The sequence below is a fragment of the Helianthus annuus genome, chromosome 17, assembly GCF_002127325.2.
Source record: "Helianthus annuus cultivar XRQ/B chromosome 17, HanXRQr2.0-SUNRISE, whole genome shotgun sequence".
Classification (NCBI taxonomy): domain Eukaryota; kingdom Viridiplantae; phylum Streptophyta; class Magnoliopsida; order Asterales; family Asteraceae; genus Helianthus; species Helianthus annuus.
This window is the reverse complement of record NC_035449.2, coordinates 3,421,739-3,493,827: the sequence shown is the minus strand read 5'-3', so window position 1 is coordinate 3,493,827 and position 72,089 is coordinate 3,421,739. Positions and strand designations below refer to the sequence as shown.

Genomic DNA, 72,089 nt, shown 5'->3' with positions numbered 1-72,089 from the left:
TAATACATTATAAGCCAAAATCACGTTCAACAACGCAAAATAAGTTTTATATTTCAAGTAAATACAATATTTGTTCATTAGCACAACAATCAACCTTTAAATATGTCATAGATATCAAACTACAAGCCTAAATACATGTAAATAATAATCACTTTTTTGTAATATATTATATGTATACAAAATAAAATATATTATAAGTAAAATAATTTGAGCTAAGCCAAGCCGAGCTACCAAGCGAACCAAACCAAGCCAATTTGGCTCATCACGAGCCGAGCTAGGCTCATTTTCAAACCGAGCCATATCGAGCGAGCTTTTTCCGAGCTAAATCTGAGCGAGCTCCGAGCCGCGATCTTTTTGAACATCCATAGTTTTCACCTAATATATGGATGGGATCAGATCACTATAAATAAAACTCCAAAACGATGGGTCAATTCGAAACACAAAGATTTATGACGGGCATGAGATTGGTTTTAAAAAAAAATCATGGATATGAGACGGGTAGTGTATTAAATGATACTTGGCCTGACTACACGAGACATACATACCCACTTACCTGAATCAAACCCGTTAACATTTTACTTATCTGATTTTATTTTATGATTGGGTAATAGAGTAATCAGCTATTAACTAACTTTTTAGTATTGCTATTTCAAATTCATATGGATAATAAAATAAGAATAAATTTATGACCGGATTTGGCACACGATATGACAATCAGATATAAGACTAGTATCGTCAATACCCGACTTGTTGCCATCGGATCCCTACAATATTACTCTGTCCATGTCTCAGACTTACTTAAAAGATTAGAAAAATAATCAATGTTTGATAGATGACGCGGGTTTAGTCATTTTACTTAAAAGTTGACTTTTTTTTGTTGTATTCTACTTGTGGATCTTAGATAGCTTTATTATAATTTTTGACGCAATATACTAATATTGTATTTGTGAGCTTAATTCAGCCTCTATGTTTTCGATGTAACAACATAGACAATCACACATCGTCTCATTCACAAGTATTTTACAAGGCATGGCTATTGATGATAGGGTATATAACTTCATAGTAAAACATTTAACAATTGAGGATTAATCGATAACCACCTATAAAGCTTACACTCGAGTAAGGGGTTGTTTGTTTCAGCTCTTAACAGTTCAGACCTCTTACTGGTTCAACACTTAATGGTTCATACTGTATGTTTCACGCGCAGATGTCTGAATGGTTTAGACATATGCCTCTGAATGGTTAAGCATTATACCGACTCTTAGGGGCTGTTTGGTAGCCTCTGAATGGTCATTAAGAGGCTACCTCTGAATGAAATCATTAAGAATTTTACCAATGAGAAGGTAGAAGAATGTGACATGTGATGATTTACCATTCAGAGGTTACCTCTTAACCATTCAGACTTGAGGTTACCTCTTATTCATTCAGAGGTTTTAAACCATTAAGAGTAGCATCTGAATGGTCATTAAGAGGCTACCAAACAGCCCTTAATGACTCAGACCTCTTACTGGTTCATCACTTAGGGGCTGTTTGATAACTTTTGAATGGGTAAGTGTTAAACCATTAAGTGTTGAACTAGTAAGAGGTCTGAACCGTTAAGAGCCAATATAATATTTAACAATTCAGAGGTAAATTAGGGGTGCAAACGAGCCGAGCCGAGCCCGGCCAGGCTCGAGCTCGATTAACTTATGAGAGCTCGGCTCGACTCGAGCTTTGTTTTCAAAGCTCGAGCTCGGCTCGTTTGTATTTTATCAAGCTCGAGCTCGGCTCGTTTATTATCTATTAGTTAGTATGTTAAATAAAAATAATATAAATAATAGACTTTTTAGGTTTGCGAGCTCGATAAGTAAAGCTCGGGCTCGGGCTCGTTTACTAAATAAACTTATTTTTATGTTCGAGGTCGCTTGTAAACAAGTTTAAATAAGCTCGGCTCGACTCGGCTCGTTTACACTAAGGCTCGATAAGGCTCGACGAGCCTAACGAGCTTCACATGTGAGGCTCGAGCTGGGGCTCGATAAACAAACGAGCTTTGTTTTGAGGCTCAAGCTCGGCTCGGGCTCGATAAGGCTCGGCTCGTTTCGAGCTTATTTCTCGAGCCGATCTCGAGTAGCTCGCGAGCCGCTCGGCTCGTTTGCACCCCTAAGGTAAATGTTTAAACTATTCAGATAAGAGGTCTTAATCATTCATACTCAGTATAATGCTTAACCATTCAAATGCAAATGTCTGAATCATTCAAACATCTGCTCGCGAAACAAACAATCTGAACCAATAAGTACTGAACTAGTAAGAGGTCTTAACCATTAAGAGTCTCATTAAGAGCTAAATAATTCAGCCTATGTTTTGATGAGTAACTTTTAGTTAATGTGTCCAACAATAATTGGGTTACATTAGAAGCCAATGGAAATTTTCCAATATTGCTTATCGTTAGAATGGGCCAATGCCCATTGGACTTGCAAAGCTTTTGGACGAAACTCATATACACACATATTTTTACAAATGGTAGTATGGTACTACGGTAGTATCTGACATGTTTATGAAAATGTGGAATTTGAAGACTCAGAAGCCCAATTCTATTTCTCATAGAATTAAAATAAGAGGCTGAACGCCTGAAAACATGAAATGAAAATAAGTGGGCTGGTCTGGCCCATTATCCGTGTTATAAAATAGGATGCTGAAATTGTCTTCATGACTTTTTTTACACATGCCATGACTGGTTTTCACTAGGGCTGATCATCAGCCGAGTCGAGCCAGGGCAAGCTCGAGCTCGGCTCGATTATAAACCGAGCTGGTTTCGCTCGGCTCGGATTTGAAATCAAGCTGAAAATCTAAGCTCCGGCTCGGCTTGGTTTTAAACCGAGCTGGCTCGGCTTGATTTTAAAAATAAAAATTAATACATAGCTCTCAAAAAACATATTCAAAATAAGTTTAACCTAATACATTATAAGCCAAAATCACGTTCAACAACGCAAAATAAGTTTTATATTTCAAGTAAATACAATATTTGTTCATTAGCACAACAATCAACCTTTAAATATGTCATAGATATCAAACTACAAGCCTAAATACATGTAAATAATAATCACTTTTTTGTAATATATTATATGTATACAAAATAAAATATATTATAAGTAAAATAATTTGAGCTAAGCCAAGCCGAGCTACCAAGCGAACCAAACCAAGCCAATTTGGCTCATCACGAGCCGAGCTAGGCTCATTTTCAAACCGAGCCATATCGAGCGAGCTTTTTCCGAGCTAAATCTGAGCGAGCTCCGAGCCGCGATCTTTTTGAACATCCATAGTTTTCACCTAATATATGGATGGGATCAGATCACTATAAATAAAACTCCAAAACGATGGGTCAATTCGAAACACAAAGATTTATGACGGGCATGAGATTGGTTTTAAAAAAAAATCATGGATATGAGACGGGTAGTGTATTAAATGATACTTGGCCTGACTACACGAGACATACATACCCACTTACCTGAATCAAACCCGTTAACATTTTACTTATCTGATTTTATTTTATGCTTGGGTAATAGAGTAATCAGCTATTAACTAACTTTTTAGTATTGCTATTTCAAATTCATATGGATAATAAAATAAGAATAAATTTATGACCGGATTTGGCACACGATATGACAATCAGATATAAGACTAGCATCGTCATTCGTCAATACCCGACTTGTTGCCATCGGATCCCTACAATATTACTCTATCCATGTCGACTCAGACTTACTTAAAAGATTAGAAAAATAATCAATGTTTGATAGATGACGCGGGTTTAGTCATTTTACTTAAAAGTTGACTTTTTTTTTTGTTGTATTCTACTTGTGGATCTTAGATAGCTTTATTATAATTTTTGACGCAATATACTATTGTATTTGTGAGCTTAATTCAGCCTCTATGTTTTCGATGTAACAACATAGACAATCACACATCGTCTCATTCACAAGTATTTTACAAGGCATGGCTATTGATGATAGGGTATATAACTTCATAGTAAAACATTTAACAATTGAGGATTAATCGATAACCACCTATAAAGCTTACACTCGAGTAAGGGGTTGTTTGTTTCAGCTCTTAACGGTTCAGACCTCTTACTGGTTCAACATTTAATGGTTCATACTGTATGTTTCACGTGCAGATGTCTGAATGGTTCAGACATATGCCTCTGAATGGTTAAGCATTATACCGGCTCATAATGACTCAGACCTCACCTCTTACTGGTTCATCACTTAGGGGCTGTTTGATAACTTTTGAATGGGTAAGTGTTAAACCATTAAGTGTTGAACCAGTAAGAGGTCTGAACCCTTAAGAGCCAATATAATGTTTAACCATTCAGAGGTAAATTAGGGGTACAAACGAGCCGAGCCCGAGCTCGGCCAGGCTCGAGCTCGAGCTCGATTAACTTATGAGAGTTCGGGCTCGAGCTCGGCTCGATTCGAGCTTTGTTTTCAAAGCTCGAGCTCGGCTCGTTTGTATTTTATCAAGCTCGAGCTCGGCTCGTTTATTATCTATTAATTAGTATGTTAAATAAAAATAATATAAATAATAGACTTTTTAGGTTTGCGAGCTCGATAAGTAAAGCTCGGGCTCGGGCTCGTTTACTAAATAAACTTATTTTTATGTTCGAGGTCGCTTGTAAACAAGTTTAAATAAGCTCGGCTCGACTCGGCTCGTTTCGTTTACACTAAGGCTCGATAAGGCTCGACGAGCCTAACGAGCTTCACATGTGAGGCTCGAGCTCGGGCTCGATAAACAAACGAGCTTTGTTTTGAGGCTCAAGCTCGGCTCGGGCTCGATAAGGCTCGGCTCGTTTCGAGCTTTTTTCTCGAGCCGATCTCGAGTAGCTCGCGAGCCGCTCGGCTCGTTTGCACCCCTAAGGTAAATGTTTGAACTATTCAGATAAGAGGTCTTAATTATTCATACTCAGTATAATGCTTAACCATTCAAAGGCAAATGTCTGAATCATTCAAACATCTGCTCGCGAAACAAACAATCTGAACCAATAAGTACTGAACCAGTAAGAGGTCTTAACCATTAAGAGCTAAATAATTCAAATCTCTTACTGGTTTAACACTTACCCATTCAAAAGTGTTATCAAACAACCCCTAGATAAAAAACAAAGTCGTACACAATATTAATTATTTATTTATTTAGCTTTTAATTAAAAACTACAAACAAATGTATAATGAAACAGCACGGCCATGTTTATCGTCTCATTCCTGTATAATCAATATGCTCGATTGTCATTCCAATGTCATTGCCGATTATTCATTAATTTGTTAAATAAACATTCTTGCTTTCCCTTATTTAAATTAAGATTAGTGTCTTAATTCATTGAATTGTATCTTTAAATAACACGTAGCATTCAATCTGTCTGTCTTTAACACACGTAGGCATTTTGTGGTGTTTGCATAAGGATTTGAGATGGGCCCACAAGTAATAAATGAAGGTGAAAATGCGTCGTGGCTTCTTCCTATTTGGTGGAGGAGTCACATGGGCAACACCACATACTTTGGTTGTTAAGTTGTCAGTCACGCACGTGCCAACACATGACCACACAACACGTTCAAACGTTCGCCGTCAACAGCCCCACCCGCACGTTCTTCTTGTTCCCCCGGGTTAACGGACCCGACCCAACTTCGGCTAACACAACTCACAACTTTATGTATACTTAACTAGGTTATAATCCCGTGTATTACACGGGTCAAATAAATGAATTTTATATACTAAATAATAAAATAATATATCTTTAAAAACCTCTTTTATTGTACGGGTTGAATAAATATAATTTTATATATTAAATAATAAAAATTTATATCTATAAGAACCATATTGTACGAGTTAAATAAATATAATTTTATATACCAAATAAAAAGGTTATATCTTTAAAACCGTTTGTGTTACACGAGTTGAATAAATGTAATATTGTTTACCAAATAATAAAATAATAGATCTTTAAGAAACCTCATTTATTACAAGGGTTAAATAAATTTAATTTTATATACCAAATAATAAAAAGTTACATCTTTAAAAATATGTGTATTACACGGGTTGAATAAATGTAATTTTCGTTACTAAATAATAAAAAATATATACACTTAAAAGACCCCATGTATTGTACGAATTGAATAAATCTAATTTTATATATCAAATAATAAAAAAGTTATATCTTAAAAAACCTCACCTATTACACGGGTCGAATAAATGTAATTTTGTATAGTAAATAATAAAAAAGGTATATCTATAAAAAAACCACGTGTATTACACGGGTTTAATAAATCTAATTTTATATACCAATAATAAAAAAATCATATCTTTCAATATACTAATGAATAATACTCGATACGCGATGGATATGGTGATTGTGAAGATGATTCTTGAAAAGAAGATATATTATTCAAGAAGCAAATCAATATCTATTTGAGTGATAAAATGTTAGTACTAATTCCGAAAAGTCGATTTATAAATTATGTAATAAAATTGATATAATAATTTTTTTAGTAATGAAAATAAAAATATTTCATATATTAATACAAGGTTTGGTTTTCGTGATAAATAATTTGTTTTATTTAAAAATATCTTAAATTAACAATTTAAATTTTAGAATCATATTTTATTGGAAAAATAGAAAAATGGTATTCAAAATTTAAAGTAGGATGAAATTTAATATTAGTTCATTATTCATTTAATTAATATAAGATAAGTTTGGAAATGAGGTGAGAAAATCATTAAAAAAAGATGTTGGGGTCCAAAAGGGTTAGAAAAAAAAGACGTTGAATGCTCAGATATTAAAAAAATCCTTTTTGGACTAAAAGGGTAAAAGTGATATAACCACATGAGCCAAAATCGTAATTTACTCTAATATCAATTTAGATAACTAAATGAAGCGAGAAAATCATAAAATAAAAAAAAGATGTTTGGGTCCAAAAGGGTTAGAAAAAAAGACGTGGAGGGCTCAGATGTTTAAAAATTCCTTTTTGGGCTAAAAGGGTAAAAGTGATATAACCACATGGGTCAATATCGTAATTTACTCTAATATCAAATTAGGTAATAATTATGTAATAAAATTGATATAATAATTTTTTTAGTAATGAAAATAAAAATATTTCATATATTAATACAAAGTTTGGTTTTCGTGATAAATAATTTGTTTTATTTAAAAATATCTTAAATTAACAATTTAAATTTTAGAATCATATTTTATTGGAAAAATAGAAAAATGGTATTCAAAATTTAAAGTAGGATGAAATTTAATATTAGTTCATTATTCATTTAATTAATATAAGATAAGTTTGGAAATGAGGCGAGAAAATCATTAAAAAAAAGATGTTGGGGTCCAAAAGGGTTAGAAAAAAAGACGTTGAGTGCTCAGATGTTAAAAAAATCCTTTTTGGGCTAAAAGGGTAAAAGTGATATAACCACATGAGCCAAAATCGTAATTTACTCTAATATAAAATTAGATAACTAAATGAGGCGAGAAAATCATAAAATAAAAAAAAGATGTTGGGGTACAAAAGGGTTAGAAAAAAAGACGTGGAGGGCTCTGATGCGTGTCAGTGTATATATGTTTTTAATATATAATTAAGCCCTTTTTACACTTTTAGCCAAGTTTTAAATTTATAAAACACGATATTCACTAACACTAAACACACATATGGGCAAGTGCACCCATCGTGGACGTAGTATAGTGTTGGTAAGATACCGAGGTCGTCCAAGGACACAAGAGCTTTTAATACCGGTTTATCCTCAACGTCTAATCAAATCAAAAGGTTAGAAAAATGTTTTAACTAAGAAAAATAAAAACTAACTAAATGCTGAAAATAAAAATAAAATAAAAAACAGATAGACAAGATGAATCACTTGGATCCGACACGTGTATTAGTATAACCTTTGATTATTTTCGCACTTTTGCACTTGTTTAAGAGATTATCTTAGTTATTGTAGTAGGCCCCTCTTTTGAAGGCGACGTTACCCTCAACCCAGTAGTTTGAGTCAGCAAGGATACAATCCTAAAGGGTCGGATTATTGAAAGATAATGAATTAAGTTATTAATGCAAATTGTGGTAGGCCCCGCTTTTGGCGGTGACGTTACCCTCGGCTAAGTAGTCTGAGTCAGCAGGGATACAGTCCTAAATAGCCGGGTTATAGTATTAATAGTAGTTAACTTATGAGGGGGTCAAAGAGTTTGGATCCCCGCCATCCAATACCTATGGGCATTGAAGGAGATCCTACTAAATTTGACCCAGGTCCCAAGCAGGACCTCTAAACGCTGAACAAGGGCAAGACCCTTACCAAACCGTTCCCTTAACCCCCGACCAGGTAGCCAACATACCTCCATATAGACCGTGGAGATATGAATGGTGAAAATCTTTTATTTTATATAGACAGTAAAATAATGCCAAGACACCACGGACAAACGATAAGGAAAGATCACCTTCAACATAAGTAACTAGTTATTAAAGTCATTAATACAAAACCAAATAAAAAGTGCAAAAGATTAAAAATAAAAAGTATTATACTAAACACTTGTCTTCACCAAGTGATGTAAGAGACTTAGGCAAACATGGCCTTGATTGTCAAGAACTCTTACGATCAATCTTGGATCCCGAGACGACTCACACACTCTACGATGGACAATGGATGATGGTGGTGGATGATGGTGTTATGGTGGTGGTGGGTGGTGGATGAGGTGTGAGAGAGGTGGTGTGCCAAGGGATGAGAGAGAATGAAGCCAAGCTCCTCTATTTATAGGCTGAACAGAAGGCTGGACACGGCCCCGTGTCCGCTGGACACGGCCCCGTGCCCGCCTGACACTCTCTCTCCTCATTAATTGTAATTGCGAATTACAATTAATGCGCCTGCTGTACTTTCACCACGCCCCCGTGCTCGCTGGACACGGCCCCGTGGTGGGCAATGGAAGCTTCTACTGGTTTGTCTTTTCTGCTGCTTCCTGGGCACGCCCCCGTGTTCGCTGGACACGGGGTGTGTTCAGACTCTGTTTCTTCTCTTTTGCCTTGGGAGATGCCGTTGAGGGTCCGGGCAGTCCACTTTTGTTCCTTTTCCTGTATTTATGGTAGAATTAGTAGTCTTTCTGCTTCTTTTGTGATTTTGATCTCATTTCATCCTGAAAATACAAAAGGAAGACAAAAACACTATTTTTCCAACATTAGTACTAAAAAAGGGTTAGTTTTATGCCTTAATTGATGTGTTTTATATGTTGCATTTTACACACATCAGGCTCAGATGTTTAAAAATTCCTTTTTGGGCTAAAAGGGTAAAAGTGATATAACCACATGGGCCAAAATCGTAATTTACTCTAATATCAAATTAGATAATTAAGTTTGAATTTGAAGTAAATAGATAAATATAAAAGTAATAATTAAACTAAATAATATTTAGTAGGAGAATTATCTATAATTAATTAGAAGAGATTAAATTAAAATTATAATTAACATGGCCTAATATGATGACAAGTGTCCCAAAGTTGGTTTCTTTTATTATATGTATAGATAACTTACTATCAACGGATTATATAACAACTCGAATAGAAAAAATGGGCTCGTAACTTTGTCCATGCCCTTTCTTTTGCTCAATCGATAGTTCTATACTTCAATCCAATGTTTTAAAAATCGGTTTTGAATCATACCGGATTGGGCTCTAAAATGGTTTAACAGGTTGAACCAGGTTGTGCCAGGCGGTTCAACCTGGTTACTAGTTAACCCTATAATTCAACAAAATACAAATTCATCTAAAAGATAATCCAATCTCAATTAGGATTTATGTAATAGATCATGGTTTTATCTCAATTAAGATATACAAACCGGTTCACTAGTTTGAACCGGTAGAACCGGGGTCTACCGTCGGTATATAAGACATACTGTATTCTAGTTTTATCGGTCTTTATCATATCAGGCCCGTGTCTGATATCCAATTTAACTAGCCCGTTCATACTAGTATTTAAAACATTGCATCGATCAACCTGAGCTCTTTGCCCCATCATTAATCCATGGCTTTTTTTGGTTGGCGCATTCGCTAATTTAATTTAATTAGGTTTAAATGTGTAATTTAAAGAAATGCTAAGATATTGAGTGTAGTGGGTAAAAAAATTAATTGTTTAATAAGCCAAAACCTAAATCAAAAGTTAATGGGTTTTACAAATAAATTGTGTTTTAAAAATTAAGTAAAAAACGTTAGGCCCTCTAGGAGAGTGAGCTCTAGGTAGTCGCCTACTTTGTCCCTTCCACGGCGGACCTTGATCGAGACTTAATTTGTGAAATATGTGGATGTATGCAAAGCCGAGTACGGAAAAATCTATAACTAATGCATACATAGGTATCTAGCCTTAGACGCCTGGGTGTGGGTTCGAGAAAGAACGCGGGGAGCTGAGGTGGTGATGTGGAGGTTGGGGAGGACTCTTTCACACCCCACAGCCTTATGCATCGTATAATACAAATACGGTAAATATTCTGATACTGATTAATACGCCTTCCTAAAATAAGTATAACGTGGCCATTATTTGTTCAAGTACCAATTTACTATATTCACAAATACAAGATGGGGAATGGTGCCAGACAGCTGCCTGAAATTTCCCCCATTGACCCAAATAAATTACTATTTAACCTTCACTTAAAAATACGATTTTGTCCCCGGTTAAAACTTACGGCATTGCCATTGTTGTAGATTTTGAGAAATTGCGATTTTGCCCCTGGTTCAAAATTACGGCCTTGCCATCGTTGGAGATTTGACAAATTACGCTTTTACCCCCGTCAAAATTACGATTTTGACTCTGGTTCAAAATTACAGCTTTGCCATCATTATAGCTTTTGATAAATTTTGATTTTACCCCTAGTCAAACTTATGATTTCCTCCCGGTTCAAAATTACAGTCTTGCCTTGATTTTAATTGGTCGACTTAGTGTAATTTTTATTCACCATCGCTTACTCATTGGTCATGACAAATTACAATTTTGCCATCAATTTAAAATTACAGTTTTCTCATCGTTTTATTTTTTTCTAGCAAAACTATGACAATGTTTTGTTTCAATTGGTAGAGAAATATTTGGCCTAGCGCCCCGCAACGCGGGCGGGGAATAGTGCCAGGCAGTTGCCTGCCACTTTTTCAATGGTCCAGCCAAATTACGATTTTGCGCTTTTTAAATTTACAGTTTTGCCATTGACTTTTTTTCTTCCCAACCAAATTATGATTTTGCCCTCAGTTCAAATTTACAGTTTTACGAGCACTTTTGTTTTTTTTTTCTTGTGAAATTACGATTTTGCCCCCGGTGTAAACTTATAGTCATGCCATCATTTTAATTTTTTTAACTATGGTAGTGATGCGTATGCTTTTGGTACGCCTAAATGGTTAATATTTATATGTTTTAGCATCGAATTTGTATCGAGACATGTTACTTTGATGCATTTTTACATGTAGGGTAGCGGTGGAAGATTGCGTGATGATTCCGGATCATAAACCTATCACATGGAGCTTTACACACATCAAAGGAACTCAAGGAAAGTGATCTAGGCTTGTTTGGAACACCCCGACGCTCACTTTAACATTGAACCAGCGTTTGACAGTGAAGCATGGGCGTTTGGGTTTCTGCCCGGCGTTCCATACTCCGGGTGCAGATACAAAACGGTTTTATTCGGTTTTGGACAAAAATAAAGTGGTTTTCTCGGGATTTTTCATTCATTCTTCACCATTGGAGACTAGGAGACATCAAGGGACAAGGAATACTCATTCGCAAGGTGTTATAACATCAAGATTGCTCCAGTTGCTACCGAAATCGCAACATTTCTTCATCAAGCATGATCATGTGTGGCTAAAACCCTTGTGATCACAACCAAGGGCTAGGGTTTGTATGCCATTTAGTTCAATTTGAGTTGTTTATCTATGTTGGACATGAATTCATGGTGTTTGTTAGAGATCTATGACATTTGCTAAGTTTTTATGTGTTATTTCATGTGTTGATTGTTCTTAAACGTTGTTTTCTTGAATCACTTCATGTATTTTGAGTTAATTGGTGTTTAATCATTAAATGTCAAGATATATGATTGAAGGTTATGCTAACATGTTTATATTTGATGGTGATCATTTTGTGATAGTCTAATTACATCGGTGTTCAATCGTTGTAAGCTTAGATACACAAGTATAGGTCTTTCAATGTTCAATTCACATATGATGTCACAAGGTTATGTCTATATAATCTTCCAAACCGGATTTACAAACTCAAATTACTAATTGTGCTATCAAACTTGATACTTGGTTGTTTTCACTGTTACTTTATTGAATTTACAGTTGTAGTTAATTCTAATTTCTCAAATCAAAACACAAATCCAATTTTAAGTTTTTACCATGTTTTGCAATCGATTGAGATCTTACACCAACCACTAGCTCTTTGTGGTTCGACACCCTATTTGCCACTACTAATTTAGAGTACTTAGGAGCATATAATCTTCTTATCTTTGATCGGTACTTCGACGTCGATCAAATTTTGGCGCAGTTGCCGGGGAGCGCGTACGCTTGGTGTTTGTTTTTAGTTGATTGCTTTTCTGTTTTTGTTAAATATTGCTAAAAATCCAAAAATATCATAAGACTTGTACCTTTTTACTCTTTGTTACGTTTGGTGTGGTGATTGCGCATGTAGTAGTTTCATTGCATGCACACTAGACATTCTAGAAGATCATCACCATTAGCATTTGTTCCGGAGATAGGAAGATTAGAAAGGCATAACCGATTTGTCCATAGAGCAAGCTTGACTTCAAGTCCAATCTCTTCATACATTTCTGATTCTGAAGAAAGCGATACCGAAAGCACAAATATGGCAGGTGGTGAAGGTGATCCACCGCTACCCGGAGTTGACACTCATTTCAGGTCGACGATCTTTAGAAACCCATCTCCAATTGTTACACCGGTTTTAAATGGGAGAGTATTTGGAATCCGGCCTCAGTACTTGGCTATTTTACCAACCTTTAAGGGAGTTGCATCAGACGAGCCTTACACACATTTGATTAACTATGCAATAATATGTAGCACCATTGGGAAACAAGGCTTCACACCCGAAGAGGTAAAATTACGTCTTTTTCAATTTTCACTCAAAGATAGAGCTAAACAATGGTTTTCAACTTTACCATCCGATAGTATTCGAACATGGGATGAAATGCAAAGAACTTTTCTTGAGGAATACTATCCGATGAGTAAAACTAGTGAAGCTCGAAATGTTATCAAATCTTTTAGTCAACATGTTGGGGAAACATTTCATGAAGCCTTCAAACGTTATAGTCATCCCATCGTTTTAATTTTTTTTAACTATGGTAGTGTTTTGTTTTAATTGGTTGACTCGGTTTAATTTTTATTCGTGCCAGACGACTGTCTGGCACACGCTCATTTGTCCTAAAAAATTACTATTTTGCTCTCAGTTTAAAATTATAGTTTTTCCATCGTTTTAGTTTTTTTTATAGGAAAAGTATGGTAATGTTTTGTTTTTATTGGTTGACTAAATATAATTTTTTTTAGAACATGTTATGAGTAGTATGTATAAGTAATCGAAAAACATACGTACATGTTATGAAAGAGAAAATATTCCGTTTAGCGCCCCGCAACGCGGGTGGCACAAAAACTAGTGTTCTATATTTTTAGTTGTAATCGGCAATATAAGAGACCTTGGTTTTAAAGATTTTAATCCGAGAGGAAAAGGGTTATGTTGTATCATGTCTTCGATGGTGCAAGTTTGGGTTTGAAAGGGTCAAAAAAGCATAACAGAAGGGGGGATATAAAAAGGAGATTAAGTCATCTTCGTTTATGACAAAATCTACTTTAAGGCAGAATAATATCTAATGTTCGGTTATAAACTTCTAATAGATACCTACATGAAAAAGACAACCTACAAAGAGCATTGAATGTAAATGATATTAATATTTTCTTATTATATTTGCTAAGAGCATTCAAATCCTATTCCAAACCATATAATTAGTGAGTTAAGACTATAGGGTATGGGGGCGGCTGAGGCCCGGCTTGGCTCGGCGCCGGTCTCCCACACCGCCCCCTGGGCCTGGCTAGGCAATTTCGGCTCCCACAAGACGGAGAGGACGGGCCACTTTTCAAATTTAGAGCCGTTACAACGGCTATATTTTAATAAAAAAACCTTTTTAACTTTAAATAAATACCCCTCATCTCATCTATTTTTATAACATTTTCTTCCATTCTTCTCCCATTCTCATCCAATTATATAAAAAACACTCCCTCTTCTTTTTTTACAATCATAATCCATTTAACCCAAACAACCCCAACCCGAACAATCCCAACCCGAACAATCCCAACCCGAACCAACCTAACTTTTTTTCGACTCCTGCTTACACTCCGACTATGGATCCTTCATGGTTGTCTCCGCAATTTACGTTTTCGGGTTTCCAACAATCACCCAACGCCTTCAAACAAATGTCCTAAGTTCAACAAATGCAACAATACCAAGCACTCCAACAAATCATGCAACGCAACTCGTTTGAACAATTCCAATCGCAACCGCCAACTTCCCAACCGCAACCCCTGGTTCAACTTGACGATGATGATGAAGAAGTCGTCCCCGAGCGGAGGATTTTAGAATTGTGAGGTTGGATCTCGACTCGGTTCCGGATGATGAACGCGAGGTTTATCGGAGGATGAAAGAGGAGGTTAAGAAAAAATGGATGTCGTAGGTTGTTTACCTTTTTAATCATATCGTTATTTTTTTTGTTTTTATGTTTATCGTTTCTAGGATTAGTAATTTTATTTTTTAGGAAATGTAATTTTTTTTATGTTATGAAATGAACTTATTTATGTTGTATTTTTTTTTTATTTTTATGAAGTTTTTATTAAGTTAACAAAAAAAAGTTAGAAAATTATAAAATAATTAGGTGGGGTAGCCCCATCCTCCACCCCCTCAAAATGGAAGGAGGCCTCCACCCCCTCAAAATGAAAGGAGGCCCATCCTCCAAAATAATTCCAACACCCTAAAACTATTTAAAGTGTCCCTATACGTCCTAAAATGCACCCTGAATACAAAAACCAGACCCAAAATACTTTATATAATTAAAATAAAAAATAAAAACAAAATATAATGGTCTGTCACGGGGCGCGACAGACTACACCTGAGTCTTCGCGGGCCGCGAGCGCCTGGCTACGGGGCCGCACCCGGAGCCGTCACGTGTCTTCACGCGTGTTGAGCCTACCCTATGTCCGGACAAGGCTACGGCCTAGGCACCCTACGTCGCGGCGGGCGACGGCCTCTCCTGTCTCCGTCGTGGGGCGCGAGGGACTGCCGAAGCAGCCCTATAAATAGCAGAGAACGGCATCTCATTTTCGTCGTTCAATTCCTTCGATTCTCTCTCAATTTCTATAGTGTAGGCACTATACCCGGGCATTATACCGCCCCCCCTAAATAACGAAGTTCTGCCTCGTTGTAAGTATCATAACCCCGGTTACGTATTAGGTACGCTATCCGATTGATCCAGGGTTCCATAACGGCTGTCGAGGTTCTGTCCGACGTAGTCGTTAGAATGCCGTCTTGGGGAGGGTATTACTAATGTAAATATTGGGTTATTATACTAACGCGTGTGCATTGTGTATTTAATTGATAATCACCAGAAAATCCTTAAGGAAAACTCTAAGACAGCAATGTGAGTAATGTCCTTTTTGTAAGCTGTTTTCACAAAACCTTTAATCACTTTAAATTATAAATAACAGTGATTTAGTCTTTGTAATCTTCAATTACTGCCGGTATGTTGGAGTTTTGTATACAAAATGTGGAAAACGTTACCATTGGACAAAGATTTAGCCAATGTGTAATGTGACCCACCAGTCAGGATTGACAATACTGAAAGAGTAATTGTGTAGATAAAAACATTGTAATCGCTCTCAATATTGTTAAAAGATAAAACTCTTCTTGATTAAACTAGGATTCACTCACTAGTATTTCCCACTGACAAAATGTTTTTAAACGCGTTTCAGGTAACAAAATGTGAAAGCCAAATAGAAGCCAGATGGACAGCACTGAAGGCTTGGAAAAGTGGCTATAAAAGTTACCTAAATAAAGAAGATGTTTTATTTCAATAAAATGGGGTTTACCCCTATAAATCAGTTTGTAATAAAAACTTGGGTTTTATCCCAATATACTTATTTATATCAAATGTGGTGGTTTACTCTGATAAAATATTTCCTAACTACGGTCCTGATGTAATTTCCGCTGCCAAAATGATAAACACCGATACCACCAATACTGATTCTCGCGGCCGCCCGTTCCCGGGACAGATAGGGGGCGGGGGTTGCGACAGAAGGTGGTATCAGAGCTAAGCCATTGATTCAGCCACAGAAGTGTTCTGCTGACACCAAGATATTATTCAAATTATTTACGGAACTACGTGCATATTATTATTAAGTGTTATTTGACTATTTGTTAGTTTACAGTATGAGCGACCAAGGACCTTCAGACGCTTACTGTCAGTTGTCCAGCTCACCTAGGAGCGAAGGCACCTCTTCACAGCCTACCCTATCAGGGTATTCAGCTGACAATGAAGATGGGATATTCGTGTTTAAGGATCAGTCTGAAGAGTCATTCCCTCCTAAAAAGAGAGGATGGTTTAGTAGAGGAGCGCATGAACGTAGGAAAAGAATGAAAAAGTTACAACAGCAACGTGTGTTAGCAGCCGCTAAGAAAGAAACAGGTGCTCATGCCCAGGATATGCTTAATAGGAATCTAGCAAATTTCCATATCCTAGCAACCACAACTGCAGACCCTAACCTAGAGCAACTCATAGCACCCCAGCCCTTCCCTAGCCCTTACCACTGTTTCCCACCCAGCCAATGGAAATTGAAGCCAACCCAGAAAATCAAATCCCAATGCCTGATTTCAACCCAGATGGGATACCAGCACCCAATCCCTTAGACCCAAACTACGACCCGTGGTTTGACGACCATAGGGATTACCAGCAACATTACCCAATACCCGAGGAAGCTATGCCCAATTTAGCAGCCTACCCAAACTTGGACCCTCTAGACCCTTATTATGATAATGATCAATTCATCAGGGAAATTCTAGAGAATCCTTACCCTTATCAAGAACCCATGCCCTAGTTCCCAAACCCAGTACCAGCACCTGCACCCCCAATGAGTGTAGAAAATGTGCAAGAACTCCGAACCTTTGGTGAGGAGATTTTAGAAGGTAGTGAGAGGATGAGACAGATCAGAGAACGACACGTCTGGAAGTATGACGAGCGTAATATGGAGTTCTGGATGAACCCATATCAGTGATGGTGGTAGTAATTGTAACAACTGCCACTAAAATCCATAATTAGGATGGTAATTAGGTAATAAGGAAACCCTAATTGAGAAACCCAAGTAATTCTGCACTAACCCTAAAATTTCCAGAATAATCAGAATCAGGATCAGGGCCCCTAAAACTCAGGGGGGGCAAAACCCTAGTAACGATTATCCTCATAACTATGTGTAAAATTCGAAATTTACGAAACTGTTGACACAGCAAGCCTACATGCACGAAGGGCTACCCTATGAAAATAGGGTGGTCACTCGCGTAGCGCGACGGCTAAGGGGGTACCCCTCGCGCTACGCGACGGTGACAAATTTTCAGTATAAATAGCAGGGGTTGGGACTTGAAATCTGGCACTTGAACGACGTTAAAATTCATAATATACGTCGAGTTATAAGCAAAACAGTTCACAAACACACACGATTATCGAAACGCTGCCGCAATCAGGGTAATAACTCGATCGCTATTACGATTCAACGTCCGATCGATTATAACTATCCAACGATAGTCCGAGTGCTGCTCAATTGAGCTTGTACTTTGATTATTCGTCGTGATTTCGACTTGAATATTAGAGTGCTGTTCGAATTCGCACTATGCTCTGTTATTCGTTGTGAATCCGATTGAATTATCGAGTATTGCACTGATTAATCGTTGTGAAGGTTTAATCTCGTGAATTGATGTAATTGCTGTATTAGTTACTAACCTGTGTGTGTGCATTGTGTTAAATTAGGTTTAAGCAAGGCTAATCAGTAGGCTTATATCTATTGCTCGTTAAGCTGCAATGTGAGTCATTCTTCTTTTTAACTGTTTTCTCACAGTTTGTGAGTAAGTATTACAAAACTCCAAATTATTTTCAAAGGTTATAATTACAGGGATTAAGTCTTTGTAATCACCAAATTACAGCTGGTATGTGGGGTAATTGTGCACATTACTAAATTTATCACTCTATGTGAGTGAATATTACTCTATGTGAGTTATTATTACTCTGTGTGAGTACACCGTCACTATTTGGTAATGAGACCCAATAGTGGTATGACCACAGTCACAGAAATGAATCGAGTGACAAATACCCATTCTTGATAATTGGTTGATAGAAACATTGTAATCGCTCTTAATACTGTAAATTATAACTAACGGGTCGTTTGAGAAAAACAGAATGATTCACTCAGTATTTCCCTGCTGACAAAACCTTTTTCAAACATGTTTCAGGTGATCTGTGTGATCCAGGAAAAGTGCAGTAAAGCACTATCAAGCTCAGAGAAGTGGCTCAGTGTAAATAAATGAATAAAACGTGTTTTGAAAAATAAAGATTTCTATGTGAAATCCACTTATTGTAAATTATGGGATTTATCCCTTAAACTTTGTGTAATATATTAAACGAGCATATTTCACGGATAAAAGATCCTGTTATAAAAAGACTTCCGCTGCCGCATTAATTAAATACCACGGGAACTGTCACGCGGTCCCCCGACTCCGTCCAGGGTGGGTCGGGGAGCCGTGACAGCGAAGGTGGTATCAGAGCTAATAATTAAATTGAGCCACTGATCGAGCCACTGATTAAGCCTAAATTAAAGCATTTTGGACCACGATACTTAATTTTACTAATTGTTATTCTGTGATTATTTGTTTTATTAACTGATTATTTGATAATTACAGTATGGGTAAACAAAAGTTGTCTGCTATCTACCACAAACTAGATGTGGCATCTTCTTCTAGAAATCCGGTAAATCTAGAAGAAGGAATCTTTGTCCGCAAGGCAAACTATGAGAATCCACTTTCCCCAGAGAAAAGGGATTCGATACTTAAAAAGAGTCAGGAGACAAAGAAACCCCGAACCAAGAGAGTTAGGTTTAACCCCGAAGTCCAAGAATTGGGTAATAGTACACCTTGGGAAGATAAAATAAACGGGAAATGGGCAAATCTCTACATGCTAGCTACTGTAGCAGAAAATGCTAATATCCGATAAGTTGGGTCTAGTAAGAGAAATCACAATCCCGTAAATAAATAAAGTCCTAAGTGTGTTTATTTCTGTTGTTCTTTGTATAAATTAGTATGCAATAAAACTTCAGTATTTTGTTTGTTAAACTTTGTTCCAAAGTTTTAACATTACATTTTACATATATGCTATGCAGCATGAATGAGATGTCGGAAACATTCCAGAATCTCAACTTATATCCAGTGCCTATCGAAGTCTCTCACGACTTTACTGGTTACATTGCTGACATAGAAGAACCTGTGGAATTCCAAGCTCCACCGCTGGAAAAAGCCAAACCTAAAAAGAAGAGAAGATATGTAGGGTGGAGGAAAGTGCGCCGTAGGAAAACTGCCACTAGGAAACTCCCTAAAATAGAAAATCCTGTGAGTGTGAGCAAGGGAAAGGAAATAGAAACTGGAGAAGGTTCGAAATCACCTGAAAAAGAAATAGAAATAGATCTGAAACAAAAGGGAATAGAGATTGGCGAAAGCTCTAAACAATCTGAGGAATTCACGTTCCAAGACGAAATAGATCGCCTACTGGAGAATTGTGATGTTTTAGAGCCTATCAACGATAATCTCTTTTCTTACCCGGCTACAGTTCAATTCCCACTAAACCTAGGACCAGCTATTCCAGACCCACTAGTTCATACCAGACCATTAGGCCAAATGGAGGAATGGTGGACTAATGATTGGCAATTTCAAAACATAGTTAACAGTCCTTATAGCTTCCTTCCACAATTTGACCCAGAACCACTCCCAAATCCTCCCATGAGTAATGAAAACCTAGCTGAACTCCGTCAGTTCGGTGAAGAACTGATAGGTACAAGTAATAGGATCAGGGAAATGGGGGAGCATCTAACTTGGAAGTACGATGAGAGGGAGCACCGTTACTAGAACCGTCAGTTAAACCACAGAAAGCCGTATTATATGATAGTAACTTAAAATTCTGTAAAATGGGCAATAAAACTCTGTAAAATACGGTGTGTATGGATGCATATACAATATACTAACAAAGTAAAAGTCGAGAAATCGACAATTTTGGTTATATTCGTAGGATGTGATAAGCTATGTGTATCTATGTGAATTTTGTCATTGATAAGTTAGACACTAATAATTTTACCAATTAGCAGATGGAAAACACTAATAATGAACCAATTAATGAAGAAAATCAATCTGAGCAAGAACAGGAAGATCAATATATAACTCGACAAGATATCGAGCATTTTATCACCCAAGGGATAGCTCATGCTATTCCAGAAATTGTAGCTGCTGTTCGAAAACCTGCCGAACCACAATTAATTCCTAGTAAACGTATACCAGAAGATAACGGCAGTAACAGCATAAATGGAGGCGGTAATCATGACAATCATGATCCGCAACAGGCCCCACTCCCTAAAAGAATGAAAGCTGCAACGCCTGGTTGCACTTACAAAGAATTTCTTGCTTGCAAACCCGCTGAATTTGCAGGTAACGAAGGGGAAACTGCAACACTGCGTTGGTTAGAGAAAACCGAGGCAGTAATTGCAATAAGCAAATGTGCCGATGGAGACCAGGTGATGTATGCATCAAATCTATTCAAAGAAGGAGCACTCGAATGGTGGAACACGGTCCTCCAGGCAAAAGGAAGAAGTATAGCCTATGCAATGAGTTGGGAAGAATTTAAGAGTTTAGTAGAAAGAAAATTCTGTCCCGAATACGAGAAGGAACAAATGGCAAACAAGTTCCTAAGTCATCGTATGCTAGGAGTAGATTGTCGGGGATATACTTCAACATTCTTTGAATACGCAAGGGTAGTGCCATCACTGGCTTCGCCAGAACCGGTACTTATCTCTCGTTACATCTGGGGGTTAATTAGTGAAATCAGAAACATCGTTAAAGCTGCGAGACCTCGTACTATTGACGATGCTGTAGAATTAGCTAATACCCTAACAGATGAATTGGTACGCACAAGAGAAGAAGATCGCAAGAAGGAATTAGCTCACAAGATTACCCAAGGATTTCGTATGGGTAATGTCAAGAAGAGAGGAACCGGACAATCCTCATCATCTCCTTTCTGCAAAGTTTGCAAAAAGAAGCATTATGGACAATGCAATATGGTTTGCAATTTTTGCAAAATGAAAGGACATCGGGAAGAAGACTGCAGGAAGAAAACAAAAGTTTGTTACAATTGCAGAGAGAGGGGACACTTTCAATCTGAATGTCCTAAGTTAGCTAAACCTATAGTTAACCAAGCCAGACCCACGGAAGGAACAACCAAGAAAAATGCTCGTGCATTCCAGCTGACCACTCAAGAGGCCGAACTCATTCCAGATGTGATAGCTGGTACGTTCTTAGTTCACAACGTATTTGCAAAAGTATTATTTGACTCTGGTGCGAACCAAAGTTTTATAAATACTTTATTTTGCCAAGATCTTAAGTTACCTTTAACCCCTCTTAGGCAAATTTTCACAGTTGAAACCGCAGAAGGAAATTCTGTGAACATAGATAAAATCTGGCAAGGAGGAAAAATAGAACTATTAGGCCATAAGTTTTCTGCAAATTTGTTACCAATGAATTTAGCAGGATTCGATGTAGTATTAGGAATGGATTGGTTAATAGCCAACCATGCTCGAATCCTATGTGACAAAAATGCAGTAGAAATTCAAACCCCTACAGGAGAAGTAATTTTAATTACTGGAAATAGACCTCGAAAGCCACTAAAATTCATCTCAGTAATGAAGTTGGCTAGTTATTCGAGAAAACAGGAAATGATGTATATGATTTCAGTAATCATTAATACTAAGGATAAGGAACTTCAGGACATCCCAGTAGTGTCAGAATACCCAGACGTTTTTCCAGAAGAATTACCTGGATTACCACCTGATAGGGAAGTAGAGTTTAGAATTCATTTAATTCCAGGAACTGCACCAATAGCTAAAGCACCATATAGATTAGCACCTACCGAAATGCTAGAATTGAAAAAGCAATTAGATGAATTATTAAGCAAAGGATTCATACAACCTAGTTCATCCCCTTGGGGTGCACCGGTACTGTTTGTGAAAAAGAAAGATGGATCGATGAGAATGTGTATCGATTATAGAGAATTGAATAAGGTTACAATTAAGAATCGATACCCACTACCTAGGATTGATGATCTTTTTGATCAATTGCAAGGAGCTAGGTATTTCTCTAAGATAGATTTAAGATCCGGATACCATCAGTTGAAAGTACAAGAAGAAGACATACCTAAAACTGCTTTCAGAACTAGGTATGGTCATTATGAGTTTACAGTCATGCCCTTTGGATTAACGAATGCCCCAGCAGCATTCATGGACATGATGAATCGAATCTGTAAACCATACTTGGATAAATTTGTGATCGTTTTCATTGACGATATACTTATTTACTCCAAAAGCCAAAAAGAACATTGTGAACATTTACATGTTCTCTTAACCTTGTTAAGAAACGAAAGGCTTTATGCCAAATTATCAAAATGTGAATTTTGGTTGCAAGAAGTACAATTCTTAGGTCATGTGGTAAATCACGAAGGTATCCATGTAGATCCTGCTAAGATAGACGCAATTACGAAGTGGAAAGTTCCACAAACAGCTATGGAGATAAGAAGTTTTCTAGGCTTAGCTGGATACTATAGACGATTTATCAAAGATTTTTCTAAGATAGCCGTACCATTAACTAAGTTAACCTGTAAAACTGCTAAGTTTGAATGGGGACCTAGACAAGAAGAAGCCTTTAAGATTTTAAAGCATAGGTTGACAAATGCACCAATCTTAGCTTTACCCGAAGGAACAGAAGATTTTGAAGTATATTGTGATGCTTCAAAATTAGGATACGGATGTGTGTTAATGCAACGCAAGAAGGTAATTGCGTATGCCTCTAGACAATTGAAAAAGCACGAAGAAAATTATACGACTCATGATCTAGAATTAGGAGCCATAATTTTTGCCCTTAAGATATGGAGACATTATCTGTATGGAAGTAAGTTTACTGTCTATACAGATCATAAAAGTTTAAGATATATATTTGGGCAAAAAGAATTAAACATGAGACAAAGAAGATGGATGGAGATGCTAAGCGATTACGACTGTGATATCCAATATCACGAAGGAAAGGCAAATGTAGTTGCAGATGCCTTAAGTCGTAAGTATCATGAGAAACAGAAACAAGTCCGTGCTCTGAGGTTAAATCTACAAGTAGATTTAATGGCACAAATTAAAGAAGTTCAGAAAACAGCAATCCAAGACGATGCTGAAGGAATGAAAGGTTACCTAAAAGAATTAGAACAAGGAAATGATGGAATTTGGAAATTCCATAAGAAACGAATTTGGGTACCTAAGCAAGGAGAATTAAGAAATAAGATCTTAGAAGAAGCTCATAAATCTAGATATACTATGCACCCAGGAAACAATAAGATGTACCAAGATTTAAGGAATAATTTCTGGTGGATAGGAATGAAAAAGGATATAGCCGAATACGTATCCAAATGTTTAACCTGTTCACAAGTTAAAGCTGAACACCAGAAACCTTCAGGACTACTACAACAGTTAGAAATGCCTGTATGGAAATGGGAACTTATAACAATGGACTTTGTTACAAAGTTACCCAAAACCAAAAGAGGTAATGATGCGATTTGGGTAATCGTAGACCGATTAACCAAGTCAGCTCATTTCCTACCAATGAAAGAAACCTTTAGTATGGAAAGGTTAGCACAACTCTACGTGGACGAAGTAGTATCCCTACATGGAGTTCCGCTCTCCATTGTATCGGATAGAGATAGTCGATTTACTTCGCATTTCTGGAAAAGTTTTCAGAAAGCAATGGGAACTCGACTAAATCTAAGTACTGCTTATCATCCACAAACAGACGGACAGAGTGAAAGGACAATACAAACGTTAGAAGACATGCTCCGAGCATGTGTAATTGACTTTGGTGGTAATTGGGATAGCCATTTGCCATTAATTGAATTCTCCTATAACAATGGTTATCATTCAAGCATCGAAGCTGCACCATTTGAAGCACTATATGGACGTAAGTGCAGAACTCCAGTATGTTGGGCAGAAATCGGAGAAAGTCAATTATCAGGTCCTGAAATAGTACAAGAAACTACTGATAAGATAACTCAGATTAAGGAAAGATTAAAAACGGCTCGAGATCGTCAAAAGAGCTATGCAGACAATCGTCGCAAGCCTTTAGAATTTCAAATCGGAGATAAAGTACTTTTAAAAGTTTCTCCTTGGAAAGGAGTAGTACGATTCGGTAAGAAAGGAAAGCTAAGTCCAAGATACGTTGGACCATTCCCGTGATTCAACGAATAGGACCAGTTGCTTATCGTTTACAACTACCAGAAGAATTAGCTGGAGTACATGATGTATTTCATGTATCCAATCTTAAGAAATGCTTAGCAGACGAATCCCTGGTAGTACCTCTTCAAGATGTAGAGGTGAACGAAAAGTTGAAGTTTATAGAGAAACCACTACAGATCGAAGATAGAAAAATCAAGTTTCTCAAGCACAAACGATTAGTGTTAGTAAAAGTCAAATGGAATTCAAAAAGAGGACCAGAATACACTTGGGAACTGGAATCAGAAATGAAGCGAAAGTACCCTCATCTATTCCAGTAAATCTCGAGGACGAGATTTTTCTTAAGGTGGGGAGGATGTAACAACTGCCACTAAAATCCATAATTAGGATGGTAATTAGGTAATAAGGAAACCCTAATTGAGAAACCCAAGTAATTCTGCACTAACCCTAAAATTTCCAGAATAATCAGAATCAGGATCAGGGCCCCTAAAACTCAGGGGGGGCAAAACCCTAGTAACGATTATCCTCATAACTATGTGTAAAATTCGAAATTTACGAAACTGTTGACACAGCAAGCCTACATGCACGAAGGGCTACCCTATGAAAATAGGGTGGTCACTCGCGTAGCGCGACGGCTAAGGGGGTACCCCTCGCGCTACGCGACGGTGACAAATTTTCAGTATAAATAGCAGGGGTTGGGACTTGAAATCTGGCACTTGAACGACGTTAAAATTCATAATATACGTCGAGTTATAAGCAAAACAGTTCACAAACACACACGATTATCGAAACGCTGCCGCAATCAGGGTAATAACTCGATCGCTATTACGATTCAACGTCCGATCGATTATAACTATCCAACGATAGTCCGAGTGCTGCTCAATTGAGCTTGTACTTTGATTATTCGTCGTGATTTCGACTTGAATATTAGAGTGCTGTTCGAATTCGCACTATGCTCTGTTATTCGTTGTGAATCCGATTGAATTATCGAGTATTGCACTGATTAATCGTTGTGAAGGTTTAATCTCGTGAATTGATGTAATTGCTGTATTAGTTACTAACCTGTGTGTGTGCATTGTGTTAAATTAGGTTTAAGCAAGGCTAATCAGTAGGCTTATATCTATTGCTCGTTAAGCTGCAATGTGAGTCATTCTTCTTTTTAACTGTTTTCTCACAGTTTGTGAGTAAGTATTACAAAACTCCAAATTATTTTCAAAGGTTATAATTACAGGGATTAAGTCTTTGTAATCACCAAATTACAGCTGGTATGTGGGGTAATTGTGCACATTACTAAATTTATCACTCTATGTGAGTGAATATTACTCTATGTGAGTTATTATTACTCTGTGTGAGTACACCGTCACTATTTGGTAATGAGACCCAATAGTGGTATGACCACAGTCACAGAAATGAATCGAGTGACAAATACCCATTCTTGATAATTGGTTGATAGAAACATTGTAATCGCTCTTAATACTGTAAATTATAACTAACGGGTCGTTTGAGAAAAACAGAATGATTCACTCAGTATTTCCCTGCTGACAAAACCTTTTTCAAACATGTTTCAGGTGATCTGTGTGATCCAGGAAAAGTGCAGTAAAGCACTATCAAGCTCAGAGAAGTGGCTCAGTGTAAATAAATGAATAAAACGTGTTTTGAAAAATAAAGATTTCTATGTGAAATCCACTTATTGTAAATTATGGGATTTATCCCTTAAACTTTGTGTAATATATTAAACGATCATATTTCACGGATAAAAGATCCTGTTATAAAAAGACTTCCGCTGCCGCATTAATTAAATACCACGGGAACTGTCACGCGGTCCCCCGACTCCGTCCAGGGTGGGTCGGGGAGCCGTGACAGTAATAATAAAAATAATAATAATAATAATAATAATAATAATAATAATAAAATAATAATAATATATAATATGTGTGTATGTTTGAAAAAAAAAACTAGGCAGTATCTATTAATGACTAATAGTGTAATTTCAATTCCAGTTGTAACACCCCGTGTTTCGAAAGTCAAAGTCAACATTGAAGTCAAAGGAAGAAAAGATTGCAATCTGTCACCCCTTGCTTAAATGCTGTTTTGACTTCTTTGACTTGTAGATAGTCTATTTAATTGTTTACGTTAGTTGTATTTTGTGGAGTACTTAGTAATAATTGCATATTTTATCTAGGGGTGTTCAAAAGTATCCGTATCCGAAAATCCGATCCGAAATATCCGATATCCGAATCCGAAATATCCGAAAAATCGGATATCCGAATTTTTCGGATTCGGATTCGGATAGTGATTTTCAAAATTTTCGGATATTTCGGATATCCGAAATATCCGAAAAATTTAATTTTCATTTTTTTTCGGATATCCGAATATCCGAAGTATCCGAAAATATCCGAAATATCCGAAAAATATCCGAAAATATCCGAAATATATCCAAAATATCCGAAAAATATCCGAAGTATCCGAAAAATATCCGAAATATCCGAAAAATATCCGAAAAATATCCAAAAATTTACATTCGGATATCCGAAACTATCCAGAATATCCGTTTCCGAATATGAAAAAAATAATAAAAAAATAATAAAAAATAAAAATTAAATAAAAAGTTGGATTTTCGGATATCCGATCCGAAATTTCGGATACGGATTCGGATAGTGAAATTTAGTATCCGAAAATTTCGGATATCCGAAATTCGGATGTCCGAATTTTCGGATATCCGAAATTCGGATATCCGAATTTTCGGATATCCGGTTTTGAACACCCCTAATTTTATCGCTTTATCGCTCCTCGCAATCGCGCTCGCAACTCGAATTATGCGTTCTGGATATTGTTTTACGTGTGTGTGCTAATTATGTTTTACTTGTGCGTGTTTAATTATGTTATAATGTGGTGATTAATCGAAACGCAATCGAAACGCTATCGCAATCGAATCGCAAACGCTAAACGCAAGTGAATTAGGATGATTGTATGTTAGATATAGTAGTTGGGATTAAAAGTAAATTGAATAGGAAAATCCGTCGCATCGCAACGCTCAGCACGCGAATCGAAATCGCAAAACTCGCCACACCGTGCACTCGAATCACGTGGCCAGCCGACCGAGCTGCCACCCGATCGGGCTGCCACTCGATCGAGGTGCAACTAGATCGAGCTGCCACTCGACCAGGGGTGCCACTCGATCGACCAGCTCCTTTCTCCCCTTTCCTTTTTGGGAAACCCTATAAATACCCCTGTCAACATCACAAACTTACCTTTTTCTGCAACTCTCGTCCGACCAGTACTCTTGCTTACCTTTTCTTCGATTTCTCGCAATTTCGGTAAAATCTCATCCTAAATCTTGTACTTTCTTAATCTACACGCACTCCTACACCTTTCTATCTTTTAAATCTTAACTTTTAACCATGAAATCCCTAGATTTAAGGTGTTCTAGGATGATGTCATCATGGTGTTCTTATGAACTTCATGTTTTGGCTTCAATCCACCAAGAACAACTTAGATCTAACCGATTTCCACACAAATAAACTAAGATCTTTCGTAGATCTAAACATATTCATGGTGAAAAAGGATTGATTGATGGTTTCTAACTTCTTTCAACTCTTCTACACTCAATGCACTCAAAACCGATAGAATCGGATCTCATTCTTACCTCTACTCGTTCTTAGTGTTGTGTTGGTTCAAGATCTGGATTCTATCCATGAGACCACCGATTTCTGGTTAACCAAGAACAACCGTCTTGAACCGGTTAACTGGTTGAACTTGGGTGATTCCTGTTCGATCGGGCTACTGGGGTCAAGATGGGGTTCTGTTGATTAGCCGTTGTCACACTGTCTCGATAAAACTACAAACTACCAAAACAACCAAGGAAGAAGACGATCAGGCCGACCAGGACGGAGTGTCGTCCGATCGGACTACTGTCCGATCGGATTGTCACCCGATCGGGTTGCCACCTGATCGGCTTGCACCTTGGGTCCCATACTTAACTTTATTTCAACCTTTAAGGCTTGAACGTTGAACGAAATGTTGTCTGATCGGATTGTCACCCGATCGGATTGCCCCTCGACTATGTGATGTTTACACCTCAACACTTAAACAATTTTCAAACATGTTCAATACAATGGATTGCCACCCGATCGGACTACAATCCGATCGAGTGACAAACTGCTGTGAACTTGTTCTCACTAAAGTGTTCAACCAATCGAATTGTCGCCCGATCGAACGGCCATTCGATCAACCGACTTGAAAGGTAGAGATACTTCTATGTTTTCAAAATGCTACAACAAAAACTTCAAAAGTCAAGCCATCATACACAAACACATCTTTCCCAAAGGAGGAAAAAATCCACTCGAAAGGTCACCCGACCGGATGACCGTCCGAGCGGATTGTCACCCGATGGTTTCCATCCGATCGGTGTACCGTCCGGTCCTTGACACTTCACACGATTTACGTATCGCTTATCGTTATGTTATCGTTCTGATCAGGCTAATCTCACTCTAAGCGCTCCCTTCAATCCATCATCGCTGTGAGTATACTCGAACCCTTTTTTTGCTTTCGCACTTTTGGGTGTTACATACGTTACCTATATTCAAATCACAGCAGTCACACAACGCAACACTATTTATACGCTAACCGTTGTTGCATGTTATACATGACTCAATGAATGCTTGTTTGTTATGTTTACACATGGATTGCTGTCTACCTGCCTTAGCAACGATAGTACTATAGTTTGGACTCAGCACCTGTTCACTCAGGGGTTGTTAGGGACAATTAAATACATGGGTCACAATGGTGATCATGCATTACGAACTGCCTTGCGCAATCAACCCGCAGTCATTGGTATTGATAGGATCATGTCGATAACTTACGTGCTTCATTTCACACTGTGTGCGTGCTGGTTATGCGTAAACGATTTCGATCTCTATTATGCTATATTAAACTTGTATGCTCACCTTTACACTATGTGTATTGACTTTTACTTTAACGTATGTGGCAGGTGCTTAAGATGTTTGAATGCTTTGCTTGCTGTGAAATCGAGGCTAGGAAAGGTCTAGAAACAAATAAACAATTGTCTGTATCTGAAACCTGAGTTGTCGGAATAGAACAATTTGACTAGATCTTGTCTGTAATAATTATGTTATCTTTTATGACATGGTATGGGACGTGTTGCTTTAAATAATTGGTAATTATAGTTGTTATGGAAACTTCTGAACAATCTGTTTCGCTTAGTGCCACGCCCCGATGTTTCCGCCATCGGTTGGGGTGTGACAAATTCCTTCGATTATCTCTCAATTTCTATAGTGTAGGCACTATACCCGGGCATTATACCCCCTAAATAATGAAGTTCTGCCTCGTTGTAAGTATCATAACCCCGGTTACGTATTAGGTACGCTGCCCGATTGATCCAGGGTTCCGTAACGGCTGTCGAGGTTTTGCCCGACATAGTCGTTGGAATGCCGTCTCGGTGAGGGTATTGCTAATGTAAATATTGGGTTATTATACTAACGCGTGTGCATTGTGTATTTAATAGATAATCACCAGGAAATCCTTAAGGAAAACCCTAAGACAGCAATGTGAGTAATCTCCTTTTTGTAAATTGTTTTCACAAAACCTTTAATTATTTTAAATTATAAATAGCAGTGGTTAAGTTTTTGTAATCTTCAATTACTGCCAGTATGTTGGGGTTTTGTATACAAAATGTGGAAAACGTTACCATTGGACAAAGAGTTAGCCAATGGGTAATATGACCCACCAGTCAAGATTGACAGTACTGAATGGGTAATTGTGTAGATATAAACATTGTAATCGCTCTCAATACTGTTAAAAGATAAAACTCTTCTTGATTAAACTGGGATTTACTCACCAGTATTTCCCACTGACAAAATGTTTTTAAACGCGTTTCAGATAACAAAATGTGAAAGCCAAATAGAAGCCAGCTGCACAGCACTGAAGGCTTGGAAAAGTGGCTATAAAAGTTACCTAAATAAAGAAGATGTTTTATTTCAATAAAATGAGGTTTACCCCTATAAATCAGTTTGCAATAAAAACTTGGGTTTTATCCCAATATACTTATTTATATCAAATGTGGTGGTTTACTCTGATAAAATATTTCCTAACTACAGTCCTGATGTAATTTCCGCTGCCAAAATGATAAACACTGATACCACCAATACTGATTCTCGCGGCCGCCCGTTCCCGGGACAGATAGGGGGCGGGGGTTCCGACAGTAGTACCCGTTAAAGAGAGGTATGTTGTGTGTGGGGAGGAAAGAGATAGTTGGGGGTAGGTTAGGTGGCTACATTGATTGAGTAAGTATATGTATCGTATTAACACCCCAACCCATAGATTAGTGGAGGATAGTGAAAGAAACACCACCTCCACCCTAAAAATCATATTCTTCTAAATTTCTTTCTCACTTTTTTAAAATCTTATATATCGTATTAACACCCCAACCCGTCTTGGGCTGGCGTGTCACTTATACAGTACATCGGAGCTTCATACATCATTCCATAAATTGTTAACTTTACAATATTTCTAACAAGTCAACAATATTCTACAAAACATTTTAAATTTTATGAAAATCCATGTGCGTCTTTAATCTCAAGCCATCCATCCAAATTTTCTCGAATATCCTTGCAATCTAACGTACATAAGAAGGCAAATGTACGCCTGAGTAAACGAGGTTTACTCAGTGGGACAACAACAATGCAATATATATTTCTTAACAATATCTATATATCAAAAAATATATATAGCACATATTAAGTTAGTCATCTTCAGTGCGTCACATAATCACATTCAGTAGTTGACATTCAATTTTTCAGTGCGTCACCTTTCGCTGCGACACAATCGGTAGTTCAGTGTGTCATAATCAATATTTGCGAAAAACAACACAACTATATGTATTTAAATATAATACCACATGTCACACCCCGATTTCCACGTGTTTCACCGGTGGGCCCGGTGGGGGATTACCGTGACGTAGTTGGCAACAATATAGTCAAACCACACAATATTTAAATGCACAGCGGAAGCATAAAGATAGATATATTTCAACTATTGAATGTAATATCCAAGTATCACAAGTAGTCGAAATAAATCCACAGGGGATCAAAATAAAAATAGAAATATTGTTCAACAGATAGTGGCATCCCAAGCTTGCGAGACTCTAACGATGCTAAGGAGTGGACAACCTATTACGTGTAGAACCTGCAGGGGTATTTCGGTCATTTTAAAGATTATAAAAGAGGGTTCCGAGTTCTACAGGCAATTTGAGTTTTCCGAATAGTTTATAAAGTACAAAATACTCTATTTATTATTTAAAATCAGTAGCAACTGGAATCGGGTCAAAATACCATGTAGAACTCAAGTTATGTCCGAAAAGGGTATATTCGGTAATTACCGAATCGATGCCATAACCGCAGGTTATGAGCAGGTTAAAAATAATTAAGAATTGGGATATGAAGGTTCATGTTGTTCATGTCCCATGTTTTGTTTTCTTCCACTTCACTGATGTAGTCATGTTTGAGCTTTTATAACTTTCAAAATTTAACTGAAGCAAGAAGGGACATATATGGTTCTGTTCGACTGGCTTTTTAAAGAAAGAAGATGGCTATGCGAGTTAGCGTTTTTGTGAAATCAGAACTTGGTCCAACGGTTGATGAATAGTCCTGAAAAACCGCGGGTCACGGGTTCGACCCGACCCCTATGCGCTTTGCTATTATTATTTTTTTTGGTTTGTTTTATTTTTATTCATTTACTTCTTTTCCTGATACTCTCATCCTTTTTTTATTACAAATTCCTTATTTAATTTAGTAAGTACAATCAAATTTCAACAGTTATGATAAACGGTTTATTTTCGATTCGTGTTCTTTTATAACAAAAACCTCTAAATTTATATCATAAATAAATCACCTTTTTAAAAGCGATAAACATTACTAATGAGATATATTATAATAAATAAAACATTAAATTGTAAATCATAAACATTAGGGATTACATTTAATCTACAACTTTTAACGAGATTGTATGTGGCATTTCAACATCTAGGATAATCGCTTTGCTCGTTCTCTTGGATTATTCCAATCTTTCTCGTGCGTTACTTACAAGAAATCACAACGCAATCAATGTGAGTATACTCGAATTCCCCTTTTTATGTTTACCACTTTTTGGGGTGTAACAGTTTAACTATTAAACTACACTTAAACTTATTCTTTATGCAATGCACAAAACAATCCTTATACATGAATACTATGTTATGATACTTGATACTTACGTGGACCATACTTATGTGATATGTTTTAGTCATTAGCTTTCACGAGCCTCCATTTGACATGTATAGCGCTATAGTAGTAACGCACCGCCCCCCTTAAACTTGTGGTCATGTCGAATTAACTAAACTTTCTTGCGTAAACAGAGGATTGGCTAGAAATATTGCATGCCATGTTAGGTTGATCTCGTATAAACTAAGTTTCCATGTGGATTCGTTTTAAACTTTTATACTTATACTTATACATATGCTTAAACTTGTATACTCGCCTTTGCTTTTGCATTGAATTGTATTTTAAACGTGTTACAGGTTGATGATTGATGATGCTATGAAAATGGATAGCAAAGATGCTTAGATATACATTTGGACGTCTTAGGTTAAACACGTTGTATAAATTTCATATTTGTTGTTGTATTGTTTCTTGTATTTTTCATGTATTGTAACTTTTATTTATGAGTGAAATCAATTTATCTTTAATTCTATTGTCACATTTAGCGTTATGTGTAATGAGCAATCTTTCTTCGTCTCACTCCGATGTTTCCGCCATCGGTTGGGGTGTGACAGTAGCAAGCCTGACGGCATTTGATGTTCAGCTTTTACTTGCGCACAAGTCAAACACTTTGCTACGTAGGTGGCTATAGACTTCTTCAAGCCTATCCACCAAAAGTTCGCCTTCAAATCCTGATACATTTCTGAAGGATAACGTATTCAAGCCTATCCACCAAAATTTATACAACGTATTTAACCAAAAGTTCCAGGATGGACGGAATATCGGGAACTGTGGGCTTCCTGAAGGATAACGTCACGAAGACCTCCATAAACAGGAACCCATATCCTTCCATTCAGTCTCAGAATTCCGTTTTTGCCATAGGATAACTGTTCTAACACAGCTCTTGGCATTGATCCTAATTGGTTTGACTCTTTCTTTTCTGCTCAATGCATCTGCGACTACGTTGGCCTTGCCTGGATGGTATCTTATTTCACAATCATAATCGTTCAGAGTTTCCATCCAACGTCGCTGCCTCATATTCAGATCTTTCTGATTGAACAGATGCTGAAGGCTTTTGTGATCGGAGTAGATCACAAATTTAATGCCATACAAGTAATGCCTCCAAAGTTTTAGTGCAAATACAACGGCACCCAACTCCAAGTCATGGGTGGTGTAATTCTTTTCATGCACCTTTAATTGTCGTGAAGCATAGGCAATCACCTTGCCCTTTTGCATAAGCACACGACCCATCCCGGTGTGCGATGCGTCACAATATACGACAAATTCTTCCATTCCGTCCGGCAATGTCAACACAGGAGTATTGCTTAGCTTCTGTTTGAGGATATCAAAAGCTTCTTGCTGCTTAGGGCCCCAATTAAACTTTATACTCTTCCTAGTTAAAGACGTTAGGGGTGCAGCAATCCTTGAGAAATTCTCAATGAAGCGTCTGTAGTATCCTGCTAAACCTAGGAAACTGCGAATCTCCGTAGGCGTCTTCGGCTCCTGCCAATTCATGACGACTTCAACTTTGGCGGGATCCACTTGGATACCACGCTCACTAACTACATGTCCAAGGAATTGGACTTCGCGTAGCCAAAATTCACATTTAGAGAATTTGGCATAAAGCTTTTCTTGATGAAGCAGTTTAAGAATACATCGAAGATGTTTCTCGTGGTCAGTTTGACTTTTGGAGTAAATGAGGATGTCATCGATGAAGACAATGACAAATTTATCCAAATAAGGCTTACAAACGCGATTCATGAGATCCATGAATGCGGCAGGTGCATTAGTGAGCCCAAAAGGCATCACTAGGAACTCGAAATGACCATAACGAGTCCTAAATGCAGTTTTATGCACATCTTCGTCCTTGACCTTCAATTAATGGTAGCCTGACCTTAGGTCAATTTTGGAAAAGTAGCTCGCTCCTTGCAACTGATCGAACAGATCGTCGATCCTGGGCAAAGGATACCTATTCTTGATTGTAACTTTATTCAGCTCACGATAATCGATGCATAGACGCATCGAACCATCTTTCTTTTTGACGAACAGGATTGGTGCTCCCCATGGAGACGAACTGGGTCTAACAAAACCTTTGGCTAGTAGATCGTCTAGCTGCGTTCTCAATTCTTTCATTTCCGTGGGTGCCAATCTATAAGGTGCTCTCGCGATAGGCGCTGCTCCTGGAATGATGTCGATACTGAATTCCACTTGCCTATCTGGTGGCAAACCAGGCAGTTCTTCCGGGAAAACTTCGGGATAGTCAGAGATGACTGGGATGTCATCAATCTTGGGTTTCTCCTCACCAATAGTCACCTGTGCCATATAAATGACACATCCTTTCTTCAAACATCTGGATGCCTTTAGCATAGACACTTGCGCAGGCAATCCATGTCGAGTATCTCCCTGAATGGTAAGTGGTTCTCCAGACGTAGTCTTGATTACCACTTGTATCTTGTTGCACACAATTTGGGCTTGGTTATGCGATAACCAATCCATACCCAACACTACGTCGAAACCAGCGAGTTTAAAGAGTAACAGGGATAAAGGAAATGAGTGATTCCTAATGGATATAACACATCCATCTAAAACAGTTGAGACTGTTCCCATTGTCCCATCAGCTAGTTCTACTTCATATATCACATTCAAGGTTTTAACAGGCAATTTTAACAACTCGCAGAACTTATCATCCACAAAGGATTTATCTGCTCCAGAAGCAAACAATACTTTTGCGAATACATCATTAATGAGAAACGTACCGGTTATGACGTTGTCGTTCTGGATAGCCTCTTGAACATTCATCTGAAAGACCCTCGCATTGGTCTTTTTCCCTTCTTCAGCCTTCTTCACTATCTTCGGGTAGTTAGTCTTAATGTGCCCTTTTTCGTTGCAACTATAACAAGTTGCATCCTTGAGTTTCTTGCACTCAAGAGTCCTATGCTCGGAGGACTTGCATATCCCACATGCCTTCGGCTGGGATTTCTTTTCATACCTGCACCTTCCGAAATGGTGCTTCTGACAAACCTTGCACATGGGCTTATCGCCCGACTGTCGGTCATTTTTCTTGTTCTCTAACCCCTTCTTGTGGTCACGATTCCCCCGGTGCTTCTTGTTAGATCTTTGTGAATCACCATCTTCACGTTTTCTTTTCTCACTATCAGCATTTCTTAATGATCTCTGCCTTACTGCGTCCAGTGTAAGAGACAGAGATATATCTGCCACGGATCTGAAGATAGCAGGCCTAGAAGCCTTCACGCTAGCTTTTATCTCTGGGGCCAAACCCCCAATGAAACGCGCGATCCGTTTGGGTTCCGGTGTTACAAGGTACGGAACCAATCTTGACAGAGTGTTGAAACTTGTGAGATATGCCTGGCAATCCAGGTTCTTCATGACCAACGATAGGAAATCAGACTCTATCTTCTCAACCTCGTGCTGAGGGCAGTAATTTTCTTTAATGAGAGCGATAAATTCCTCCCATGACATGCTATACAAAACAGCCTTCCCAGAGGCTTGAACCAATGATCTCCACCATGCTAGGGCTTCACCCTTGAACGACTGTGATACAAACTTCACCACATCTCTCTCAGCACAACCACTGATGTCCACGACAGTGTCCATTTCGTCTAACCAGGTCATACAATCCACCGCACCCTTTTCCCCTGTAAAATCTCGGGGTTTGCAAGAAACGAAATACTTATACGTGCAACCCCTGGCGCGAGGTGTGTCATCGACCACTTTCTTCTTAGGATGGACACTATTCTCATTTGATGAGTGTCGATCGTCATCCTTCTTAGGCTTAGACGGGGTCGAGGGTGGTTTGCTGTGAGATTTAGAATGGGTTCTTGGCTTCGAGTGTGGTGTAGATAAGGTCCTGCTTCGAGACTCGTTGTATTCTTCATATTGCCGATCTAAGGTCGTCTTCACAGCGTTGTCTACCAAAGCTTTCAATTCAGCGCCCGTTATATTAATTTGGGTGTTATCGTTGTCATCCTCCTTTGAATGACTATTAACTTCATTTGGGTCAGCCATTGAGATCTTGATCTGCTACAAAGAATATGACAGAATTTTATTTAGGAGTTTATTATGGAATTGTCTTTTATGGAAATTCATTAACCATGGTAAACATAGACCATATTCGGTTAATTTGTTACTCACTTTTATTTAGGATTTGAATATAACTTATCCTAATTTTAAACAATATTGTTAGGGGCACAAAAGCCTAGTCACAAGGACGTTTTATATATTATCAGCCAGAATTTCAGAGAATCAAGGCATGAAGGCTTGAACCATAGTTCTTTTACCTTTTCTGACAGGGAGTCATAGACTACAACTGTCTTTTGTCTTATATGACAATAAGTATGGCCCGTAGGCACTACATCACTAATGGATGATTGACAGGTAATCATCTTAATTGATGAGTTAAACCCATGATTTATAAGTCATTAACTTAGGTCTTGGAATCCTTGAAGGATTCTTATATAAGAATGACGCGTGTGATTTTAACGAATCACATCTGCCAAGAATGTTAACATGTTTACAGAGGTTAACAGGAGTCTGAATCTTTTACTCAGGTCCCACCATCTTGGCCGGGTCTTAAAATGACACCAGGCTAGGTCTCACCATTTAAGATTCTTTATTTAGGCAGACTTAATTAAAAGGAATGATTTTAATTTATTTCATATAATAATGTATTAAAATGACAAAAATGAAATTTATAAACTTAACATTCCATCAATCATAATAATGATTACAGACTGCCCTAAACGGGACTTTCAATAGACAAATACCTACGCAGAGGTTTACAGAAAACAAGTCCACGCAGGGACCAAATACAAGGATAGATGTCCGCACATGGAGAAAAAGATAAGTCCACGCAGGGACTGAAAGGAAATTGTCCACGCAGGGACTACACACTATAAATGTCCACGCAGGGACTAAACAAATAAATGTCCACACAGGGACTTGATTTAAAATAGGAATTACAATAGAACATATAAAGACTAATGATCTCGCTTCTTCTTCCCTTTTAATAGGTTTGCTAGGCCTTTAAGGAATCCACGATTGTTCTTACGTTCTTGCTCAAAGTCTCGTTTTACCCTATTTAAACGGTGAAGGATTTCTTCCTGCTCCGGTGGGGAAAAACGTGGCTGCTGTGTTACGTGCTGAGCCGGAGTTCTAGTAGGTATTGGGTACCCGTGAGTTGAGTGTCCCCTTCTCCAAGGTGTTTCATAAGGTATCTCAGGATGAAGGGCGTAGTAATTTGTCGCCGCTTCTATGTATGGGTCGCCACCCATATAGTTGTAGTGAGTGTGAGTTGGCTGCTCAAACGGGTTGTACGAGGTGGAACCGACGTACGCAGGTATCGGGTTATCATAGCCGAATGGTGGTGGAGGTGGTGCAACTGGTGCAGAATTCACCTCTGCAGGGTGGTTCGAAGGTTCACCTATTTGTGGTTCTTCAGGCAACGGCGGAAAATGACTTGCACTCGAGTGGCGAGGGGTGCTAAAGTGGAATTCCCCTCCTCGGGTGGACATCCGCACGCCTGATCTCCTACGCCTTGGCGGATCTGGAGGTGCTTGATGAACTGGTGGCGGTGGAGGCGGTGGCGTAACTGCCACAAAACACGAATCCTCGGAAGGATTCTGTTGCTGTTGCTGCTGGTGAGGTGAAGAATGGTGAGAGGGTGTGAAGTACCACTCGCACTGGTTAAACCTCGCCTGGTAACTGTCGGGACCCTGATAGGGTGTTCCATGAAAGGATGACCCATCAGAGATCTCGATAGGATGGTTGGGAGTACCTCTTGTGGGTTCGATGTGATCCGTGTCCTCGTCCATATCCATCGCGTTGTCTTCGGAAAAGTGATCTTCTGGTCCTAAAGGGTTATAACCTATTGGTTCTTGGACGTAATCAGCCGGGTTGAACTGGCCTTGGAAGAAAGGAGTGGGATCGCCATAGGAACGGTGCGAAACAGAACGCTAGAGAGGTATGAAAGAAGGTTGAGGGTTACTGGGCTCGTTCTCCGAATTTGGTCCAAAAGAGTGACGGTAAGAAGGTGTCGAACTGTGTGAGATAGACCGTCTTGCGGGCTCAAAGAGGTTCCTTCTACGCCTCTGAGGTTCTTCACTCCGTGTAGTGGAAGGAGCTCGCATATGTGATGGTCCGGCCTCGTGATCATTGTGAGTAGTGATCGGCCCTTTGCCTCTTCCTCCTCTTCTAATTGCTGGCGGCATATTTCCGGCTTAACAAATTATTAAATCACAATAAACAATAAAAGACAAACTGGAATAACAATTCGAATTTGTCCTATGTTCTTTTCTAGACTCGAGTATGTGCAATTGTGTCATTGAGATTAAACACATAAGGATAGTGTTTAATTCACTCAACGTTGGCTCTGATACCAACCTGTCACACCTCGATTTCCACGTGTTTCACCGGTGGGCCCGGTGGGGGATTACCGTGACGTAGTTGGCAACAATATAGTCAAACCACACAATATTTAAATGCACAGCGGAAGCATAAAGATAGATATATTTCAACTATCGAATGTAATATCCAAGTATCACAAGTAGTCGAAATAAATCCACAGGGGATCAAAATAAAAATAGAAATATTGTTCAACAGATAGTGGCATCCCAAGCTTGCGAGACTCTAACGATGCTAAGGAGTGGCCAGCCTATTACGTGTAGAACCTGCATTTAATCTTTTTGGGGAAAATACGTCAGTTTACACTGGTAAATACATTCAACCGACACTTTTGTAAAATGTTTAATAAAATTGATTTGAATTCACAAGGCACAAACTCTTTATAACTTGTGATAATTTATCAATTAAATCTTGTAAAAGAATTACATGTTCACTATGCGTTCAGTCGCCCGGGTCGTGCCGGGTTTAAGGTTAATTGACACACCACATAGCATAAAATCGTGGCGGGAAATCCAACGGTTATACCTTTATAATTATGGACACATTGTCGGGTGTACGCCTACACCCGCGTGTCAAGGTCGTGGCCATTTCGTAAAATGCTGCCAAGGATATCCGGGACATGGTCATTAAGCTCCCAAAGGCGTAAAGCTAACAAAACAATTTTTTTAAACGGGTCACATTGATAATACCCAACTACTAATGAGTTGGGGTCAATTGCCCGACCAAGCGGTATTTTTATATACCGTAACCCAAGCCCGTATAACGGAAAATAAGTTAAAAGTATTTACCTGAGCAAGTAATAACCTCAATAAACAAATGCAAGTATCTTTTACTGGTCTCCTATTCTGGAATGAAGGTTTATAACAACCTATTAGAATCCTAACGGGTCTTTAATTTAGCCTTAGCTTAGACCGGTCAGTTTCATAGGATAATTACGGTTTAATCGCGTGAAAGGCGAAAACCGGGAATGGAATGTGGTTTGGACCCAACAAGTTTGAAGACTTGTTTTATGTGGGTAATATAATTACATTCTGGATTTTGAAGTATAAACGATAAGGTTTGTCCCGTTTCGGCTAGTTTATGTAAACTAGTTACATAAACCGAACCGTGCACGCAAAAGGCGTAACGGGTAACCGTAAGAGTCCTACACAGGTTTCCTAAGTCAATATGCTTTAAAGAGGTTGTGGTATCAGTAGGATACCTTCCATAATGCCCGAAATGAGTTTAATTCCGATATATGCCCCGTAGGGGTATTTCGGTCATTTTAAAGATTATAAAAGAGGGTTCCGAGTTCTACAGGCAATCTGAGTTTTCCGAACAGTTTATAAAGTCCAAAATACTCTATTTATTATTTAAAATCAGTAGCAACTGGAATCGGGTCAAAATACCATGTAGAACTCAAGTTATGTCCGAAAAGGGTATATTCGGTAATTACCGAATTGATGCCATAACCGCAGGTTATGAGCAGGTTAAAAATAATTAAAAATCTTTAAAAATCCCAAAATATTACTTTACATCAGTGGGTAAAAGGTTTGGTGTCGAAATTTGGGTTTAGATAGGCTTTATGCTAATTGCGCCGCTTAATTACTAAAGTTTCCGTAATTGCGCTATTTAGCATAACTCCTATTCTAGACCTCGGATTGACGTGAAATTATAGGGACATGCTTAGAAATCAGCAACTAAGGTTATTGTCCTTTCACATATTCAAAATTCTCGTTTTAAAGTAAAAAGGGCGTTATGGTCAACTTTTAAGCATTTAACGGAAATGTGCGAAAGACTCGGACAAACAACGAACCGGTCACAGAGGGTTATACCATCATGTAACCTGGTCCTAAGAGAGTCCTAAGGCATATCTAAATCATACCACAACGGGTCAGAACTGAAGTCAAAGCATAAGTCAAAGTTTTGCGACTTTCGGTTCCGAACCGGGTCAAAACAGTAAATGGTCGGATCAAACAAGCTTAGACCATTTATAATACTTATTATCATGTTGTATGAGTGTTAAAATAGGTTAAACGCCATCTAGATTACTGATTATGCATAAAATCGAAAGTTAACATTCTGTTGACTTTTTCTAAGCAAGTTTGACTCGACATTCGGACTAGTTAGAGTGGGAATCAGATGGTGCCCTTTTAAGGGTTTAAAGCCACATGATTACCAACATATAACTACCTTTGTTTCGATTAATCACTGGACCATTTGTGATTAACCGTTAAGTCAATCGTTAATTACGACGGATTGACTTTTAAGCTATAACTAAGCAAAAACTAAACCACAAAGTGTTAAACATACTTACAAGAGTCCTATGCACGACTTGTGAAGCTTAGAGAGAATGCTTGAGCCTCAGAAATGATCAGAAAGCAGAATGAAGGTGTGAAGAACTTGGTTGCAACTCATGGCCCTTTTATAGTGTTCTAAATCCTCCAAGATGGTGACAACTAAGTCTATGGGGTGATCCAGATCATTTACAAGTGTCCCCTAATGTCTAGGATGGGTTAGAGTCGCCCATGTCCCTGAAAATATCTTACAAGGTCGGTTTAACCGTTATAACAGCCAACAACCAACTTACTGTCGTTGGGCACCCCTTACGGACCGTAAGGCAGGGCTCTTGCGGTCCGTAAGCCTTTGACAGACAAAACGTTTTAACCTTTCGCACCTTACGGACCGTAAGGCAGGACCCTTGCGGTCCGTAAGCTCTTGTCAGAAGCAAAAAATAACCCTTCATGATTTGAACGGACAACTTGCAATGCATGATTTCTGGTTTAATTTTCAGCACAATGCCTTTAACCCATGCTTGGACAGTTATCTACTCTTATCATGCAGAATCATTGGCTTGCATAAGGATAAAATTCTCTATGAATGATTTATTGAGCATTATTTTCATAGGATACAAATTAGTAAATTTGGACATCCTTTATTATTAGTAATTATCGGATTAAGGTATACTAGATGTTTATTAATCATGTTAGGGTCTTGGGATTTATAATGAAGTCGTTCAGAGGTATAAATTAACATGTCGACATGTTCAAAAATCATACCATACATCCTTAATTAGATCCGGGTTTACAATACTTTTGTCGTAAGTGACACGTGTCGTTTATTTATTGGACACAAATTTTCGAGGTGTTACACCACATAATCTTGAAGATCACAAAAGCATACAATAACGAATTTAAACTTCCAACTGCGAGGTAGTGGAAATCTAAATCTGTACACATGATGTTAGGACAAATGAGCGTGTGCCAGGCTGCCGCCTGACACGAATAAAAATTACACCCCAATTAACCAATTAAAACAAAACACTACCCTAGTTTTGTCAAAAAAAAAAAAAAAAACTAAAACAGTGGCATGATTGTAATTTTACAATGGGGAAAAATCATAATTTGATAGGGGAAAAAACAAAAACGATGGTAAAACTGTAAATTTGAACTGAGGGCAAAAGCGTAATTTGGCTGGGAGAAAAAAGAACAAAACCAATGGCAAAACTGTGAATTTAAACGAGCAAAATCATAATTCAAATGGGCAAAATCGTAATTTGCCAAAAGCTAAAGCGATAGCAATACTGTAATTTTTAACCACGGGCAAATCGTAACTTTGAGCGGGGGCAAATTCATAATTTTTAACTTGAGTTAAAATCGTAATATTCCTAGACCAATGGGAAGTGCCAAGCATGGCAATACTGTAATTTTTAGTGGGGGAAAATGTAATTTTGGGCCGGGGTAAAATCATAATTTGCGAAAAGCTAAAGCGATAGCAATACTGTAATTTTTATCCAGAGGCAAAATCGTAACTTTGAACAGGGGGCAAACTCGTAAATTTTAACAACGGTTAAAATCAAAGTATACCTGGACTAATAGGGGAGTGCCAGGCAGGTACTCGGCACTATTCCCCCACCTTGTAAATGTATATATAGTAATAATAATGTATATATAGTAAATACTGTATATGAACCCTCAATTTCTACATCAACTCAAAGGCACAGTGTATCCCTTATGCACTTTATTTTGTAACTTAATGGAAGTATCGGGGCAAAACTAAAAAATCATACAAAAACATGAAAATTGTAAAGTTCTTCTTCATTTTTCCGTTTCCTCTGGTCGCAGGCAACTGTTGATCTTCTTCTCCGAATTAGAAGTCACTGACGTTGATTTGACCACACACAACAGCGAAAAGCACTCCTGTCATCATGCTACTCCACCCCAAACAATCTTAAATTCACCACGATAGTAATGTATATATAGTAATAATAATGTATATATAGTAATAGTAAATGTATATATAGTAAATATATATATAGTAAATACTGTATATGAACCCTCAATTTCTACAACAACTCAAAGGCACACCGTATCCCTTATGCACTTTATTTTGCAACTTAATGGAAGTATCAAGGGCAAAACTAAAAAATCATACGAAAACATGAAAATTGTAAAGTTTCTTCTTCATCTTTCTGTTTCCTCCGGTCGCCGGCAACTGTTAATCTTCTTTTCCAAATTAGAAGTCGCCGGTGTTGATTTGACCACACACAACACGGAAAAACACTCCTGTCATCATGCTACTCCACCCCAAACAATCTTAAAATCACCAGAATCAATCTGAAAATTATCCAACATTAACATGGCACCCAATTTTCGATCCATATCGCGTAAATTCGCAGAAAGAAGCAAACACAGATTATTGTTATCCCGAAAGGAATTAGGGGTTTTATCTGAATCCTACATCGACGAAGATGATCATCGTTGGGCCCGTCTTCGTTTGTTTCTTTTTAATGTTTTGGAAATGGGTCGGGCCGATCCTCTACAGTTTATCTTTGCTGCTAAATGTGGCCTGGCACTTGCTATTGTTTCTTTACTCATATTCTTTAAAGAGCCCTTTGATTTTATGAGCAACTACGCCATCTATTCTATCCTAACTGTTATCCATATCTCTGAATTCAGCATAGGTTTGCACTTCTTATAAACTTAGTTACTTTAATGTTACTTTTACTTTTACTTTTTTAAGCTTCATCTTGATGTACAGGAGCATCACTTAGCAAAGGATTTAGTGGCGCTTTGGGGACGTTGTCGGCTGGCATTCTTGCATTGGGTATTCATCAGATATCTGTTGGGGCTGGCAAGTGGCAAGAGATTGTGATTGCCATCAGCGTCTTTATAGCAGGTTTTCTTACACCTTATTCTGATTATTTCATAATTTGTGCTGAAAATTACCATCATGTTTTCAGGTTCTATTTCATGTTTTCTGAAACTGTACCCGTCAATGAAGTTGCATGACTTTGGATTCAGGGTCTTTATGTTGAGCTTTACTATCGTACTCGAATCGGGTACTTCAGATTTTGCTCAAGAAACAATCTCGAGATCGTTGTTAATAGCAGTTGGGGCATGTGTGTGTTTCAGTGTAACTATTTGTGTTTATCCGATTTGGGCCGGTGAAGATCTCCATAAATTGGTTGTTAAGAATTTTAGGGGCGTTGCGTCTTCCTTAGAAGGTAGGATAGTAGTTTTATGTCTGCATTATTTTGTAGTTTCTTTAATAATCTTAATTTTATTATAGGTTGTGTTAATAATTACCTTCAGCAATTTGGATATGAAAGGATACCTTCAAAGATACTAATATATCAAGCATCTGACGACCCTCTTTATAGCGGATATCGATCCGCAGTAGAGTCAGCAAGTGAAGAAGATGCTCTCGTACGCTTTTTACTTCTTTTTTGTATTATATCATATGTTATTTTTTTATAAGATACTAAAACTGTTTGCCTAAAGGCTAAAGTATACACAATTTATGTTAATTAGGAAATGTCATTAGTTTAATATTGATTTTGTAGATGGGGTTTGCTGTTTGGGAACCGCCACATGGGCATTATAAAATGTTAAACTATCCTTGGAGTAACTACGTGAAAGTTAGCGGTGCACTTAGGCATTGTGCATTTATGGTCATGGCAATGCATGGTTGTATACTTGCAGAAATACAGGTACTTTTTACTCTCTTCTTTTGCTGACGTCGCACTAATTTTTATCGTGTGGCGGTGTCACGTTCTGTGACAAAAGGTTGATATAAATTTTTAACTTTTCAATGTCAGTAGTCACCAGCAGAATTAAGACACATGTTCAAAAACAAGATCCAAAACGTAGGGACCGAAGGCGCGAAAATATTACGCGAGTTAGGAAACAAAGTAGAAAAACTAGAGAAACTAAGCCCTGATATCGACTTGCTTGAAAAAGTGCACGAGGCTGCTGAAGAATTACAAATGATGATTGACCAAAAGTCATACCACTTGGTCAACGCTGAGAAATGGGCAGCTGGAAAACGACCAAAAGACTTTGAAGATGTTGACCGTCTTCAAGAACTTAAAGAAGAAGAGATTGACATTGAACCGAATGGCATCGGTTCTCTATATGAAGCAAATATAAAACCACCGCTTCCTTGTAAAACCCTAGAAGGCCACATCACCACTTTGTCAAACCAACCTTCAATGGTGCATTGGGGTTCATCTGAAGATATGCTGAAGCAACAAACACAATGGCCTTCAAGATTATCGTTTGTTGGTGAGACAATTTTAAACATGCGTGAAGTGAAAACTTATGAAAGCGCAAGTGCATTATCACTTGCTACTTTTACTTCTTTTTTGATTGAATTTGTTGCAAGACTTCAGAATCTTGTGAGCGCGTTTGAAGAGCTTAGTGAGACGGCTAAGTTTTCTGAACCTGTAAATATTCTTGAAGCGAAAGAGGCGGTTAGTGTTTGGACAAGATTGCTCAAGTCAATTGGGATCAAGTGATTCTGGTATTTGTGTTGTCAGTTTAGTATTTTATATCATCCATTTATTTTTTATAGAGATGGAGATATCAAGAAGAGAAATAAATGCTCTTTGTGTATCTGCTGATAAAGTGTGATCGCGTCAAGTTTATTGTGACGAAAATGGCACTCATATATGTAAATTTCTTGCGAGAATTTGTTGTTTGTATATGTTTCAAATATATTGCAAGGTCATTGCTTCAGCCTTCTGTAAACTTTCTAAATGGATAAATGTAGAGTGTCGGATGGGGCTCGGTCGCCAAATTAATTTTTCGCCATCGATGATCAAGGTGCAAACCTTGTTGACAACGGTACGAGTGTGGAATATGGCTTCTCGTTGTTGGTATTCTTCTTTATGAACTAAGTTTAGGTTCGATGTTGACTTTCTGAATCAGGGCCAACTTTATATTGGAATTTCTGTTGGACCATTAAGAGTGGTAGTTGTAGTTCTTAAGGCTTGAAATGGTACATAAGAGAACGTTGTTTACATGTTGTAGTGGAAATCACACAACTAATGTCATCAAATGAGAGTCCAAAGGAAGGCTCTTCAAAAACAGAACCCATCTTAAATAAGTCTAAAAGCAACTGTTTGTAGTTGTTGAGGATATCTTAATGAACTTCAGAACAACCCAAGTGCCCGCATATGCATTGACACTGAAGGGGCCCATATTTTTACTTCACCCTGGGCCCCCAAAATGGTTGAGCCGTCCTTGTTCAGCTATCTTGAATAGATCCGTATCTTATATCGCCATTGTTAAACAACAAGACAATTGCATCTTTGTTACCGGTCTCATGGCACATTTCTTCACAATTATGACACTAATATGATTTGAATTTAATGATTGATTTGTTATTGAAATAATGATTACCAGCACACTTTAATTTTAATAGGTATCGGGTATGAATGCAATATTAATTAATTATTCGATTTTTGAAAACTTCAGTTTCTGAAGTTGTAGCTCTCATGGTTGAGCTGCATTCAATTCAGATCCAGAGAAATTATAGTATGTTTTCTTCACCATAAACTTGTAGGTAGTTAGTTATACCTCATGATTTAAGCTAAGTAACTCCAAAACTATATAGCAATAATGCATAACTCAAACAATGGTTGTGGTGGCAAAAAAAAAAAATAGTCGTGAGTGTTGCTCGTCCATTTGGGATCATGTTAAGTTAGCAAGTATCTTAAGAGCTACCCATTGTTTAGTTTAAGTTGGCCTCTTTTATAATTCGAGTAGACTAATATGATCCCGATTTCCGAATGTAATTACTTTCTAACCAAATCAATTCATCTATTGATTAGCATGTCATGATTACCACACTTAGTATCATCTTAAACACATATTTGGTTTATCATCTATATGAATTGGAATGCTAAAAAGAAAACTTTTCCATATTAAAGCATTCCATGTGGTATATGATTAGAACAAAAAATGCTTCAACGGAAAGAAAGATAAGCAATCATCATCCACAAATACCAAGACCACCACTCCTTTAACTCACTTGCTTGACTTGCAATATTATCCTTAGCCTATGGTTTCACTAAAAAGACTGCGTGCTTTTAGGATGATCTAGTAAAGGGCATTAACTCATGGCCATAATACTTCATCAATATGCATAAATGGGGAGTATTGTAAGAGATTAGAGTTTTAGAGCTAACACCAGTTAGTTTTTAACGGAAAACACCCTCGCGTGCCTCAAGCGTGAGGGTATATTTGTGATTCACTATGAGCAGATAGATTCACAAGAATGAGGAGGGTGAGAACGTATTTAACCACGATGATCATAAGCGGAATTGATTTATTTCAGCTTGTTCTTGAACCGCTTTAAAAACAATCTCATTTGTTTTGTTTGTTGATAATAAGTTTATTCTATGGAAGAATAATATCTTTTGTGATGTCGTTGTTGTTGCGGTTGCTGTAAAGATGGTGGCTATCACAAAAATGTTGTGTTTTTCACCATTATTTATTTGAGCCAAATCTGTAATTTGGGTGGTTGAATTTGGTAGAGATAGTTTAGTTGTTTCGTTTTGAACCTATTACCTTAGTATTCAAAGGTATTAGTTTTCAAGGACTATACATGTAAATAACTCTTTTTCAAAATTAATGGAAGTATTCCAAAATCTTACTAAAACATTAAAAATCCATTACACTTTCTTCTTCTTCTTCTTCTTCTTCTTCTTCTTCTTCTTCTTCTACATCCTTCCTTTTCCTCCGGTTCCCCAAACACCAACGGTTGATCTTTTTCAGGTGCGGGCAATTATTGATCTTTTTCAGGTTACAAGTCGCCGGCGTTACATATTACGAGTAATATTCATAAAAGATTAGTTTGTTACGTGACACATGTCGATTTTAATAAGACCACCGAAAAACACTCCTCCCATCATGCTCCCCTCCAAACAATCTTAAAGTCCCAAAAAATCAACCAAAATTCTCAACATTTACGTTAACATGGCAAACTACCTTGGATCCATGTCCCGTAATTGGGCAGACAACACAAGCAAAAAAGATTGTTATCCCGAAGGGATTACTCCCATTTAGGGTTTTTCCCTAAATATTATACCTTCCATTCTTCACAGATGGTGGGCTGCTCTTCAACTCTTTCTTCTTAATGTTTTCGAAATGGGTCGGGCCAACCCAAGACAGGTTATCTTTGCTGCTAAATCTGGCTTGGCACTTTCTATTGTTTCTATACTCAGTATTCCATCTGGGCTATCTTAACTGTCATCGTTGTCTTCAAATTCGGCATAAGTAGGTATGTTTAACAACTCTTCAAACTTAGTTACTTTAATGTTGGAAACAAGGTATTTCATCCTATGGGTTTCTTGAGTCTTGATAGGAGCAACATTTATCAAAGGGTTTAATCGTGCTTTGGGGACGTTTTTGGCTAGCATTCTTGCATTGGGTGTTGCTCAAATATCCCAGTGGCAAGAGGTTGTCATTGTCGTCAACATTGATTGCATCCTGTTTTGTTACAGTTGATGATATGATTCTGTTTATTTCATATCATGTAATATGCTTTAAGACACAAAGCCAAACATTGCTCAAAATTTGGATGATCTTTTCAGGTTCTATTACAAGTTATGTGAAACTGTACCCATCAATGAAGGCATATGAATACGGGTTCAGTGTCTTTATGTTGACCTTTTGTATAATACCCGTATCGGGTAATACACAGTTTCTTCAAACGACAGTCTCACGCTTCTTGTTAGTAGTAGTTGGTGCACTTGTGTGTTTAGTTGTAAATATATGTGTTTATCTGATTTGGGCCGGTGAAGATCTCCATAAATTGGTTGTTAAGAATTTTAAGGGCGTTGCGACTTCCTTAGAAGGTAAGATAAGGTTTTTGCATCTGCGTATATGCATTGTTTTCTAGTTTCCTTATGATCTTATTTCTTTTTTATAGGTTGTGTTAATAAATACCTTCAGCTTTTTGAATATGAAAGGATAGCTTAAAAAAAACTGGTATATCAAGCGTCAGATGACCCTCTTTGTGAGTGCATATGTCTATCGCTTGCGTCAATCACGTATCGTAGCTGAAACATATGATAGAAGACTAGTATTGAATAGAAGAGAGTTTGATATGAAGCTAAGGTAGCTTCGTACGAAGCCAGCAGCTTCGTACAAAGGCACCATACAAGGCTTCGTACGAAGCCATAACTCTATATATATAGAAGTGTGAGTCTTGTCATTTGTAATTTTTGGAGCAACTTTGAGGCTAAGCTCTGCTCGTTTGTTTTCATGGTTCTGTACTATCAAACCAGTAATAGAAAACATATTATAATTGCGTCTTTGTGTTTCAACCACAGACGTGATTGGATTCCGCACATTTCACGTGTTCGTACGCATTCAACGGTAAAGGAATCAATCAAGATCCTGAATTCACACTCTTTTTATTGGATATCGATCAGCCGCACAATCAACAAGTCAAGAAGATGCTCTCGTATGCTTTTTCTTCTTTTTCGTATAAATTATTGTCATCAGTGAGTATTTTATGAGTTTAATTATTGATTTTGCAGATGGGGTCACACGGGCGTTATAAAATGTTAAACTATCCTTGGAATAATTATGTGAAAGTTAGCGGTGCACTTAGGCATTGTGCTTTTATGGTCATGACAATGCATGGATGTATACTTGCAGGAATACAGGTACTTTTTACTCTCTTCTTGTGTTATAAACATTAAGCTATGATATACTGCTAATGTATATCAATGTTTAAAGCAATGTTATTGAATTGAACTTTGGCTTTAATGAGGAACAACTAAGGTTATACGGGTTATGTTATCTACAAAAGCTCTTAAAAATAAGTAGAGTACAAAGACACAATGGATCGCATAAGATGACACAATATCGAACAAAATATAACATAATGCCAAAAAATATAAAACAATGTCGAGGAAAAAAGACATAATGACTCACAAAAAAGACACAATCACGCAAATATAAAAAATACACAATGATAAATAAATGACAATATTGAATGCCTCGTATTAAAAAAAAGTTATAGAAAGATTAATGGACACTATTAACCTCTCTTTTATGTCCCTGCTTTGAGCTTAAAATGTTAAAATCTCCTTTTTAGAGTAACCTAATTCTTTTTGTAGTTGATGCATTATAAATGACAGATAAAACCAAAAAAAAAAAAAAAAAGTTCTTCTATATATTAAAAAGGGAATGATTTGAACAGTAATAATAATAATATAATATAATATAATAATAATAATATAAGTATATTAAAAAAGTAATGTTTTGAATAGTAAGATCGTGGGGTATGGTGGGACAGGGGTTTACGACATGGGTTGACACGTGTAGTTTGAGCCTCCCACTGGTGAGTGACGTGTCCGTGCGGTATGATGGGGCGTGGCTAGCCCGGCGTGGTTTGGCCAGGTGGGGCGGGGGTTTACGGCATGGGTTGACACGTGGAGTTCAAGCCCCCCCCCCCCACTGGTGAGTGAGGTGTCCGTGGGGTATGGTGGGGCGTGGCTTGGTCAGTTGTAATAAAATAAAAAATAGCCCGCTATGCCCTAGCCAACAAGCCAATAAGAGCCGGCCACATAAGATCGCTAGCATGCCCCAGGGCCGGCCTTAAACTCCCGCCCAAGGGGCCACGCTCAAACCCAAGCCCACCCGGGGTGGTGACTTGGGCGTTTCTCTCCAACCCACGCCCCAACATCCGCCCCATACCCCATAGTGTAAGTAGAAAAAGACAATATTTTGAATCGTAACTAGAAAAGGTTATAATAATAAATATAGTTTTTTTTAAAGTATTTTTATTATCTTCTTTACTTTTTAAGTTAGATAAATTTATGTTAACTGGTACTGGTATGGTAAATACCACTACGGTTATCGGTACATGAAGGTAAAAACCGATACCAGCCTGTTACAGAAAACACCAAAAGTCGGTATCGAATTGATTTTGAAAATCTTTTAGTTCGGAAAATTCGGTACTGCTACCCGGTACCATTTGCTCATCCCTGATCACGAATGTCGTACGAACAACAACGGTATCGTGCAACTTTTTTGTTGATTTTTTTCAACTTTTAATGATTTCTTTTTTTAGTTTCAGAGGTAGGGATGAGCTTGGTGCCAACCAATACTGAATCGGTACTGGTACCGAAAATACCAGTTACGGTACTGGTATATGAAGGTAAAAAACGGTAGCGAACCGGTAGCAGAAACGCCAAAAGTCGTACCAAATTGGTACTTAAGATCTTTCGGTTCAGAAAATTCGGTACCGGTACCCAGTATCATTTGCTCATCTATGACCACAGGTTTCATACGAACAACATTATTACCATACTACTTTTTGGTTGATTTTCTTTTGGTTATCTTTTAGTGTTTTTTCCTATATTTTCTTTTTATTCTTGTGAACGGTTTCGTGCGCAACACACTTGTAGTGATTTCAAAACACATGTAAACACAGACTAAACAACAAAAGACGTTCGCCGCAACGCGGCGATAGTAAAAAACTAGTTGTATTAATAATCTATTTTAACTTTAAAATTATACGGAGTAAATTGCTATTTTAGTCCTTGAGGTTTGGTCCAAATTTTCATTTTAATTTAAATAGTTTTTTTTTTCTTTCTCTGGGTCCCTGACTTTTTTATTTTCTTGTCATTTTGATCACATTGCCCAACTCAATTTAAAAATCAGGTTATAACCAGAGGTATTTTTGACATAAGTAATTATTAGAAAGTGATATTAAAAATACTTATAGTATGCTTTAACGTGTTATTTAGAGATTGTCATAATTTTAATATGTTGTCTTATTAATAATATATATGATAATTAATCATTTTTATATAGCTTATAAAATTAAATTTGACTGAAAAAACATCACCGATAAGAGGTGTTGGCGGTGATTTAATTTGCCAGCAATACAAAATTATATAACACATATGTATTTTTTTTTAAGAATTATATTCAATAATTGTGTATAAAATAAGGCAACTTGAAAGGAAAAAGTTTGTAATATAACTTCAATTACAAGACCAAATTAATGTTGCATCATAGGCAGAAGGTTCTTCGAAAACAAGTCATTGCTTTTCAGTTTGTACCTTTGGTGTAACTACATTATAAACCCATCTTGGAGTTGAGCTTTTTAGTCAACCATTTGGGCATTATCTACTTTCTCCTAACTTAAGCAATGTCTTCTACTTTTACACAACTTGACTGACAAATTGAAGCATTACAAGCTTTATTAAAGTTTATAAGATATTATTATCATAACAAAATTGAAGCACTATACATCTTATTAATTAAGTTGTTTAAATCACAAAAATACATTATAGGACTTACCGGAAGGCAACCATATGACATTATGCTCTTCAAAATACAAGAGCAGGGGCTATTTGTTTCCGCTCTTAATGGTTCAAACCTTTTACTGATTCAGCACTTACTGGTTCACACTATTTGTTTCGTGAGCAAATGTTTGAATGGTTCAGACATTTGCCTTTGATGACGGGGGTAGCTCAAACCTTAATAAACTGATTAGAGACACAACAGCTTAAAAGGTTAAAAGGTTCGAAAATGTTTCAACGGTCATGAACAGTAAAAAGGACAAAGCATAGTGTCCGGTCACATCAACACTTAACGTGTGAAACCTCCTGCCCAGCTGCAACCAGACCATGTGGGAGAGCACACTCTTTTGTCCGCAGGTCCAAACCCTTCAACCCCTAAATGGGTAAGTCCTCCACTACAAGCATGGTTCACTAGTCCAGAGCTTCTCCTTTGGGAGATGCCTTTCCCTATAAAACATAAGTCAGGTCCAGCATTCAACACACTCCAAATCAGTTGTAATCTCACATGAACTTCTGATCTCTCTCTTCTCCCTCAGGAACTTGTTCATTACAAGTTCTCTTCTTCCTCACAAAATACAACTTCCGCGATCACATCCTGGGCTGGAACCTTTTCAGCTTAGAATTAGCGAAGAACAATAACATTACTAGTGAACCTCTCTCTACGTTTTGCAAACGTGGAGGGACCCCACGACCTGCGTTAGGCTAACTGAAACCTTGAACCCTTTTACCCTGGAGATATCGCTACTATCTTTTGTCTATTAATTGTTGCATCAACAAGTTGGCGCCCACCGTGGGGCTACGCCGCTTACTTTATCTTAAAGACTAGTTGTGTAGCTCCATTTTCTCTTTACATCATGTCTGAAAGCGAGTCTCTCGGTCAGGTAAATCAGGTGCCTAACAACACCGATTTAACACCAAATTCGGGTCGGATCTCACCGGTCCTATCTACATCTCTTTCTACTCCCGGAAGTACTCCACCGGGATATGTTCCCGGAGTTCACTTCTTTTTAAACACCAACTCCATTTCCATCAGGGGTTGCACCAACTCAAATCGATGTAATGCATACACCGGAACGCATAGATCTAACACCCGAGGGAGTAGCTAGAAATTTCTTACAACTAAGATTTCTTCTCAACTAGCATGTGAGCTTAGAAAGGGAAAAAGGGTGAGAATAAGACTAAATTATGAGGAGTCTAAACCCTCATTATCACCTGGCCCTCCATTTCTTCCTTTTAGCAGCTCACGTTCAGCCACATCTTACCTTGAAGCTGGTCCTAGTGTGACAGACCAACCACTCAAGCCTTCAAGGTTTTGGGAGGCCAAGTCCAACCGTTTTTCCCTTATTTACCTCCCAATCCGTTACAACCAGTTCACCTATGGGACATAAAACCACTTTTGATCAATTATAGCAGTCACCAGCTTCAAGTGTTCCCCCTCCCATTGCTACTTCGTGAAAACAAGCCATGGCCACCCTGCCTTTGGCTCGAGGTGCGGTCATGAGGACATACATGGGAATGACTTTTATACAGTAAGCCTTTAAGGCTTTAACCTTATGACACAGATAATGGCATCTTTTATGAGTACCATCAGAAAGCCTTTAAGGCTTTAACCTTATGCCCTAGCTAATGACACAGATGATGGCACAATTTCCTTTGCAGCACGTGAAAGCTGGATGATGACACAGAAAGCCTTCAAGGCTTTAACCTTAACTTCATCAACCAAGTGCCAACCACTCACTAGGGTACCTCAAACGGTAACCCAGCTTCAAGGGTAGTAAAATACCTCTCAAAACCTTACAAGCCCAGCAACTTGTCTTGCTTCTCCCAACAAATTGTTGAGTACGAATTTTAAACCCAGATAAAGATGCCATCACGGTACTAAAGACTACCTCCAAATCTTCTCCGGGACTGCAAGAATTGAAAAATGACCCAACTCCGAATGTTGTCTCATGTTCATCAAACCCTTGAAGGGCCTTCTGGCATATGGTTCAATGACCTTCCTGGACGAAGCGTTCAGACCTTTGACGATCTTAGCAAAAGTTCCCTATAACAACAGAGGCATGTCAATGACGCCACGGTAATCTTCCAGACCAAACAACGTGATGATGAAAGTCTCAAAGACTTCATCAAAAGTTACAAGAAGGAAGGTTTAACTTACGCCGATGAAAATATTAGGGTTGCAGGGTTCATGAATGCTATAAATTCCAAATATCTCACAAGAGACTTCAATAAATGCCTGCCCAAAACCCTTGAAGAAACACTCGAAATGCTTGAAGCCCACATTCGAGGAGAATAAGCTGTAGACATCAAAGAACAAAATAAAAGACTTTTAACTGGAGCTTCCAGTATGACTCTTATGACAAACGGTTCAAAGGTTCGAATTCCAGAACGCCTGAAGGCCGGAACCCTCCAAGCCAAGAAAAAACCATTAACTTTACAGCCTTAACCAAGGCTACATAAGAGATCTTGGTAAACGAAGAGGTAAAACACAACTTCTGACCTCCTCAACCTTTGCCAAAAAACAAAAAGTTAGAAAAATCAAACGAGTATTGTGAGTTTCACGAATAGAAAGGTCACCATACCAATAATTGCTTCCAACCTAAAAAGAGGATCGAAAAAGCCATCAAGTCCGAACTGGCTCACTTGGTTAAAGGGGTCAAGGACAAAATGGTTGAAGAAAAAAAAAGAGTAGGAAATGAACATGGTCGACCTTGAAAAAAAAAGCTTTAACCCTCTCAGGTGATGAAAAGCTTGAAATGCTTTAACCCTCTCAGCGACGATGAGTGTTCAAAGCTTTGACAGTCTGAATCCTCCAAAATCATGCTTGAGAAATGCTTTAACCCTCTCAGCTGATGAAAAGCTCGAAACGCTTTAACCCTCTCAGCGACGATGAGTGTTCAAAGCTTCAACAGTCTGAATCCTCCATCGAAGGTATCGCAGACACACCTACCAAGCCTTTAGGCCAAATAACCCCTAATGTTTGTTCATCGGAAGAACAAAGGGACGAACCGAACAACTCACTTTTGCGGTCATCAATATCCCTTCCAACTATAGTATCATCATAGGAAGGCCAGGGCAAAGTGTGTTCGGAATGGCAATTTCAGTTGGTCAAAGCACTCTAACGTTTCCCACTGAAAAAAGAGATGGCAACCCTTCAACCTACCCAAGAAGCTTTTGTGGTTGAAGGGAAAAGCTCAAGAAAGGACGAAGACGATGAACAAGGGTTGGACATAAACCCAAAATATCCTCAACAGGGGATAAGGGTAAACACTAACCTTTCCAAAGAAACCATCTCATACCTTAAAAAGCTGCTCTTGCACTATGTCTTCGCTTGGTGCCCGGAAGACATGACCGGCATCCCTCGTAGCATTGTTGAAACATGAAGTTATGGATCCCACCTGATGTTAAGCCCATTATACAAAAGAAACGGAGTCAAGCCCCTAAAAGAAGCCTTGTATAACGCCATGAGATGGAAAAGCTTGTTCTAGTCCTTCGAGAGGTCATGTATCAATCATGGGTATCCAATCCCGTAATGGTTCGAAAACCCAACAAGTCTTGGAGAATATATATCGATTTTAAAGACTTGAACAAAGCATGCCCAAAGGATTGCTACTCGCTGTCTGAGATAGACCTCAAGGATAACTCGCTCACAGGCTTCCCATTCAAGTGTTTTCTTGACGCCTAAAAGGGTTACCATCAGATCCTAATAAAAAAAAACGAAGAAAAAACCGCATTACACACTGATAAAGGTATATTTTGCTATAAAAAATTTCCTTTTGTTTTAATAAATGCATGTGCCACTTATCAACGTCTGGTTGACAAAGCGTTTACCAAACAAATCGGCAAAAACATTAAAGCTTATTTTGACGATTTGGTGATCAAGAGCAAAACGGAATACCAAATGCTCGATAACATATAAGAAACCTTCCAAAACTTGAGAAAGATTAACATGAGGCTTAATCCAATCAAGTGCTCGTTTGTAGGGCATATCATTGGGAAACAAAGCATAAAAGCTAACCCTCAAGGGATATGCTAACAAGAAAGGCTTTCGATGGAAAGCTTGCAGCTTTGAAGCGTTTTACCTTAAAAGGAAGCCTTCAACCAAATGAAGCAACACTTGGCTTCACTCCCAGCCATTTTGGCTCCGAAAATAAGAGGAACAACCTCTATATACCTTTCGATTGCTGAAAAGACCATAAGTACGGCTTTAATCATTAAAAAAAAGGTTCAGATACCCGTTTACTTTTTCAAAACTTCAAAATTAGTAGGAATCAAATATTCTTCTTTGGAAAAACTTGGTCTAGCCCTAGTCCAAACGGCTAGAAGGTTTCGAAGGTACTTCCAGTCACACCCGATACAAGTGATCATTGACTAACCAACTAAGAATGTGCTTGAAAAACAAGAAAATTCCGGACGATTAGCCAAATGAGTTGTTAAACTAGGTGAACACAAAATCACCTATGTCCTGAGAAAAGTTGTCAAAGCTCAAATCTTGGCTGACTTCATCTTGTAAGTCCCTAAAGAAGCCATAACAGAAGTTAATACAACTGCAGCTGAACCCTCCAACCCTGATACCTGGAAGCTCTTTACCGACAAAGCTTCCAGCATTGAAGGGTCAGGAGCAGGGCTAGTTCTAATTGATCCCAACGAATTGGAATTCACGTATGTCTTTCGTCTTGAATTTCAGACTACAAACAACGAAGCTGAGTATGAAGCATTGATTGCTAGGCTCAAGCTTGCAAAAAATATGGGTGTCAAAAGGCTTCAAGTCCTCACAGACTCTCTCAAGCTTAGACAATAACATCTACATAGAAAAAGAACCCAACATGAATAAGTACCAAAATAAATCAAAGGAATCGATTAACACATTTCAAACATGTGCCATCAAATAAATTCCAAGATCTCAAAACAAGAGAGCTGATGCAGTAAGCAAGCCTGCATCTCTTACGTTTGCACATCTCACCAAGAAGATACTAGTTGACGTATTAAAAATACCATCCATCCAAAAAACACGAGTTTCAAGATGTGATCACCGAAGAAGGGCCAAATTGGATGACTCCCATTGAAAAGTTCCCAAAAAAACGATGAATTACCTAATGACCAGACTAGGGCTGAAAGGGTTCGTATCAAGTCAAGGCAGTATGTGTTACAAGGATATATCCTTTAGAAAAAAGGATACCTTGCACCACTACTTCGATGCGTTGGCCCAAAACAAAGCCAATATCTGATCAAAGAGGTTCACGAAGGGATATGTGGAGCTCATTGTGGCCCAAAATCGGTAGTGTCAAAGTTGATGAACCTCGAACACTTTTGGCCTTCCATGCATCGAGATACCTCCGAATAACTGCGAAAATGTGAAACTTGTCAGTTACATGCTCCGGTACCCAAAAGCCCCAAACATGACCCCGTTCCCATCTCCTTGGCTTGGCCATTTCACAAGTGGGGTATAGACATTGTTGGTCCATCCCCACTAGCCAAATGAGGAGTCAAGCTCTTATTGGTAACCGTGAATTACTTCACCAAGTGACCAGAAGTAAAACCATTGGCAAAAATCTCAGGGAAACATGTCATTGATTTCGAAAGCATAATCCATCGTTTTGGGCTCCCAGGGGTACTAGTCATGGATAACTGGAAATAGTTTGCCGAGAAACCTTCTAGCTCCTGGTGCAAGGAGTTCAGAATAACTCAAGTATTCAGCTCGGTAGCTTACCCACAATCCAATGGCCAGGTTGATAGGATAAACCACAACATTGTTGAAGGGATTAAATCTCGATTAGGAAGATACGACAACAACTGGCTCGAATAGCTTCCCAATGTGCTATTGGAAATTCAAACAACCGAGAAAACGAGCCACAAAGAAAATACCCTACAGCCTAGTGTTTGGATCAGAGGCTGTAATCCTAGTTGAAATCGGAGCAACAACACAAAGAACAATTAACATCGACCTCAAGCCAAATAAGAAAGAGACGATGTTGAATTTGAAACTCCTCGAAGAGGCTCGTGATTAAGCAGCCATACAAAAAGCAAGGTACAAGCAAAACATAGACTCATATACAATACACGGGTGAAGCATGAACGCTTCAAGCCTGAGGACCTTGTGCTTCGAAACAATGAGGCCAGCAAGAAAGAAAACCAAGGAAAGCATGGTCCTAAGTAGGAAGGGCCATACGTTATCCTTAAAGCCCACAAAGGGGGATCATACAAGCTGACAGGTCAGCAAGGCAAAAAGCTTCCCCGCCATTGGGATGGCAACAACCTTAAAAGGTTCCATGTTTAACCAAAACATGTTACAAATAGTTCCGAAGTTGTTCTATTCCCCTAGTAATCAAAGTACTTTGAAATGAATGAACAATGAATCAAAATTTGTCTTTTTATCCTATAATCAGGTTGAGAACCTAGCAAGAAACTCCATGGCAAGGGCCATGTAAGGGGATGAGCTCCCAGGCCACATCGCTCAATAGGTTCAAGGGTTGAATGGACCTATATAAGGGGTGAGTTCCTAAATCAATACAACTCCATGAGACTCAGAGAAATCTTAAAAATCATGTCTCATAGACGGGTTTGAACAGCCTACACCAAATGTTCCTTAAGTCCCAACATTGGCTTACGAACCAAAAAGACTCTAAATGAATGTCATACATAGGATAGAGGTTGTATCTTCTTGTTAAAAATATCCTAAGGCTAAGTGACTGCAGCACTGAATCCTTTAAGGTATAAATAACATAAGATGCACCGCCCAAAACAAAGACAACATGCAAAATCAATGAAAACGCAAGGGAATAAATAGAACAACATAGCAAGATAAGTTAAAGATAGCAACGACCATACTGGCCATCAAACATAAAACATTGTCCACAAGCCTTCAAGGCTTTAACCACCAAGGGATCTAGACGATTCCTTTAAAATAAAAAGATGTTCAAGCAAACAACCCATAACATTATTCGACATGCTAAGAAAGCCATGAACTAAGGTTTCTTCTTCACTTAGCAACGTCATGGATGGTAGACTTTGATGCATCATCCTTCTTCGAACCTCCATCATCTTGGGTCTTTTTAGCCTTCCTCTTTTTCCTCCCTGCTGCACCCACTGCCTCGGAGGCTTTAAGGTTTGAACCCTTTGAGCCCTCACCACCTTCAGAACACGTCTCCTCGCTATCTCCAGAGCAAGGACGTTTCTTCGAGAGGGACTTCAACACTTCGTTACAAACAGCCTCATTAAGGCCCTTGGGTTTTAGCTCCTGCAAGACAGGCAAAGGTTTACCAAAATACTTGGAGACTTCACCCACATAAGGGTAAATAATATGCCCTACCTTCATAATAGTTTCCTTGTAAACTTCGAAGGCTTTAGGTTGAAAAAGAGAAGACTTTTCCTAAGGCTCCCCAGGCTTACAAAGCTTTGTAACCAGCAAACAAATCTTGGTGTCTCCCATGAGCAAGAAGCTTGGTGTACGCATCACCCAAGACCTTTTTGAACTCCGATGAATGGAGAAGATAGTTAACCACTTGCTGGAATTCATGCTCAATGAGCCATTTATTATCACTAGTTCCCTGGGCAAGTGAAGTCTTTAACCCTTCTTTCTCCTCTAATAAGGCCCTTTTTCTGAACCTCCAAGGCAGCCTTATCGACCCAGACTTGAACCTTGTCAGCCTCCAAGCGTTTATCCAACTCAACCATATCAGTCTTGTGTGAAAAAAAAAACTCCTCAAATCCTCAAACAGCAACGTTTTCTCCTTCTAAGTGTAGCCCTCAATTTCTTTCAAAGCAACCATTGAAGCTTTCATCTCATCCCCCTTCTGCGAAAAGACTTCATATTCTTGCATCCTTTTACGAAATCGGGATACACCCTCTAAAAGCAAGGCAGCAAGGCAACAAGGTTGCAAGTACCCATCATCATTTTCGAAATCATTAGTTCATCGTCCATACACGAGCAAGAACCTCGAATAGTAGGAGGAGCAAAATGGGTAAGAACATCCTCACAAACGGATGAAGACTTGAAGCTGTCACCAACTGTGACCTTCCAATCCGGCACATAAACCTCTTCGGGATTAACATTGGTAGAACTTTCACCACCTTTCCCGAAACCCTTCAAGCTTACAACCTTCTTACCCGCTGCTTTACTCTCCTTACCAATCACCAAGGGCAACTCCTTCTTTCTTTATTATGTTCTCTCAACCCCAACTTCCAAGTCGTCCGACGCCTCTATATCATCACTCAGTTGCACTGGCTCGGAGGCCGATAGTTGGTCAACTCTCTTTAACATACGTCGGGTTAAACAATGGGTAGAAGCCTTGGAAGCACCGACCCTAGTAAAGCCTTTGACATTTGGAAGGTTCACATAACCTGAACCCTCGAACCTGTGTTCAGCACCTCTGGCCTCAGCATCCCCAAACACAACATCAGAGGTATCATCATAAAGCATAAGGCAGAACATCATACCCTGATCATATCTCATGAGCACAGGGTCACGATCCGGACTGTCCCACAAGGTGCTCACACCCATCAACACTAAAAGGCGTTCAGGAAAGGGACGAAGCCTTGAAGGACACTTCCTAATGGCTTTTAAACAATCTAGTTCAGACTCAAATGGCTTAAGCTTGTTTAACATAGCATCAGGGTGTCTCCAAACAAGCCTGAAAGGAACAATGGACTCAGAAATCCAGAAAAATCGGTCCTTCCAAGAACCAAGGGTAGTAACCATAGGCGAAATTAAACACACATCAACCTGAGATGTTTCAAAGGTAAAACAATCGCCGTTCTTGGTAAGAAACATCGAAACAACAACGATGGGTCATACCATATCACAAGACCTCAAAGTGTAAAACCCTAGCAAGACCTTAAGGGTGTAACTGACCAAACGACACACGATAATACTCTAAAACAATCAGAACAAAGACCGAAAACGGATGACGCAAGTTGGAAAACTCAGCAATAAAGAGCAATCGAACCAACGGGACATTAATCGATCGATTTGCCAAAACCCAGAGCCACCGGATTAAACTTTAGATCCATCCCCCATTCTTTACAAAAAGCCTCAACTTCCTCTTGAGTGAGACAAGTTGAAGCCTTTAAGCCTTCAAGCCTTAAAACCTTGAAGCCTATCACATCTACTATCATTCTGAAATTCAAATCTCAAAACTCAAACGCCTTAAAGCCTTGAAGCATTTAAGCAATAAAAAATAATGTGTAAAAGTCAGAAGCTTTTGAGCTTACATCCCAAACACCTCTGACTTGGGGGGCTGATGACGGGGGTAGCTCAAACCTTAATAAACTGGTTAGAGACACAACAGCTTAAAAGGTTAAAAGGTTAAAAGGTTCGAAAATGTTTCAACGGTCATGAACAGTAAAAAGGACAAAGCATAGTGTCCGGTCACATCAACACTTAACGTGTGAAACCTCCTGCCCAGCTGCAACCAGACCATGTGGGAGAGCACACTCTTTTGTCCGCAGGTCCAAACCCTTCAACCCCTAAATGGGTAAGTCCTCCACTGCAAGCATGGTTCACTAGTCCAGAGCTTCTCCTTTGGGATATGCCTTTCCCTATAAAACATAAGTCAGGTCCAGCATTCAACACACTCCAAATCAGTTGTAATCTCACATGAACTTCTGATCTCTCTCTTCTCCCTCAGGAACTTGTTCATTACAAGTTCTCTTCTTCCTCACAAAATACAACTTCCGCGATCACATCCTGGGCTGGAACCTTTTCAGCTTAGAATTAGCGAAGAACAATAACATTACTAGTGAACCTCTCTCTACGTTTTGCAAACGTGGAGGGACCCCACGACCTGCGTTAGGCTAACTGAAACCTTGAACCCTTTTACCCTGGAGATATCGCTACTATCTTTGGTCTATTAATTGTTGCATCAACAGCCTTTGAATGGTTAATACCTCTTATCGGAATTGGTCAGAAATTTGGCTCTGAATTGTTAAGCATTATACTGGTTCTTAATAGTCCAAACTTTTTGCTGGTTCAACACTTTATGGTTCAGACCTCTTATTAACTCAACACTTACTCATTCAGGAGTAGCCAAACAACCACTCTCACAAAACTAAATGAACTCTCAATATTCTGAATATTCTGAGAAACAATTAAAGTGATACCATGAAAACGATTGGAAGAATCAAATTCTATCGGTATCAACTTTGCAATTGTCGGCCATCATTGAGGTTTTCAACTCAATGGAATCTTTTTGAAATAAACACTAGTTAGAGGGGGTTGGAAAGGTAAGAAGAAGATAGTGAAGGGGTGGATTGTCAATGTTGTTATAGTTTTAACCTTTAGTAAAGTGTAACGAGAATTAAGAATGCACATTGAGGCCCTTGAGTGTTTGTTCTTTTCTTGGGGAAACGGTTAATTGCGGTTAGAATAAAGCTTTTAGAGTGGTCCACATTTTTGACCATTTTATACTTTAGTCCCATCAATGATTATTAGTATCTTTTGAGTTTATAAAACTTAACATTTTTGGATTAAAAATGTATGCTTTGATGTAACCATTTACAATATAGTAACGAGTGCATACACACATAGAAACAAAAGAACAAAAAATATGGACAAAACTCTAGAAATAACCAAATGATGAGTCATAATTGTATTATTATCGTGATGTTTAACCATGTATAGTGGTGAGGTATGTGATTTAGTTTTTTTTTTTTTTTTACACGTGACGTCCATGTCATCAAGGCCTGAATATTAGGTAAATGGAGTGGTAAGGAAGCATGTGAAATTAGTGGGTTTAGAATTGAACAAAAAAAATATTTGATTGGTCAAGACAAAGTCCAACCAATCAACATCTCTCTTTCTCTCTTGCACTTCGTGGTTTAAACCACATAAACCCCCCAAAAAGCCAAACCAAATGAGGAGGGTGTGGTGTTGAGCATGTGGTTGAATGTTTTTTAACGGCTAAAATCACACGAAATCTGTTTTGGACGGGGCTAACCCTTGACCTCAAGGAGAAAAACACCTTAACTCCAATGACATTTGGTTGCATGTGATTTGGCCAACCACATGCCCACTACGAGTGATCTTATTCAACTTTGAAAACTTGATGTTAACATTAGAAATAACCATAAAAATGAATCAAAATTACATTATAGTGTGATTTTGTTACACGTTTTTACTTAAGCCTGAATTGATATCATACGAATACCAAATCGCTATTATATAGCATGGTTTTTATCTTTAGTGTAGTGCTTGTACGATATAGCATGGATAGGTTTTGTGCCATCATAAACTATAGAGCAAGCTATTAAGGAAGATACACGCAGGTAAGTGGTAACTTGAAAGAAAATAGCATTGGGGTCATCACAATATCAATATTTGGTATGATGCAAGATATAACGTGACCATTTTCATACATGTATCATGTTGTACATATCGAATTATTTCTTCTATGTTTGCTAAACAAAGTCATTTTTGCTAAAAGTTTAAACCAAGCCATACGATATCATTTTGTTACCCATTTTAAGTTAAGACTAAGTTAATATTATACCGTATAGTTTTTAACACTTGTATTATCTTTACTCCGGAGCATAGTGTGGTTTGTGACATCAAAAATTATAGAGCAAGCTAAATGCAGGAGTAGGGGTGTAAACAAGCCGAGTTGAGCTTTACCTTAATCGAGCTCGACTCGTTAAGACTTTCTGAAGCTTGAGCTCGAGCTCGGCTCGATTCAAGCCTTAGATTTTGGGCTCGAGCTTGGCTCGCTAGTAAAGTTTAAAACTCAAGCTCGGCTTGAAAGCTCAATCTAAGTTTCTGTGGAGTGAGTTTAAACAAGCTAAAGCTCGGCTCGAGCTCGTTTTTGGTTGTTAATGAGCCAAGGCTCGGCTTGAGCTCAGCTCAACAGTTTGATATCTAATTCATCCTTATTTCAAGCTCGGACTCGGTCTCGATTAAGCTTGGCTTGTTCGTGCTTTTTATCGATTCGATCTCGAGTAGCTCGCGAGCCGCTCAACTCGTTTGCACCCTAGGAAGGAGGTAACATGAAGCAAAAAAAGAGTTAAATGTCATTTTAGTCTCTCTGGTTTAGGCCATTTTGACAGTGTAGTCCAAATGTTTCATTTTTCGCCTGTGGGTCCAAAAAGGTTTCACTGTTGCCATTTTAGTCCACCGGGTTAACTTCATCCATTTTTTATGTTAACGATAAGGGCAATTCGGTCATTTATATGTAATTATGTTAACTAGAAGGGTAATTCATGATCGAATTGCCATTTCGTTAACTGAAAAAATGGATAAAGTTAACCTAGTGGACAAAAATAACAACAGTGAAACCTTTTTGAACCAACAGACGGAAAATGAAACTTTTGGACTAAATTAATAAAATAACCCAAACTAGCATTTTACTCAGCAAAAACATAAAGAGCTTAGAGTCAATTGGTCAAAGCGTCAGGGTGAAAACGAAGAAAAAGCAAAAGAAAAATAGTAAATAAATGGGTGGTGGGGAGAAATGTCGGGTTGTCGGCACCAAATTAACGTTTTACAGTTTTTTCGAGGATGCTCTTCTTCCACTTCCAGATAAAAGTCATAAAGCCTTTCAAAAAAAAAAAAAAAAAAAAAAAGATAAAAGTCATAAAGCCTATTGTCGTTTTTCCACTGGCCGTCGCCACGTGTCGCAAACGACAAATCATCACATAACTAATTAAGTCATTTTTGTATTTTTAATCAGTAAATTTGTCCTTGTATATACATAAAATATATGCACGTTACTTTTTGTAAAGAAAATTTTGTCACTATTATGTGAAGGATGGTGATACGTGGATTAAATGATAGATAGATTAAAATTTTAAAATGTGAAGGATGGTGATACGTGGATTATATGATATATTTTTATAACAGAAATATTAAAATTTTAAATAATATGTGAAATACCTACATTTTTTAGTAATGATGTTTATGTGTGTTACTAATTTTGTTAACACTTTTTTATATCATATATAAAAGTTAGCTAAGATGAACTCAGCTGAATTCAAATTTTAAATGAGTTAGTTAAACTCAACTCGATATGTTCTACTGAATAGAAAACTTAAGCTTGAGTTTGATTTGTTCAAGTCATAAACTAAGCTAGTTGTATTTTTGATGATTCTACTCGAAATTTAACACAATAAGATATGGTAAAAGAAGGAAAATGACGAGAGACAGTGACAACAATGAATAAAGAAGCTACAAATGAAAGAGTCCACCTAGATGTGATCGCTCTGCTCTAGTAATATATAGGGGTGTTCAAAAAAATCCGAATCCGAAACCGAATCCGAAATATCCGAAAACCCGTATCCGAAATATCCGAATTTTCGGATATCCGAATTTTCAGATATCCGAAAATCGGATAATCCGAAAATTCGGATTCGGATTCGGATAGTGGTTATGAGAATTTTCGGATAATCGGATTATCCGAAAATATCCGATAATTTAATTTTTATTTTTTTCGGATATCCGAATATCCGAAAATATCCGAAGTATCCGAAAAATATCCGAAGTATCTGAAAAATATCCGAAATATCCGAAAAAAATATCCGAAATATCCGAAAAATATCCGAAATTTACCCGAAACTATCCGAAAAAATCTGGTTCCAAATATTAAAAAATAATAAAAAAATAAAAATTAAATAAAAAATTGGATATTCGGATATCCGATTAGATATTCGGATATCCGAAATTTCGGATTCGGGTTCGGATGTCAATATTTCACTATCCGAAATTTCGGATATCCGAAAACCGGATTATCCGATCTTGAACACCCCTAGTAATATACTTGCCATTTCTTCCTATGGCAATGCACCATCATAAGTAGAAGTGAGATAAAGTTTCAAGGGATTGCTTGTATAATGATGGTAACGATGACGAAGAAAATATAAACAAGAAGAACGACAAGAGAGGAGCACCAGCAGCTGATAAGGAGATAAAAAAATATGGCTGATGATGGTAACAATGAATAAGAGCATATCAAATGAAACTCATTTAGCAAGCAAAGATCAAATATGTTTGGTTTAACTTTGTCCTGAAATTTGTATTTTTTACTAGAATTTTTTAAAGATTATCAAATTAAATTAATGATGACAAAATGAGAAGCAACGAAGAAGAACCCACGAGTTTTAAGGAAAAAAAGGATGAAGATGAAGAAAGGACAATTTAGGGATTTAAAGGGAAAAGAAAAGAAGAATTAGGTGTGGCAAATTTCGACACAACATCGAAATAACCAACTTTCGTTTATCGTATCTAACCCCATTATCATTATACAGTAAATTAGTATTTTTTAACCCCTATAGTTTGGCCCTTTTAACCCTTTTGGCCTAAAAAGGAATGATCTAACAAACCACCCCCCAAAAATCCTTTTTCTAACTCTTTTGATCCCTGACACTAACTCTGTTAATTTTCCTGTTAAGTGTAAAGATGTTTTAGTAATTTCACATATGAGGGACTATATATGTAAAATAGTAAATTACAATTATTTTAGTAAAATGTTGATCAATCTTCCCACACCCAATTATGAACTTGATTAAAAAAATAAATAAATAAATAAAATAAGAACATGGGGCGGGGGGGGGGGGGGGGGGTATGGTATGTCACGACAGCAAACGGTGGTGTGTAGCGATTGGAGACTAGTGGCGGCAAATTAAGATTATGTTGGTGGTTGGAACGACGTTTAGGCTTGATTGCGATACTAATAAAAAAGATGGGTTAGGCGGCTTTGGTTCGTCCCTTTTTTCAATCAATGGTGAGCTCTACAACGGTCGTCAGGTGGCACGTTGGTGATGACGATGGTGGTGAGGGGAAGTCTTTCGGTGGTAAAGGGAGTTTTCCGAAGCAAGCGGCAATTGTTTTGGTGGTGCCGACAATGGCACGGTGGTGTCTCTCGATGACGACTAAAAAGAATACGTGTTTAGGTTGCTGGTGCCGGTGGCCGAAGGCGGTGATGCATCATGGAAGAAGAGACAATGGAGGTGGGGTGCGTGGGATGCGGGGTTTGTTTTAAATATTATTTTAGAGTAAATTTACACAACTAGCCCCTGGTGTGTAAAGGACAAAAATATCCTTACACTTAACAAAAAAAAATAATAATGGAGTTAGTGCTAGTAGCCAAAAGAGTTAGAAAATGAAATGTTAGGGGTTGATTTGTCAGAAGATTTCTCTTTGGACCAAAAGTGTTAATAGGGCGCAACCATAGGGGCCAAAATAGTAATTTACTCCCAATTATATATTAACTCGTGTTCGGGTTAATTTGTTTAACTCATATTATTGAAAATACCAACCCACACAATATGTTTAACTAAAAATGTCGACCTGTCTAATTTGTTTAACTAAATAAGTCAAACCGTTAACCGGTTTAATCTATATCTAACCCATGTATTATACAGTAATAGAACATTATAACATATACTTTAAATATAAGAAATGCTAACCCATGTATTTATTTATACACTAAGAGAACATTGTAACATATACTTTAATTATAAGAAAACATTTTAACATTCTGTGTTTTAAATTAAAAAAAGGCCTCTCCTTCAAACTAGGATCCTTCCAAGTAATTCACATGTGCTCTCTCAAGTCTCAACCTTAAGTAAACACACCATTTTATTCATTATTGTTTATATTTTTATTCTTTTTAATGGTGAACGAATCCTTCAAATGGGCTATTGGCGAAATTCACCACATCGGGATACACTCGCCTCCGAACCAGGGAAAACCCTCATCTAGGGCCGAAGCCTGTGAACATTCGTCCAAAGGCACGACAGTGCAGTGAGGTAAAAATCGCTCAGTTCAAGAGTCGAACTAGCGATCTCTATCTATCCGCTTAGTCTCCCGTCATCAACAGTGGCCCAGAAAACATTAATGCAAAAACCAGCATTTATTACTATCAACTCATTTTTTGATTTCCGAGCTTTTGGCACCTTCCCTTTCTTTCATCACCTCCATATATACCCCCCTTTGCACCACCCTCTTTCTCCGTCCTCTCTCTCTCTAAAACTGGCATATCAGGAACTAAACTGATAACCAGACCAACATTGCCTGCCATTCTAAACATAAACTGGCATATCAGGAATGGAGGTTTCTATGAGACTCTGCTCAACTGCAGCCACTCTGTTTCTGCTTATTGGGGTTGTACCTTTGGCTTTAGCAGGTGTACATGACTACCGTCAAGCTCTCACCAAGAGCATTCTCTTTTTTGAGGCTCAAAGATCTGGTTATCTTCCTGGTAACCAAAGAGTCAAATGGAGAGGCCATTCTGGTCTCATGGATGGCAAAGTCAACGGGGTAAAACCGTCTTTTCACTCTTCAAAACCCTTCATTTTCAAAAAAAAAAAAAAAAAGAACTTATGGGTATTTGTTTAAACTTAATTTAAGACCAAACCCTGAAATTGTTTTGAAAAAAGATGAAATCTTGATGGTTAAATTTTGGTATGAAGGTGGATCTTGTTGGAGGGTACTATGATGCAGGGGACAATGTGAAGTTTGGGCTGCCAATGGCTTTTACAGTGACAATGATGTCATGGAGCATCATAGAATATGGGAAGCAAATGGCTACAAGTGGTGAACTTGGTCATGCAATGGATGCTATCAAATGGGGCACTGATTATCTCATAAAAGCTCACCCTCAACCTCATGTTCTTTATGGAGAGGTACACTTGTACAAATTCAAATACAATCTTCATTATTTCAATGTGTGTATATATATGGTGGGACCCACTTATATTGTCACTGGCTAAATTGTGCTTTAAGAATGGTTTCAACTTTTAGTTGCATGTTTTAAGATACATATGACATATGAATGTTTTTTATAGGTTGGGGATGGAAATACTGACCATTACTGTTGGCAAAGGCCAGAGGATATGACTACTTCAAGAAAAGCATACAGAATTGACCAAAATAACCCTGGCTCGGACCTCGCTGGAGAAACAGCTGCCGCCATGGCCGCCGCAGCCATCGTGTTCCGCCGCTATAACCCTGCTTACTCCAAAAAGCTCCTCACTCATGCTTACCAGGTCAGTTGATACATTTTCATTTAATGAAAATTGTACAATGGTCCTTAATTAGTGGAAAAATAAACCATTAGTGGTCAATACGGTGCATGTTAGCAAAGATATGCGTATGTTAGCAAAGTAGTCGAAGTGAATACGGTTAGGGTCTTTTAATACACTTGTAACGTGTCACCTTATTTGTAGACAAAAATAAAATCTCATTAAATAATTGGGCGTATATTAGCAAGACAGTTCAAGTAAATACACCCTTAGTCTTTTCATGGCTTTAGTGTAAGGTGTGTAAGTTAGCAACAGATTTGAGAGCATTCACATTCCGTTTATCAAATTTGTAAGCGGGTCCTCCGATAGTGGTCATGAAGGGTTGTGAGTGAGGTAGAGAGAAAATGTTACAGCTCATCGGTAAATATAAAAAAGAAAACGTTGTTTACCCTTATAAAATTTTTAATACTTTTAAAAGGATTGTGAGTAGAGAAAAGAGAAAAACTAAAAATAAAGGTATAAAAATATTACTTAATTGAAAAATAGAGAGAAAGACAGTAATTTTTAGGAAAATTGGTATTTAATAAACCAACCATTGCCCAGTTGGTAAATAATAATCCAACCTACAGAATTGGTATATAATAATCCTACCTATCAATATGTTGGTACTCAATGAACCTCCGTTAGTTTTTTTTAACTGAAGTTAGTTTTTAAGTTTTATTTATTACACAAACAGTCCCTGTAGTTGTAATTTACTAGTTTTAACTATGAGTTAATAGCCAAAATGGTCCCTGAGGTTAATAGCCAGACCACCGCCACCACCACCACCGCCACCACCACCGCCACCACCACCACCACCACCACCGCAACGCCACCACCGCACCGCCACCACCACCACCACCATCGCCACAGCACCTCCACCACCGTAACCATCGCCACATCACCACCGCCACCACCGCACCGCCACCATCACCACCACCGTCGCTAGAGCTGTTGGATCTGTGATGTTTTTGGTCAGTCATCGTCTGCTGCATCATCTGAATTCAAACCCCTTAGGCGTCGATGATCAAAGACAGAGATGGTGGTGGTGGCGGTGCAGTGGTGATGGCGGTGCGGTGGTGATAGCGGTGCGGTGGTGGTGGTGTTGGTGGTGGTGGTGGCGATGGTGGTGGTGGTGGTGGCGGTGCGGTGGTGGTGGTGGTGGTGGCGGTGGTGGTGGTGGTGGCGGTGCGGTGGCGGGGACCTCAGGGACCATTTTTGGCTATTAACCTCAGGGACCATTTTGGCTATTAACTCATAGTTAAAACTAGTAAATTACAACTACAGGGACTGTTTGTGTAATAAGTAAAACTTAAAAACTAACTTCAGTTAAAAAAAACTAACGGAGGTTCATTGAGTACCAACATATTGATAGGTAGGATTATTATATACCAATTCTGTAGGTTAGATTATTATTTACCAACTGGGCAAAGGTTGGTTTATTAAATACCAATTTTCCTAATTTTTAATATAATTATAGAAATAAAAATGATAAATAAAACGTGAATGCTCTGACACCATTTGTAAAGTGCATGTAATTGAATACTTATTAATTCGGCTAGTGTTTTTTTAACGACAAACTAAATAACTCTTAGATTACTTCTAATAACAACCGATATGTACCCTGTAGAAGTTAAGTATTTTTAACGACAAACTAAATTACTCTTAAAGTGTAACTGGTTATTATAATACTAGTATTAAGCCCCCGCGTTGCAGCGGTGTTGTAAAACTGTGTCAAGTAATACCAATAATATACCACTATCAGCAATCACCAACATTGGAAAAACTCGTAAAAACAAAATAAATAAAAACAGAAAAAAAATAAAGTCGAGGGAAAAGCAGACATAAAATCTTTAAATCACGCACGCTCGATGCAGAAAAATTAAACCGAAAGTAAAACATAGAAAAAATAACTAAATCAATCCAGGACTCGCGTGTTGTGACAAACTTGTAAAATAGAGTAATATTGCTGGGTTGCGACGGGCCAAACGGGAAAAAATACACGAAAAATGGTGAACCCTACACACACATTGTGGTGCGTTGACTCGCAAAATTTAGAACGAAACGAAAAACTTAGGAATGATGAAAAGTATGGTGGACCAAAATTGAAAATTAAAAAGAGTTGGGTTAAATTGCAAAAGATGAAAAACTTTAGACTAAAATAAAAAAACAAAGAGTCTAAATTGCAAAAGAATAAAAGTTTGGGTTAGAAATGAAAAAAAGAAAAAAAAAACCCTATACATGAGGTACAACACCAT

General features: G+C 38.1%; 2 protein-coding genes across 2 annotated transcripts in view; both read left to right on the top strand.

Annotated features, from left to right (window-relative positions):
• Positions 1 to 43,607: 43,607 nt before the first annotated feature.
• Positions 43,608 to 46,196, top strand: LOC110925902 (aluminum-activated malate transporter 4). Its single transcript, XM_022169701.2, has 6 exons — positions 43,608 to 44,196; positions 44,274 to 44,411; positions 44,476 to 44,739; positions 44,805 to 44,941; positions 45,079 to 45,225; positions 45,337 to 46,196. Exons 1-6 carry the CDS (start codon positions 43,872 to 43,874, stop codon positions 46,030 to 46,032), a joined length of 1,707 nt encoding a protein of 568 aa, XP_022025393.1. The 5' UTR covers positions 43,608 to 43,871; the 3' UTR covers positions 46,033 to 46,196.
• Positions 46,197 to 68,753: 22,557 nt separating this feature from the next.
• The window catches only part of LOC110926547 (endoglucanase 6), a 7,680-nt gene continuing 4,344 nt past the window's right edge, over positions 68,754 to 72,089 (top strand). The window contains exons 1-3 of the mRNA XM_022170331.2: positions 68,754 to 69,088; positions 69,241 to 69,453; positions 69,616 to 69,816. Coding sequence (XP_022026023.1) covers positions 68,876 to 69,088; positions 69,241 to 69,453; positions 69,616 to 69,816 — 627 coding nt within the window. The 5' untranslated portion in view covers positions 68,754 to 68,875. The remainder of the gene's footprint in view (positions 69,089 to 69,240; positions 69,454 to 69,615; positions 69,817 to 72,089) is intronic.

Coding starts and splice junctions, on each gene's coding strand:
- LOC110925902 (XM_022169701.2), top strand. CDS start 43,872: ATGGCACCCAATTTTCGATCCATATCGCGTAAATTCGCAGAAAGAAGC. Junction 44,412..44,475: donor CATCAGCGTCTTTATAGCAG/GTTTTCTTACAC, acceptor TCATGTTTTCAG/GTTCTATTTCATGTTTTCTG. Junction 45,226..45,336: donor GTATACTTGCAGAAATACAG/GTACTTTTTACT, acceptor CAATGTCAGTAG/TCACCAGCAGAATTAAGACA.